Here is a 71,027-nt window from a genome sequence, read left to right as displayed (position 1 = left end):
GCTCCTGGATTCCAGCAGTGTTCAGACAGAAATTCCAAGAGGAGCTGGGGTCAACGTGTGTGCTTGCCTTGTGGTCAGCCTAAAATACCCCTTGGTCTTCCTGGGCCCCTCCCCCAGATGGGACTTTGGGTCATCTGGTCACTCAGGAGCTGGGCTGGGGGCTGCAGAGGTGGGTGTGGAGCATTGCCTTTGGTGTGCCAGGGATTGGCAGACACTGCTGGGCTGGGATAGAGGCTCTGGGGGATTTGGGTTACAGGGTCAAGTCAATGCTTTGAGAAGTGCTGGGGTTCAGGGCAGGGTAAGGCTGCCTCTGCCCCTTCCTCCCCCTCACACGAAATGTTTCCAGCCAACAATCTCCTCCAGTCTCTCACAAGAGGCAATGTTGGAGGTGGAATCCCAATTCTGGCCGTGGGCACCTGGACAAGAAGGACAGTTCTTTTCCGTAGGAAGGAAAGTACAGAGCCCCAGGGTTTGGAAGGCAGGTGAGAGACTCACTAGGCCAAGGTCACCCAGACTTGTCATTAATGGCAGATTTTGTCTGGGAGCAGGCTTTGGATAGAGGGAATTTTTGGAGGTGGAATCCCAATCTCAGCCATGGGCACTTGGAGAAGCAGGACAGGGTTTTTTTTCCCATTGGAAGGAAAGCACAAAGCCTTCCCTAGAGTTTTGGGGACAGATGGGAAGTGACCCTTGTGAAACCACTGCCAGCCAGACTTGTCCTGACAATATTCCCATGGGAACTATCCCTGGATATAAGGAAGTTTAGCAGTGAAATCTGAATTCTGGCCGTGGCTGGTGCATTTGCCAGCATTGCCATGGGTTAGCACAGGAGGGGGAGATTTCCCCTTCGAGAGAAGCTCGTGTTTCAGTTTTTGCATTCAGGCAGCTCCAGATCCCTCAGCTTTGGTTGCACGGCAGCTGGAAATGCAAGCGCAGGAGCTCTCTTTGGGCCCAGCCACAGCAGGTGACAGCAAGGACAGGGCCCTGGCAGTGTGACATGTGCAGAGAGCGCCTTCAGCAAACGCTGGGGGCTGGAACTCTGTGCAGAAAAGGCCCCGGGGGTCTCTGCACCCAGGCTAAAGGAACAAAGTTCCATTTCTGGCCTGGCTGGGGAGCACCACAATGGTGCCTTTTCAGGGCAAGGTTCCATTGCCGGCTGTTCTCTGAGCCCCAGAGGGGATTCCGGGGCGCCAAGGGGCTGAGAGAGGGACTGTGCAGGAGCCGGGAACAGTGAGAGAGCCCAGGCTCTGGATTTGTGTTTATTTTAGAACTTCCTGTGCGTCTAAAACATTCCTTGCATGGTTCTGCCTTGGGAAAGGGGAACTTCCTTGGTGGCACCTTGGGCTTGGCACACACCTGAGGATGTTATAAATGATCAGAGCCAATTTCCAAAATCAAAGATTTATTTAACAAATTTGAAAAGCAATTTCGGGAAACGCCACGATAAATCAGGACAACATCGATCGAATGTTGGGTGGACAACCCGGGAGCAGCAAAGGGTGCTTCTCCGGAGTACTGCCCACAAATTCGGGGTCTCAGGGGAGGTGTTTTATACCATTTTTCTACCCTGAGGCGAAAACAAGACGGTAACAAAGAACCCGAAGAACATGACATCATGTACATAACATAATCATTGAAATGTCTGGTGTCCGCAAGGGATATCTGAAAGAGTTTCCTGAGAAATTGAGAAGACGTCTGAATGAAAAGTCTCCGAATCTTCTGTCAGAAGGTTTCTGCCCAGATTGGTATCGGATCTCCTGATGAGCTGTGAAGATGTGGCCAGCCCATGCTTAATGGGCCGTTTCCCGGTTACCTCTCTGGCAGATGTCGAGGTAACACCTTTGGACTGTGAAAAGACTGTGGTATGCGAAGAGATGCCCTGGAACTCTTTCCAGGAATTCAGGGGTTTTTTACATTCCACTGCAAAGTTTTAATACACACAATTTTAATCCACGAATTTAATACTATGTATCTATTACAAGGAGATTGTCTGTTTTCCATGGGGAAGCTCAGGGGTTTTAGATTGCTAAAATAAAAGAAAGGAAACCCCTCGTTGCCTGAGTGGACCCTGTTCTCCGAGCAAAGCAGGTCCCACGTGAGCGAGGAGAGGCAGGATGGAGTTGGGGAATGTGGAGCAAGGTTGTCCACTGGGTCAGAGCTCAAGGCACAGCTTCTCTGAGCAGGCCAGACCTGCCTGCTTAGGAGAGTCCCTGGGTCAATATGAGTCACTGAATGCTGCAATCACCTCTGCTCTCAAGAGAAAAATACACCCTTGAAAATAGGAATGTGCGTTTATTAGAAGCCCTTTGAAATATTTCTCCGTAACTCTAGGAAAAAAGATCTCCCAGTGAATTGCAACAGACCACGGGGAAATCAAGGGAGAGCTGAGAGATGAATTTCAAAGGAGGTAAGGATTTGAGAAAAGTTAATGTTTTAGCTAAAGATAAGCTTTGCCAGAATTAGTTCAAGTAGGTAGATAGATAAGCGGTACTGGAAAGAATTAGAAGTTAATGGTTAGATGAAAGGATTGCGATCAAGGATAACGATCCTGGATCTAAATAACTAATTGCTTGTCATTTTTGTGTTTGTTTAGCTGTGTTTATAATGAGAAACAGAAGAAACTGATAAATAGATTTAGGAACACAGACAATTGTAAATCCTCGAGCATCCTAAAACCCATTCAACAGTCACGGAGAAAGGAAACAGGAGTTTGACCAGTTATCATTTATCTTGATATCCATTGAAAAGGCTGAAAGTTTCCAATGAGGAAGACTCCACTTACTTCCTTTTTTTACGCCCCCTCCCCATATAAAGGACCACTGACCCAATTCAAAGAACAAACCACACATGCTTAATAGCTTTTTAGCTAATTATAATATGAAGCAGAGAATGGGAGGTTTTAGTGCTATAAATATGTATTAGTATTTTGGATATTCAACACTTTTGAAAAGAAAGAGATTTTGTAACTTGGCAGTGCATTTTAGGGAGTGATCGCACACAACTGCCTGGCGTTGCATTAAACATATACTTTCTAACTCTAAACTGTTAGAGAGTCTTCTGTCTGTCACAGTTGGGTATCGATAGTAGATCAATATCCATATTTTAATAAGTCAGCAGTGGCACAGGAAACTCCCAGCTGATGGGAACAAACTTTCTGGCTGACTTCAGAGGCCTCAACAAAGTTGAGTGGTTTTCTCTCCTGTCCCCCAGCCCTTCCTGGCCCCAGGGGCTGATGGCATTTGTGCTCCCTCAGGTTCATCTCCCCACACCAACACCATGGGGGTGCTCAGGCCTGCTCTGGGCACTGCAAACAGGGGCTCCTGAGCCAGAGCTGCCGTGTCTGTCCCTGCAAGGATGCGGCCCCCGTGTGAGCTGGGAGAGAGGCCAGGGCTGCAGAGGGGGGATGTTGTTGGCAGGTGCATGAGGACGCTCTGGGACGCTGCCCGGGGGTGTCCAGCACAGTGGGGATGGATCAGCCCCTGCTCTGCTGCTCCTTCCCGTCTCCCCCAGGGACCCTGCAGAGCCCCAGCCGGGCTGTTTGCCCCCAGCCTGCCCACGGCCACCCTGGGGCTGCTCACGGGGCTTTTCCGTGCACAGCATTGGGCCTGGGCGTGTTCTGGAGAGAGCCTGGGCAAGGAGCCTGGAGCAGCGAGGCCCTGCCCTGAGGCGTCAGCGCTGCCCCAGCGGAGCCCATGGCCTGTCCCTGCTGCAGCCCCGGCACTGCCAGCCCCAGCCCTGTGCCCGGCGCCGAGAGCACTCCGGCCCTACAGCAACACCAGGGCCAGGAGGGCAGCGGGGCAGGGCCACGGGAGCAGCGCTGCCAACACCAAGGGCTGCTGCTCCTGGGCACAGCTGCTGTGCCAGCACTGATCTGCCCCCAGCTCTCATCCAGAGAAGAGAACCAAAGGGGGATCTCTGCAGAAAACTTGCCTGCCAGATCCTTGGGTTCCTTTAAAGCCACCAGGAGTGCAGCCCCTCATTGACACAGTCTGTGGCCACAGGGAAGGTGGAGACAAACAAAATGAGAAATGGCACAAACAGTGACACTGCTTTGTGGACAATATTACAAAAGTAAAACAAAGGAAAAGAACCTCCAAAGTAAAGCAACAAGAGGTATCAAAAATGACTTTTATGACAAGTGATTTTGAGAAACTGGCCAGCAGTTTAATGTTTGTGAAACCATCCAGCCATCAGTCTTCCACACTGCAGCCTCGAGCTCCTGCTTCCTCAGGCTGCAGATGAGGGGGTTCATGGCTGGAGGCACCAGCGAGAACAGAACTGACAGGGCCAGATCCAGGGATGGGGAGGAGATGGAGGGGGGCTTCAGATAGGCAAACATGACAGTGCTGAGGAACAGGGAGACCACGGCCAGGTGATGGCGGCAGGTGGAGAAGGCTTTGTGCCGTCCCTGCTCAGAGGGGATCCTCAGCACAGCCCTGATGATCTGCACATAGGAGAAAGGACACAAACCTGGTGAGTTGTGGTTCCCACTCCGGTGGCACTTGCACCTTGGCTCTGCACAGGAGAGCTCTTCATCCACTTGTTCTCTTTTCCTTCCTCTAGGCATGGAGGGAGCTCCTGTCTTCAGCGTGTGCAAAAAACAAATCTGGCCAGAATCGGGGCAGGGAGGCTTTGGGGAGACCTTGGGATCTGTGCTGGGCACAGGAGGTCTTTTCCATTGGTCTGAGAGTGTCTGCTGTGGAAAGTGGATGTTAATACCCAGCAGAGAAATGACTTTTGCATTTTACGCAGCTGTGCCTTCCCCTGGGTTTGTGTGCTGACAAGAAATGAACATCCCTCTGTGTCTCAGGCAGCTCCTCCAAGGAAAGCAGGTGGGAATTGGAGCCAAGGAGCTGAAAGCTGCAGGTGCAGCCTGGGGTGGAAGGAGCTCAGATTTGCACAAGGCTGCTCTGAGTCCCAGGGCTTGGATGGGGGAAATGGTGGGGTGGGGGTAGGGACAGAGTCTGATTGATTGTCAGTCAGGAAGGGCCTTGATTTTCATAGCTATTCAAAGTGAATTAGAAGGTACTTGTGATTTATTAAAAAAATATGAATATCGAGCTAATACTGATATCCAACTGAGGGGGACAAAAACTTTCTAACAGTTTAAAGTTAGAAAGTGTATGTCTGTTGCAGCACCGGGCGGCATGCGGGGTGGCTCCCAAATACACACCGCAATTTACAGACAATCACAGAGTCCTTTTATTTACAAAGATGTTGAATACCCAAAACACAAATGCGTATTCAGAGCCCCCCCCCCCCCCATCCCATTCTCCGCTTAGTATGGTAACTAGCCAAAAAACAATTAAGCATGCTAGTTTGGCCTTGGAAATGGGTCGGTGCTCCTTTTCAAGGGGAGGGGGGCTTAAAATAAGAAAGTAAGATGAGTCGTCCTTGCTCTGAACTTTCTACCTTTTCAATGCAAATGTGACAAATGAGCTCTGGTAGGACTCCCATTTCTCCAGGTGCATGACTTTCAATGGGTTTCTGAATAGGGAGTTTCTGTAATCATCTTGTGCTCCTAAATCTAGTTATCAGGTTCTCTGTTCTTCATTACAAACCCAGCTAAGCAAAACATAAAGTTGACAAGCAATCAGTTATTGAGGCCTGGGAAAGTTAATTCAAATCTGGTTTCCCTTAACTAACCACAAACTTTTAATTTTTAGCAAACTTTAATTAATTCCTACAAAGCTTATCTCTAACTAAAATCTTAACCTCTCTAAAATCCTTAATTCTTTAAAGTCTATGTCTCACTGATTCAATGCCAATTGGAGATTGCACATATCAGTGTATTAATAGGGAATAAAACCTCTAAACAGGACCATAAAAATCTTTTCTCAGTGTCCTTTAAAATATTATACATTCACTTGGAGGACAGTTCTAAAATCTGTCCAATTAACCAGAAAAATTTGAAAACTTAAATCAAATTATTCCCAGAGGCTTGGCCTGTTAACGTGTTCTGAATGTTGATGGAGCCCTGGGCCACTGAATTCCTGAACTGAAGAGCTGAAGGCTGAACAAGCCTCTGGAGAAGTCCAATCCAGCAGCAGCCTCCAAGTGTCTGAGGGAGGGTGTCACAGCTCCCACTGAGGCCACTCCTGCCCAGAGACCGTGGGGGAATGGGCAGACAAGGAGAGCGTCCCTGGGGCTGGGCAAGCAGAACTCAGAGGCACCAGCGGGTCCAGGTGGGAAACGGAGTGTGGGATGTGGCTGTGAAAGCCCTGCCTGGGCTGTGCCAAGCAGGACAGAGAAGCCCTGAGCCCCAACCCCCAAACAACTCTCTCCGTGAGACATTGCAAAGGAATTACAATTGTTTGTGTACTCTGAGTTGGAAACAATGGAGAAGTACCGACAAGAGATTCTCAGAAGCTTAAAACAACAAAACAGCCTTTACTGGCAACTTTAGAAAATCAGAGAAACTTGAGCAAAAGCTTTACTATGACATTCAGTCAACAAAAAAACACTGCTCAAAGCGTTAACTTGGCCCATTCAGCTTCACAAACTGGAAGCCTGCTCAATTTTAAGTTAAGCAAAATTTGCAAGAAGAGGGAATTAGAAGAGGAAGACACAGAAAGAGAGAAAGACAAAATATAGAGAGATAGAGAGAGAGATAGAGAGAAGAACACACACTGCTACCAGCTCCTGGATTCCAGCAGTGTTCAGACAGAAATTCCAAGAGGAGCTAGGGTCAACGTGTGTGCTTGCCTTGTGGTCAGCCTAAAATACCCCTTGGTCTTCCTGGGCCCCTCCCCCAGATGGGACTTTGGGTCATCTGGTCACTCAGGAGCTGGGCTGGGGGCTGCAGAGGTGGGTGTGGAGCATTGCCTTTGGTGTGCCAGGGATTGGCAGACACTGCTGGGCTGGGATAGAGGCTCTGGGGGATTTGGGTTACAGGGTCAAGTCAATGCTTTGAGAAGTGCTGGGGTTCAGGGCAGGGTAAGGCTGGCTCTGCCCCTTCCTCCCCCTCACACGAAATGTTTCCAGCCAACAATCTCCTCCAGTCTCTCACAAGAGGCAATGTTGGAGGTGGAATCCCAATTCTGGCCGTGGGCACCTGGACAAGAAGGACAGTTCTTTTCCGTAGGAAGGAAAGTACAGAGCCCCAGGGTTTGGAAGGCAGGTGAGAGACTCACCAGGCCAAGGTCACCCAGACTTGTCATTAATGGCAGATTTTGTCTGGGAGCAGGCTTTGGATAGAGGGAATTTTTGGAGGTGGAATCCCAATCTCAGCCATGGGCACTTGGAGAAGCAGGACAGGGGTTTTTTTTCCCATTGGAAGGAAAGCACAAAGCCTTCCCTAGAGTTTTGGGGACAGATGGGAAGTGACCCTTGTGAAACCACTGCCAGCCAGACTTGTCCTGACAATATTCCCATGGGAACTATCCCTGGATATAAGGAAGTTTAGCAGTGAAATCTGAATTCTGGCCGTGGCTGGTGCATTTGCCAGCATTGCCATGGGTTAGCACAGGAGGAGGAGATTTCCCCTTCGAGAGAAGCTCGTATTTCAGATTTTGCATTCAGGCAGCTCCAGATCCCTCAGCTTTGGTTGCACGGCAGCTGGAAATGCAAGCGCAGGAGCTCTCTTTGGGCCCAGCCACAGCAGGTGACAGCAAGGACAGGGCCCTGGCAGTGTGACATGTGCAGAGAGCACCTTCAGCAAACGCTGGGGGCTGGAACTCTGTGCAGAAAAGGCCCCGGGGGTCTCTGCACCCAGGCTAAAGGAACAAAGTTCCATTTCTGGCCTGGCTGGGGAGCACCACAATGGTGCCTTTTCAGGGCAAGGTTCCATTGCCGGCTGTTCTCTGAGCCCCAGAGGGGATTCCGGGGCGCCAAGGGGCTGAGAGAGGGACTGTGCAGGAGCCGGGAACAGTGAGAGAGCCCAGGCTCTGGATTTGTGTTTATTTTAGAACTTCCCGTGTGTCTAAAACATTCCTTGCATGGTTCTGCCTTGGGAAAGGGGAACTTCCTTGGTGGCACCTTGGGCTTGGCACACACCTGAGGATGTTATAAATGATCAGAGCCAATTTCCAAAATCAAAGATTTATTTAACAAATTTGAAAAGCAATTTCGGGAAACGCCACGATAAATCAGGACAACATCGATCGAATGTTGGGTGGACAACCCGGGAGCAGCAAAGGGTGCTTCTCCGGAGTACTGCCCACAAATTCGGGGTCTCAGGGGAGGTGTTTTAGACCATTTTTCTACCCTGAGGCGAAAACAAGACGGTAACAAAGAACCCGAAGAACATGACATCATGTACATAACATAATCATTGAAATGTCTGGTGTCCGCAAGGGATATCTGAAAGAGTTTCCTGAGAAATTGAGAAGACGTCTGAATGAAAAGTCTCCGAATCTTCTGTCAGAAGGTTTCTGCCCAGATTGGTATCGGATCTCCTGATGAGCTGTGAAGATGTGGTCAGCCCATGCTTAATGGGCCGTTTCCCGGTTACCTCTCTGGCAGATGTCGAGGTAACACCTTTGGACTGTGAAAAGACTGTGGTATGCGAAGAGATGCCCTGGAACTCTTTCCAGGAATTCAGGGGTTTTTTACATTCCACTGCAAAGTTTTAATACACACAATTTTAATCCACGAATTTAATACTATGTATCTATTACAAGGAGATTGTCTGTTTTCCATGGGGAAGCTCAGGGGTTTTAGATTGCTAAAATAAAAGAAAGGAAACCCCTCGTTGCCTGAGTGCACCCAGTTCTCCGAGCAAAGCAGGTCCCAGGTGAGCGAGGAGAGGCAGGATGGAGTTGGGGAATATGGAGCAAGGTTGTCCACTGGGTCAGAGCTCAAGGCACAGCTTCTCTGAGCAGGCCAGACCTGCCTGCTTAGGAGAGTCCCGGGGTCAATATGAGTCACTGAATGCTGCAATCACCTCTGCTCTCAAGAGAAAAATACACCCTTGAAAATAGGAATGTGCGTTTATTAGAAGCCCTTTGAAATATTTCTCCGTAACTCTAGGAAAAAAGATCTCCCAGTGAATTGCAACAGACCACGGGGAAATCAAGGGAGAGCTGAGAGATGAATTTCAAAGGAGGTAAGGATTTGAGAAAAGTTAATGTTTTAGCTAAAGATAAGCTTTGCCAGAATTAGTTAAAGTAGGTAGATAGATAAGCTGTGCTGGAAAGAATTAGAAGTTAATGGTTAGATGAAAGGATTGCGATCAAGGATAACGATCCGGGATCTAAATAACTAATTGCTTGTCATTTTTGTGTTTGTTTAGCTGTGTTTATAATGAGAAACAGAAGAAACTGATAAATAGATTTAGGAACACAGACAATTGTAAATCCTCGAGCATCCTAAAACCCATTCAACAGTCACGGAGAAAGGAAACAGGAGTGTGACCAGTTATCATTTATCTTGATATCCATTGTAAAGGTTGAAAGTTTACAATGAGGAAGACTCCACTTACTTCCTTTTTTACGCCCCCTCCCCATATAAAGGACCACTGACCCAATTCAAAGAACAAACTACACACGCTTAATAGCTTTTTAGCTAATTATAATATGAAGCAGAGAATGGGAGGTTTTAGTGCTATAAATATGTATTAGTATTTTGGATATTCAACACTTTTGAAAAGAAAGAGATTTTGTAACTTGGCAGTGCATTTTAGGGAGTGATCGCACACAACTGCCTGGCGTTGCATTAAACATATACTTTCTAACTCTAAACTGTTAGAGAGTCTTCTGTCTGTCACAGTTGGGTATCGATAGTAGATCAATATCCATATTTTAGTAAGTCAGCAGTGGCACAGGAAACTCCCAGCTGATGGGAACAAACTTTCTGGCTGACTTCAGAGGCCAGGACAGAACTGAGTGGTTTCCCTCCTGTCCCCCAGCCCTTCCTGGCCCCAGGGGCTGATGGCATTTGTGCTCCCTCAGGTTCATCTCCCCACACCAACACCATGGGGGTGCTCAGGCCTGCTCTGGGCACTGCAAACAGGGGCTCCTGAGCCAGAGCTGCCGTGTCTGTGCCTGCAAGGATGCGGCCCCCGTGTGAGCTGGGAGAGAGGCCAGGGCTGCAGAGGGGGGATGCTGTTGGCAGGTGCATGAGGACGCTCTGGGACGCTGCCCGGGGGTGTCCGGCACAGTGGGGATGGATCAGCCCCTGCTCTGCTGCTCCTTCCCGTCTCCCCCAGGGACCCTGCAGAGCCCCAGCCGGGCTGTTTGCCCCCAGCCTGCCCACGGCCACCCTGGGGCTGCTCACGGGGCTTTTCCGTGCACAGCATTGGGCCTGGGCGTGTTCTGGAGAGAGCCTGGGCAAGGAGCCTGGAGCAGCGAGGCCCTGCCCTGAGGCGTCAGCGCTGCCCCAGCGGAGCCCATGGCCTGTCCCTGCTGCAGCCCCGGCACTGCCAGCCCCAGCCCTGTGCCCGGCGCCGAGAGCACTCCGGCCCTACAGCAACACCAGGGCCAGGAGGGCAGCGGGGCAGGGCCACGGGAGCAGCGCTGCCAACACCAAGGGCTGCTGCTCCTGGGCACAGCTGCTGTGCCAGCACTGATCTGCCCCCAGCTCTCATCCAGAGAAGAGAACCAAAGGGGGATCTCTGCAGAAAACTTGCCTGCCAGATCCTTGGGTTCCTTTAAAGCCACCAGGAGTGCAGCCCCTCATTGACACAGTCTGTGGCCACAGGGAAGGTGGAGAGAAACAAGATGAGGAATGGCACAAACAGTGACACTGCTTTGTGGACAATATTACAAAAGTAAAACAAAGGAAAAGAACCTCCAAAGTAAAGCAACAAGAGGTATCAAAAATGACTTTTATGACAAGTGATTTTGAGAAACTGGCCAGCAGTTTAATGTTTGTGAAACCATCCAGCCATCAGTCTTCCACACTGCAGCCTCGAGCTCCTGCTTCCTCAGGCTGCAGATGAGGGGGTTCATGGCTGGAGGCACCAGCGAGAACAGAACTGACAGGGCCAGATCCAGGGATGGGGAGGAGATGGAGGGGGGCTTCAGATAGGCAAACATGACAGTGCTGAGGAACAGGGAGACCACGGCCAGGTGATGGCGGCAGGTGGAGAAGGCTTTGTGCCGTCCCTGCTCAGAGGGGATCCTCAGCACAGCCCTGATGATCTGCACATAGGAGAAAGGACACAAACCTGGTGAGTTGTGGTTCCCACTCCGGTGGCACTTGCACCTTGGCTCTGCACAGGAGAGCTCTTCATCCACTTGTTCTCTTTTCCTTCCTCTAGGCATGGAGGGAGCTCCTGTCTTCAGCGTGTGCAAAAAACAAATCTGGCCAGAATCGGGGCAGGGAGGCTTTGGGGAGACCTTGGGATCTGTGCTGGGCACAGGAGGTCTTTTCCATTGGTCTGAGAGTGTCTGCTGTGGAAAGTGGATGTTAATACCCAGCAGAGAAATGACTTTTGCATTTTACGCAGCTGTGCCTTCCCCTGGGTTTGTGTGCTGACAAGAAATGAACATCCCTCTGTGTCTCAGGCAGCTCCTCCAAGGAAAGCAGGTGGGAATTGGAGCCAAGGAGCTGAAAGCTGCAGGTGCAGCCTGGGGTGGAAGGAGCTCAGATTTGCACAAGGCTGCTCTGAGTCCCAGGGCTTGGATGGGGGAAATGGTGGGGTGGGGGTAGGGACAGAGTCTGATTGATTGTCAGTCAGGAAGGGCCTTGATTTTCATAGCTATTCAAAGTGAATTAGAAGGTACTTGTGATTTATTAAAAAAATATGAATATCGAGCTAATACTGATATCCAACTGAGGGGGACAAAAACTTTCTAACAGTTTAAAGTTAGAAAGTGTATGTCTGTTGCAGCACCGGGCGGCATGCGGGGTGGCTCCCAAATACACACCGCAATTTACAGACAATCGCAGAGTCCTTTTATTTACAAAGATGTTGAATACCCAAAACACAAATGCGTATTCAGAGCCCCCCCCCCCCCATCCCATTCTCTGCTTAGTATGGTAACTAGCCAAAAAACAATTAAGCATGCTAGTTTGGCCTTGGAAATGGGTCGGTGCTCCTTTTCAAGGGGAGGGGGGCTTAAAATAAGAAAGTAAGATGAGTCGTCCTTGCTCTGAACTTTCTACCTTTTCAATGCAAATGTGACAAATGAGCTCTGGTAGGACTCCCATTTCTCCAGGTGCATGACTTTCAATGGGTTTCTGAATAGGGAGTTTCTGTAATCGTCTTGTGCTCCTAAATCTATTTATCAGGTTCTCTGTTCTTCATTACAAACCCAGCTAAGCAAAACATAAAGTTGACAAGCAACCAGTTATTGAGGCCTGGGAAAGTTAATTCAAATCTGGTTTCCCTTAACTAACCACAAACTTTTAATTTTTAGCAAACTTTAATTAATTCCTACAAAGCTTATCTCTAACTAAAATCTTAACCTCTCTAAAATCCTTAATTCTTTAAAGTCTATGTCTCACTTGGATTCAATGCCAATTGGAGATTGCACATATCAGTGTATTAATAGGGAATAAAACCTCTAAACAGGACCATAAAAATCTTTTCTCAGTGTCCTTTAAAATATTATACATTCACTTGGAGGACAGTTCTAAAATCTGTCCAATTAACCAGAAAAATTTGAAAACTTAAATCAAATTATTCCCAGAGGCTTGGCCTGTTAACGTGTTCTGAATGTTGATGGAGCCCTGGGCCACTGAATTCCTGAACTGAAGAGCTGAAGGCTGAACAAGCCTCTGGAGAAGTCCAACCCAGCAGCAGCCTCCAAGTGTCTGAGGGAGGGTGTCACAGCTCCCACTGAGGCCACCCCTGCCCAGAGACCGTGGGGGAATGGGCAGACAAGGAGAGCGTCCCTGGGGCTGGGCAAGCAGAACTCAGAGGCACCAGCGGGTCCAGGTGGGAAACGGAGTGTGGGATGTGGCTGTGAAAGCCCTGCCTGGGCTGTGCCAAGCAGGACAGAGAAGCCCTGAGCCCCAACCCCCAAACAACTCTCTCCGTGAGACATTGCAAAGGAATTACAATTGCTTGTGTACTCTGAGTTGGAAACAATGGAGAAGTACCGACAAGAGATTCTCAGAAGCTTAAAACAACAAAACAGCCTTTACTGGCAACTTTAGAAAATCAGAGAAACTTGAGCAAAAGCTTTACTATGACATTCAGTCAACAAAAAAACACTGCTCAAAGCGTTAACTTGGCCCATTCAACTTCACAAACTGGAAGCCTGCTCAATTTTAAGTTAAGCAAAATTTGCAAGAAGAGGGAATTAGAAGAGGAAGACACAGAAAGAGAGAAAGACAAATAAAATATAGAGAGATAGAGAGAAGAACACACCCTGCTACCAGCTCCTGGATTCCAGCAGTGTTCAGACAGAAATTCCAAGAGGAGCTGGGGTCAACGTGTGTGCTTGCCTTGTGGTCAGCCTAAAATACCCCTTGGTCTTCCTGGGCCCCTCCCCCAGATGGGACTTTGGGTCATCTGGTCACTCAGGAGCTGGGCTGGGGGCTGCAGAGGTGGGTGTGGAGCATTGCCTTTGGTGTGCCAGGGATTGGCAGACACTGCTGGGCTGGGATAGAGGCTCTGGGGGATTTGGGTTACAGGGTCAAGTCAATGCTTTGAGAAGTGCTGGGGTTCAGGGCAGGGTAAGGCTGCCTCTGCCCCTTCCTCCCCCTCACACGAAATGTTTCCAGCCAACAATCTCCTCCAGTCTCTCACAAGAGGCAATGTTGGAGGTGGAATCCCAATTCTGGCCGTGGGCACCTGGACAAGAAGGACAGTTCTTTTCCGTAGGAAGGAAAGTACAGAGCCCCAGGGTTTGGAAGGCAGGTGAGAGACTCACTAGGCCAAGGTCACCCAGACTTGTCATTAATGGCAGATTTTGTCTGGGAGCAGGCTTTGGATAAAGGGAATTTTTGGAGGTGGAATCCCAATCTCAGCCATGGGCACTTGGAGAAGCAGGACAGGGTTTTTTTTCCCATTGGAAGGAAAGCACAAAGCCTTCCCTAGAGTTTTGGGGACAGATGGGAAGTGACCCTTGTGAAACCACTGCCAGCCAGACTTGTCCTGACAATATTCCCATGGGAACTATCCCTGGATATAAGGAAGTTTAGCAGTGAAATCTGAATTCTGGCCGTGGCTGGTGCATTTGCCAGCATTGCCATGGGTTAGCACAGGAGGGGGAGATTTCCCCTTCGAGAGAAGCTCGTGTTTCAGTTTTTGCATTCAGGCAGCTCCAGATCCCTCAGCTTTGGTTGCACGGCAGCTGGAAATGCAAGCGCAGGAGCTCTCTTTGGGCCCAGCCACAGCAGGTGACAGCAAGGACAGGGCCCTGGCAGTGTGACATGTGCAGAGAGCGCCTTCAGCAAACGCTGGGGGCTGGAACTCTGTGCAGAAAAGGCCCCGGGGGTCTCTGCACCCAGGCTAAAGGAACAAAGTTCCATTTCTGGCCTGGCTGGGGAGCACCACAATGGTGCCTTTTCAGGGCAAGGTTCCATTGCCGGCTGTTCTCTGAGCCCCAGAGGGGATTCCGGGGCGCCAAGGGGCTGAGAGAGGGACTGTGCAGGAGCCGGGAACAGTGAGAGAGCCCAGGCTCTGGATTTGTGTTTATTTTAGAACTTCCTGTGCGTCTAAAACATTCCTTACATGGTTCTGCCTTGGGAAAGGGGAACTTCCTTGGTGGCACCTTGGGCTTGGCACACACCTGAGGATGTTATAAATGATCAGAGCCAATTTCCAAAATCAAAGATTTATTTAACAAATTTGAAAAGCAATTTCGGGAAACGCCACGATAAATCAGGACAACATCGATCGAATGTTGGGTGGACAACCCGGGAGCAGCAAAGGGTGCTTCTCCGGAGTACTGCCCACAAATTCGGGGTCTCAGGGGAGGTGTTTTATACCATTTTTCTACCCTGAGGCGAAAACAAGACGGTAACAAAGAACCCGAAGAACATGACATCATGTACATAACATAATCATTGAAATGTCTGGTGTCCGCAAGGGATATCTGAAAGAGTTTCCTGAGAAATTGAGAAGACGTCTGAATGAAAAGTCTCCGAATCTTCTGTCAGAAGGTTTCTGCCCAGATTGGTATCGGATCTCCTGATGAGCTGTGAAGATGTGGTCAGCCCATGCTTAATGGGCCGTTTCCCGGTTACCTCTCTGGCAGATGTCGAGGTAACACCTTTGGACTGTGAAAAGACTGTGGTATGCGAAGAGATGCCCTGGAACTCTTTCCAGGAATTCAGGGGTTTTTTACATTCCACTGCAAAGTTTTAATACACACAGTTTTAATCCACGAATTTAATACTATGTATCTATTACAAGGAGATTGTCTGTTTTCCATGGGGAAGCTCAGGGGTTTTAGATTGCTAAACTAAAAGAAAGGAAACCCCTCGTTGCCTGAGTGCACCCAGTTCTCCGAGCAAAGCAGGTCCCAGGTGAGCGAGGAGAGGCAGGCTGGAGTTGGGGAATGTGGAACAAGGTTGTCCACTGGGTCAGAGCTCAAGGCACAGCTTCTCTGAGCAGGCCAGACCTGCCTGCTTAGGAGAGTCCCTGGGTCAATATGAGTCACTGAATGCTGCAATCACCTCTGCTCTCAAGAGAAAAATACACCCTTGAAAACAGGAATGTGCGTTTATTAGAAGCCCTTTGAAATATTTCTCCGTAACTCTAGGAAAAAAGATCTCCCAATGAATTGCAACAGACCACGGGGAAATCAAGGGAGAGCTGAGAGATGAATTTCAAAGGAGGTAAGGATTTGAGAAAAGTTAGTGTTTTAGCTAAAGATAAGCTTTGCCAGAATTAGTTGAAGTAGGTAGATAGATAAGCTGTGCTGGAAAGAATTAGAAGTTAATGGTTAGATGAAAGGATTGCGATCAAGGATAACGATCCTGGATCTAAATAACTAATTGCTTGTCATTTTTGTGTTTGTTTAGCTGTGTTTATAATGAGAAACAGAAGAAACTGATAAATAGATTTAGGAACACAGACAATTGTAAATCCTCGAGCATCCTAAAACCCATTCAACAGTCACGGAGAAAGGAAACAGGAGTGTGACCAGTTATCATTTATCTTGATATCCATTGTAAAGGTTGAAAGTTTACAATGAGGAAGACTCCACTTACTTCCTTTTTTTACGCCCCCTCCCCATATAAAGGACCACTGACCCAATTCAAAGAACAAACTACACATGCTTAATAGCTTTTTAGCTAATTATAATATGAAGCAGAGAATGGGAGGTTTTAGTGCGATAAATATGTATTAGTATTTTGGATATTCAACACTTTTGAAAAGAAAGAGATTTTGTAACTTGGCAGTGCATTTTAGGGAGTGATCGCACACAACTGCCTGGCGTTGCATTGAGCATACACTTTCTAACTCTAAACTGTTAGAGAGTCTTCTGTCTGTCACAGTTGGGTATCGATAGTAGATCAATATCCATATTTTAATAAGTCAGCAGTGGCACAGGAAACTTCCAGCTGATGGGAACAAACTTTCTGGCTGACTTCAGAGGCCTCAACAAAGTTGAGTGGTTTTCCCTCCTGTCGCCCAGCCCTTCCTGGCCCCAGGGGCTGATGGCATTTGTGCTCCCTCAGGTTCATCTCCCCACACCAACACCATGGGGGTGCTCAGGCCTGCTCTGGGCACTGCAAACAGGGGCTCCTGAGCCAGAGCTGCCGTGTCTGTGCCTGCAAGGATGCGGCCCCCGTGTGAGCTGGGAGAGAGGCCAGGGCTGCAGAGGGGGGATGTTGTTGGCAGGTGCATGAGGACGCTCTGGGACGCTGCCCGGGGGTGTCCAGCACAGTGGGGATGGATCAGCCCCGGCTCTGCTGCTCCTTCCCGTCTCCCCCAGGGACCCTGCAGAGCCCCAGCCGGGCTGTTTGCCCCCAGCCTGCCCACGGCCACCCTGGGGCTGCTCACGGGGCTTTTCCGTGCACAGCATTGGGCCTGGGCGTGTTCTGGAGAGAGCCTGGGCAAGGAGCCTGGAGCAGCGAGGCCCTGCCCTGAGGCGTCAGCGCTGCCCCAGCGGAGCCCATGGCCTGTCCCTGCTGCAGCCCCGGCACTGCCAGCCCCAGCCCTGTGCCCGGCGCCGAGAGCACTCCGGCCCTACAGCAACACCAGGGCCAGGAGGGCAGCGGGGCAGGGCCACGGGAGCAGCGCTGCCAACACCAAGGGCTGCTGCTCCTGGGCACAGCTGCTGTGCCAGCACTGATCTGCCCCCAGCTCTCATCCAGAGAAGAGAACCAAAGGGGGATCTCTGCAGAAAACTTGCCTGCCAGATCCTTGGGTTCCTTTAAAGCCACCAGGAGTGCAGCCCCTCATTGACACAGTCTGTGGCCACAGGGAAGGTGGAGAGAAACAAGATGAGGAATGGCACAAACAGGGACACTGCTTTGTGGACAATATTACAAAAGTAAAACAAAGGAAAAGAACCTCCAAAGTAAAGCAACAAGAGGTATCAAAAATGACTTTTATGACAAGTGAGTTTGAGAAACTGGCCAGCAGTTTAATGTTTGTGAAACCATCCAGCCATCAGTCTTCCACACTGCAGCCTCGAGCTCCTGCTTCCTCGGGCTGTAGATGAGGGGGTTCATGGCTGGAGGCACCAGCGAGAACAGAACTGACAGGGCCAGATCCGGGGATGGGGAGGAGATGGAGGGGGGCTTCAGGTGAGCAAACATGACAGTGCTGAGGAACAGGGAGAGCACGGCCAGGTGATGGCGGCAGGTGGAGAAGGCTTTGTGCCGTCCCTGCTCAGAGGGGATCCTCAGCACAGCCCTGATGATCTGCACATAGGAGAAAGGACACAAACCTGGTGAGTTGTGGTTCCCACTCCGGTGGCACTTGCACCTTGGCTCTGCACAGGAGAGCTCTTCATCCACTTGTTCTCTTTTCCTTCCTCTAGGCATGGAGGGAGCTCCTGTCTTCAGCGTGTGCAAAAAACAAATCTGGCCAGAATCGGGGCAGGGAGGTTTTGGGGAGACCTTGGGATCTGTGCTGGGCACAGGAGGTCTTTTCCATTGGTCTGAGAGTGTCTGCTGTGGAAAGTGGATGTTAATACCCAGCAGAGAAATGACTTTTGCATTTTACGCAGCTGTGCCTTCCCCTGGGTTTGTGTGCTGACAAGAAATGAACATCCCTCTGTGTCTCAGGCAGCTCCTCCAAGGAAAGCAGGTGGGAATTGGAGCCAAGGAGCTGAAAGCTGCAGGTGCAGCCTGGGGTGGAAGGAGCTCAGATTTGCACACGGCTGCTCTGAGTCCCAGGGCTTGGATGGGGGAAATGGTGGGGTGGGGGTAGGGACAGAGTCTGATTGATTGTCAGTCAGGAAGGGCCTTGATTTTCATAGCTATTCAACGTGAATTAGAAGGTACTTGTGATTTATTAAAAAAATATGAATATCGAGCTAATACTGATATCCAACTGAGGGGGACAAAAACTTTCTAACAGTTTAAAGTTAGAAAGTGTATGTCTGTTGCAGCACCGGGCGGCATGCGGGGTGGCTCCCAAATACACACCGCAATTTACAGACAATCACAGAGTCCTTTTATTTACAAAGATGTTGAATACCCAAAACACAAATGCGTATTCAGAGCCCCCCCCCCCCCCCATCCCATTCTCCGCTTAGTATGGTAACTAGCAAAAAAACAATTAAGCATGCTAGTTTGGCCTTGGAAATGGGTCGGTGCTCCTTTTCAAGGGGAGGGGGGCTTAAAATAAGAAAGTAAGATGAGTCGTCCTTGCTCTGAACTTTCTACCTTTTCAATGCAAATGTGACAAATGAGCTCTGGTAGGACTCCCATTTCTCCAGGTGCATGACTTTCAATGAGTTTCTGAATAGGGAGTTTCTGTAATCGTCTTGTGCTCCTAAATCTATTTATCAGGTTCTCTGTTCTTCATTACAAACCCAGCTAAGCAAAACATAAAGTTGACAAGCAACCAGTTATTGAGGCCTGGGAAAGTTAATTCAAATCTGGTTTCCCTTAACTAACCACAAACTTTTAACTTTTAGCAAACTTTAATTAATTCCTACAAAGCTTATCTCTAACTAAAATCTTAACCTCTCTAAAATCCTTAATTCTTTAAAGTCTATGTCTCACTGATTCAATGCCAATTGGAGATTGCACATATCAGTGTATTAATAGGGAATAAAACCTCTAAACAGGACCATAAAAATCTTTTCTCAGTGTCCTTTAAAATATTATACATTCACTTGGAGGACAGTTCTAAAATCTGTCCAATTAACCAGAAAAATTTGAAAACTTAAATCAAATTATTCCCAGAGGCTTGGCCTGTTAACGTGTTCTGAATGTTGATGGAGCCCTGGGCCACTGAATTCCTGAACTGAAGAGCTGAAGGCTGAACAAGCCTCTGGAGAAGTCCAATCCAGCAGCAGCCTCCAAGTGTCTGAGGGAGGGTGTCACAGCTCCCACTGAGGCCACTCCTGCCCAGAGACCGTGGGGGAATGGGCAGACAAGGAGAGCGTCCCTGGGGCTGGGCAAGCAGAACTCAGAGGCACCAGCGGGTCCAGGTGGGAAACGGAGTGTGGGATGTGGCTGTGAAAGCCCTGCCTGGGCTGTGCCAAGCAGGACAGAGAAGCCCTGAGCCCCAACCCCCAAACAACTCTCTCCGTGAGACATTGCAAAGGAATTACAATTGTTTGTGTACTCTGAGTTGGAAACAATGGAGAAGTACCGACAAGAGATTCTCAGAAGCTTAAAACAACAAAACAGCCTTTACTGGCAACTTTAGAAAATCAGAGAAACTTGAGCAAAAGCTTTACTATGACATTCAGTCAACAAAAAAACACTGCTCAAAGCGTTAACTTGGCCCATTCAGCTTCACAAACTGGAAGCCTGCTCAATTTTAAGTTAAGCAAAATTTGCAAGAAGAGGGAATTAGAAGAGGAAGACACAGAAAGAGAGAAAGACAAAATATAGAGAGATAGAGAGAGAGATAGAGAGAAGAACACACACTGCTACCAGCTCCTGGATTCCAGCAGTGTTCAGACAGAAATTCCAAGAGGAGCTAGGGTCAACGTGTGTGCTTGCCTTGTGGTCAGCCTAAAATACCCCTTGGTCTTCCTGGGCCCCTCCCCCAGATGGGACTTTGGGTCATCTGGTCACTCAGGAGCTGGGCTGGGGGCTGCAGAGGTGGGTGTGGAGCATTGCCTTTGGTGTGCCAGGGATTGGCAGACACTGCTGGGCTGGGATAGAGGCTCTGGGGGATTTGGGTTACAGGGTCAAGTCAATGCTTTGAGAAGTGCTGGGGTTCAGGGCAGGGTAAGGCTGGCTCTGCCCCTTCCTCCCCCTCACACGAAATGTTTCCAGCCAACAATCTCCTCCAGTCTCTCACAAGAGGCAATGTTGGAGGTGGAATCCCAATTCTGGCCGTGGGCACCTGGACAAGAAGGACAGTTCTTTTCCGTAGGAAGGAAAGTACAGAGCCCCAGGGTTTGGAAGGCAGGTGAGAGACTCACCAGGCCAAGGTCACCCAGACTTGTCATTAATGGCAGATTTTGTCTGGGAGCAGGCTTTGGATAGAGGGAATTTTTGGAGGTGGAATCCCAATCTCAGCCATGGGCACTTGGAGAAGCAGGACAGGGGTTTTTTTTCCCATTGGAAGGAAAGCACAAAGCCTTCCCTAGAGTTTTGGGGACAGATGGGAAGTGACCCTTGTGAAACCACTGCCAGCCAGACTTGTCCTGACAATATTCCCATGGGAACTATCCCTGGATATAAGGAAGTTTAGCAGTGAAATCTGAATTCTGGCCGTGGCTGGTGCATTTGCCAGCATTGCCATGGGTTAGCACAGGAGGAGGAGATTTCCCCTTCGAGAGAAGCTCGTATTTCAGATTTTGCATTCAGGCAGCTCCAGATCCCTCAGCTTTGGTTGCACGGCAGCTGGAAATGCAAGCGCAGGAGCTCTCTTTGGGCCCAGCCACAGCAGGTGACAGCAAGGACAGGGCCCTGGCAGTGTGACATGTGCAGAGAGCACCTTCAGCAAACGCTGGGGGCTGGAACTCTGTGCAGAAAAGGCCCCGGGGGTCTCTGCACCCAGGCTAAAGGAACAAAGTTCCATTTCTGGCCTGGCTGGGGAGCACCACAATGGTGCCTTTTCAGGGCAAGGTTCCATTGCCGGCTGTTCTCTGAGCCCCAGAGGGGATTCCGGGGCGCCAAGGGGCTGAGAGAGGGACTGTGCAGGAGCCGGGAACAGTGAGAGAGCCCAGGCTCTGGATTTGTGTTTATTTTAGAACTTCCTGTGTGTCTAAAACATTCCTTGCATGGTTCTGCCTTGGGAAAGGGGAACTTCCTTGGTGGCACCTTGGGCTTGGCACACACCTGAGGATGTTATAAATGATCAGAGCCAATTTCCAAAATCAAAGATTTATTTAACAAATTTGAAAAGCAATTTCGGGAAACGCCACGATAAATCAGGACAACATCGATCGAATGTTGGGTGGACAACCCGGGAGCAGCAAAGGGTGCTTCTCCGGAGTACTGCCCACAAATTCGGGGTCTCAGGGGAGGTGTTTTAGACCATTTTTCTACCCTGAGGCGAAAACAAGACGGTAACAAAGAACCCGAAGAACATGACATCATGTACATAACATAATCATTGAAATGTCTGGTGTCCGCAAGGGATATCTGAAAGAGTTTCCTGAGAAATTGAGAAGACGTCTGAATGAAAAGTCTCCGAATCTTCTGTCAGAAGGTTTCTGCCCAGATTGGTATCGGATCTCCTGATGAGCTGTGAAGATGTGGTCAGCCCATGCTTAATGGGCCGTTTCCCGGTTACCTCTCTGGCAGATGTCGAGGTAACACCTTTGGACTGTGAAAAGACTGTGGTATGCGAAGAGATGCCCTGGAACTCTTTCCAGGAATTCAGGGGTTTTTTACATTCCACTGCAAAGTTTTAATACACACAATTTTAATCCACGAATTTAATACTATGTATCTATTACAAGGAGATTGTCTGTTTTCCATGGGGAAGCTCAGGGGTTTTAGATTGCTAAAATAAAAGAAAGGAAACCCCTCGTTGCCTGAGTGCACCCAGTTCTCCGAGCAAAGCAGGTCCCAGGTGAGCGAGGAGAGGCAGGATGGAGTTGGGGAATATGGAGCAAGGTTGTCCACTGGGTCAGAGCTCAAGGCACAGCTTCTCTGAGCAGGCCAGACCTGCCTGCTTAGGAGAGTCCCGGGGTCAATATGAGTCACTGAATGCTGCAATCACCTCTGCTCTCAAGAGAAAAATACACCCTTGAAAATAGGAATGTGCGTTTATTAGAAGCCCTTTGAAATATTTCTCCGTAACTCTAGGAAAAAAGATCTCCCAGTGAATTGCAACAGACCACGGGGAAATCAAGGGAGAGCTGAGAGATGAATTTCAAAGGAGGTAAGGATTTGAGAAAAGTTAATGTTTTAGCTAAAGATAAGCTTTGCCAGAATTAGTTAAAGTAGGTAGATAGATAAGCTGTGCTGGAAAGAATTAGAAGTTAATGGTTAGATGAAAGGATTGCGATCAAGGATAACGATCCGGGATCTAAATAACTAATTGCTTGTCATTTTTGTGTTTGTTTAGCTGTGTTTATAATGAGAAACAGAAGAAACTGATAAATAGATTTAGGAACACAGACAATTGTAAATCCTCGAGCATCCTAAAACCCATTCAACAGTCACGGAGAAAGGAAACAGGAGTGTGACCAGTTATCATTTATCTTGATATCCATTGTAAAGGTTGAAAGTTTACAATGAGGAAGACTCCACTTACTTCCTTTTTTACGCCCCCTCCCCATATAAAGGACCACTGACCCAATTCAAAGAACAAACTACACACGCTTAATAGCTTTTTAGCTAATTATAATATGAAGCAGAGAATGGGAGGTTTTAGTGCTATAAATATGTATTAGTATTTTGGATATTCAACACTTTTGAAAAGAAAGAGATTTTGTAACTTGGCAGTGCATTTTAGGGAGTGATCGCACACAACTGCCTGGCGTTGCATTAAACATATACTTTCTAACTCTAAACTGTTAGAGAGTCTTCTGTCTGTCACAGTTGGGTATCGATAGTAGATCAATATCCATATTTTAGTAAGTCAGCAGTGGCACAGGAAACTCCCAGCTGATGGGAACAAACTTTCTGGCTGACTTCAGAGGCCAGGACAGAACTGAGTGGTTTCCCTCCTGTCCCCCAGCCCTTCCTGGCCCCAGGGGCTGATGGCATTTGTGCTCCCTCAGGTTCATCTCCCCACACCAACACCATGGGGGTGCTCAGGCCTGCTCTGGGCACTGCAAACAGGGGCTCCTGAGCCAGAGCTGCCGTGTCTGTGCCTGCAAGGATGCGGCCCCCGTGTGAGCTGGGAGAGAGGCCAGGGCTGCAGAGGGGGGATGTTGTTGGCAGGTGCATGAGGACGCTCTGGGACGCTGCCCGGGGGTGTCCGGCACAGTGGGGATGGATCAGCCCCTGCTCTGCTGCTCCTTCCCGTCTCCCCCAGGGACCCTGCAGAGCCCCAGCCGGGCTGTTTGCCCCCAGCCTGCCCACGGCCACCCTGGGGCTGCTCACGGGGCTTTTCCGTGCACAGCATTGGGCCTGGGCGTGTTCTGGAGAGAGCCTGGGCAAGGAGCCTGGAGCAGCGAGGCCCTGCCCTGAGGCGTCAGCGCTGCCCCAGCGGAGCCCATGGCCTGTCCCTGCTGCAGCCCCGGCACTGCCAGCCCCAGCCCTGTGCCCGGCGCCGAGAGCACTCCGGCCCTACAGCAACACCAGGGCCAGGAGGGCAGCGGGGCAGGGCCACGGGAGCAGCGCTGCCAACACCAAGGGCTGCTGCTCCTGGGCACAGCTGCTGTGCCAGCACTGATCTGCCCCCAGCTCTCATCCAGAGAAGAGAACCAAAGGGGGATCTCTGCAGAAAACTTGCCTGCCAGATCCTTGGGTTCCTTTAAAGCCACCAGGAGTGCAGCCCCTCATTGACACAGTCTGTGGCCACAGGGAAGGTGGAGAGAAACAAAATGAGAAATGGCACAAACAGTGACACTGCTTTGTGGACAATATTACAAAAGTAAAACAAAGGAAAAGAACCTCCAAAGTAAAGCAACAAGAGGTATCAAAAATGACTTTTATGACAAGTGATTTTGAGAAACTGGCCAGCAGTTTAATGTTTGTGAAACCATCCAGCCATCAGTCTTCCACACTGCAGCCTCGAGCTCCTGCTTCCTCAGGCTGCAGATGAGGGGGTTCATGGCTGGAGGCACCAGCGAGAACAGAACTGACAGGGCCAGATCCAGGGATGGGGAGGAGATGGAGGGGGGCTTCAGATAGGCAAACATGACAGTGCTGAGGAACAGGGAGACCACGGCCAGGTGATGGCGGCAGGTGGAGAAGGCTTTGTGCCGTCCCTGCTCAGAGGGGATCCTCAGCACAGCCCTGATGATCTGCACATAGGAGAAAGGACACAAACCTGGTGAGTTGTGGTTCCCACTCCGGTGGCACTTGCACCTTGGCTCTGCACAGGAGAGCTCTTCATCCACTTGTTCTCTTTTCCTTCCTCTAGGCATGGAGGGAGCTCCTGTCTTCAGCGTGTGCAAAAAACAAATCTGGCCAGAATCGGGGCAGGGAGGCTTTGGGGAGACCTTGGGATCTGTGCTGGGCACAGGAGGTCTTTTCCATTGGTCTGAGAGTGTCTGCTGTGGAAAGTGGATGTTAATACCCAGCAGAGAAATGACTTTTGCATTTTACGCAGCTGTGCCTTCCCCTGGGTTTGTGTGCTGACAAGAAATGAACATCCCTCTGTGTCTCAGGCAGCTCCTCCAAGGAAAGCAGGTGGGAATTGGAGCCAAGGAGCTGAAAGCTGCAGGTGCAGCCTGGGGTGGAAGGAGCTCAGATTTGCACAAGGCTGCTCTGAGTCCCAGGGCTTGGATGGGGGAAATGGTGGGGTGGGGGTAGGGACAGAGTCTGATTGATTGTCAGTCAGGAAGGGCCTTGATTTTCATAGCTATTCAAAGTGAATTAGAAGGTACTTGTGATTTATTAAAAAAATATGAATATCGAGCTAATACTGATATCCAACTGAGGGGGACAAAAACTTTCTAACAGTTTAAAGTTAGAAAGTGTATGTCTGTTGCAGCACCGGGCGGCATGCGGGGTGGCTCCCAAATACACACCGCAATTTACAGACAATCGCAGAGTCCTTTTATTTACAAAGATGTTGAATACCCAAAACACAAATGCGTATTCAGAGCCCCCCCCCCCCCATCCCATTCTCTGCTTAGTATGGTAACTAGCCAAAAAACAATTAAGCATGCTAGTTTGGCCTTGGAAATGGGTCGGTGCTCCTTTTCAAGGGGAGGGGGGCTTAAAATAAGAAAGTAAGATGAGTCGTCCTTGCTCTGAACTTTCTACCTTTTCAATGCAAATGTGACAAATGAGCTCTGGTAGGACTCCCATTTCTCCAGGTGCATGACTTTCAATGAGTTTCTGAATAGGGAGTTTCTGTAATCGTCTTGTGCTCCTAAATCTATTTATCAGGTTCTCTGTTCTTCATTACAAACCCAGCTAAGCAAAACATAAAGTTGACAAGCAACCAGTTATTGAGGCCTGGGAAAGTTAATTCAAATCTGGTTTCCCTTAACTAACCACAAACTTTTAACTTTTAGCAAACTTTAATTAATTCCTACAAAGCTTATCTCTAACTAAAATCTTAACCTCTCTAAAATCCTTAATTCTTTAAAGTCTATGTCTCACTTGGATTCAATGCCAATTGGAGATTGCACATATCAGTGTATTAATAGGGAATAAAACCTCTAAACAGGACCATAAAAATCTTTTCTCAGTGTCCTTTAAAATATTATACATTCACTTGGAGGACAGTTCTAAAATCTGTCCAATTAACCAGAAAAATTTGAAAACTTAAATCAAATTATTCCCCGAGGCTTGGCCTGTTAACGTGTTCTGAATGTTGATGGAGCCCTGGGCCACTGAATTCCTGAACTGAAGAGCTGAAGGCTGAACAAGCCTCTGGAGAAGTCCAACCCAGCAGCAGCCTCCAAGTGTCTGAGGGAGGGTGTCACAGCTCCCACTGAGGCCACCCCTGCCCAGAGACCCTGGGGGAATGGGCAGACAAGGAGAGCGTCCCTGGGGCTGGGCAAGCAGAACTCAGAGGCACCAGCGGGTCCAGGTGGGAAACGGAGTGTGGGATGTGGCTGTGAAAGCCCTGCCTGGGCTGTGCCAAGCAGGACAGAGAAGCCCTGAGCCCCAACCCCCAAACAACTCTCTCCGTGAGACATTGCAAAGGAATTACAATTGCTTGTGTACTCTGAGTTGGAAACAATGGAGAAGTACCGACAAGAGATTCTCAGAAGCTTAAAACAACAAAACAGCCTTTACTGGCAACTTTAGAAAATCAGAGAAACTTGAGCAAAAGCTTTACTATGACATTCAGTCAACAAAAAAACACTGCTCAAAGCGTTAACTTGGCCCATTCAACTTCACAAACTGGAAGCCTGCTCAATTTTAAGTTAAGCAAAATTTGCAAGAAGAGGGAATTAGAAGAGGAAGACACAGAAAGAGAGAAAGACAAATAAAATATAGAGAGATAGAGAGAAGAACACACACTGCTACCAGCTCCTGGATTCCAGCAGTGTTCAGACAGAAATTCCAAGAGGAGCTAGGGTCAACGTGTGTGCTTGCCTTGTGGTCAGCCTAAAATACCCCTTGGTCTTCCTGGGCCCCTCCCCCAGATGGGACTTTGGGTCATCTGGTCACTCAGGAGCTGGGCTGGGGGCTGCAGAGGTGGGTGTGGAGCATTGCCTTTGGTGTGCCAGGGATTGGCAGACACTGCTGGGCTGGGATAGAGGCTCTGGGGGATTTGGGTTACAGGGTCAAGTCAATGCTTTGAGAAGTGCTGGGGTTCAGGGCAGGGTAAGGCTGCCTCTGCCCCTTCCTCCCCCTCGCACGAAATGTTTCCAGCCAACAATCTCCTCCAGTCTCTCACAAGAGGCAATGTTGGAGGTGGAATCCCAGTTCTGGCCATGGGCACCTGGACAAGAAGGACAGTTCTTTTCCGTAGGAAGGAAAACACAGAGCCCCAGGGTTTGGAAGGCAGGTGAGAGACTCACCAGGCCAAGGTCACCCAGACTTGTCATTAATGGCAGATTTTGTCTGGGAGCAGGCTGTGGATCGAGGGAATTTTTGGAGGTGGAATCCCAATCTCAGCCATGGGCACCTGGAGAAGCAGGACAGGGTTTTTTTCCCATTGGAAGGAAAGCACAAAGCCTTCCCTAGAGTTTTGGGGACAGATGGGAAGTGACCCTTGTGAAACCACTGCCAGCCAGACTTGTCCTGACAATATTCCCATGGGAACTATCCCTGGATATAAGGAAGTTTAGCAGTGAAATCTGAATTCTGGCCGTGGCTGGTGCATTTGCCAGCATTGCCATGGGTTAGCACAGGAGGGGGAGATTTCCCCCTCGAGAGAAGCTCGTATTTCAGTTTTTGCATTCAGGCAGCTCCAGATCCCTCAGCTTTGGTTGCACAGCAGCTGGAAATGCAAGCGCAGGAGCTCTCTTTGGGCCCAGCCACAGCAGGTGACAGCAAGGACAGGGCCCTGGCAGTGTGACATGTGCAGAGAGCGCCTTCAGCAAACGCTGGGGGCTGGAACTCTGTGCAGAAAAGGCCCCGGGGGCTCTCTGCACCCAGGCTAAAGGAACAAAGTTCCATTTCTGGCCTGGCTGGGGAGCACCACAATGGTGCCTTTTCAGGGCAAGGTTCCATTGCCGGCTGTTCTCTGAGCCCCAGAGGGGATTCCGGGGGGCCAAGGGACTGAGAGAGGGACTGTGCAGGAGCCGGGAACAGTGAGAGAGCCTAGGGTCTGGATTTGTGTTTATTTTAGAACTTCCTGTGCGTCTAAAACATTCCTTGCATGGTTCTGCCTTGGGAAAGGGGAACTTCCTTGGTGGCACCTTGGGCTTGGCACACACCTGAGGATGTTATAAATGATCAGAGCCAATTTCCAAAATCAAAGATTTATTTAACAAATTTGAAAAGCAATTTCGGGAAACGCCACGATAAATCAGGACAACATCGATCGAATGTTGGGTGGACAACCCGGGAGCAGCAAAGGGTGCTTCTCCGGAGTACTGCCCACAAATTCGGGGTCTCAGGGGAGGTGTTTTAGACCATTTTTCTACCCTGAGGCGAAAACAAGACGGTAACAAAGAACCCGAAGAACATGACATCATGTACATAACATAATCATTGAAATGTCTGGTGTCCGCAAGGGATATCTGAAAGAGTTTCCTGAGAAATTGAGAAGACGTCTGAATGAAAAGTCTCCGAATCTTCTGTCAGAAGGTTTCTGCCCAGATTGGTATCGGATCTCCTGATGAGCTGTGAAGATGTGGCCAGCCCATGCTTAATGGGCCGTTTCCCGGTTACCTCTCTGGCAGATGTCGAGGTAACACCTTTGGACTGTGAAAAGACTGTGGTATGCGAAGAGATGCCCTGGAACTCTTTCCAGGAATTCAGGGGTTTTTTACATTCCACTGCAAAGTTTTAATACACACAATTTTAATCCACGAATTTAATACTATGTATCTATTACAAGGAGATTGTCTGTTTTCCATGGGGAAGCTCAGGGGTTTTAGATTGCTAAAATAAAAGAAAGGAAATCCCTCGTTGCCTGAGTGCACCCAGTTCTCCGAGCAAAGCAGGTCCCAGGTGAGCGAGGAGAGGCAGGATGGAGTTGGGGAATGTGGAGCAAGGTTGTCCACTGGGTCAGAGCTCAAGGCACAGCTTCTCTGAGCAGGCCAGACCTGCCTGCTTAGGAGAGTCCCTGGGTCAATATGAGTCACTGAATGCTGCAATCACCTCTGCTCTCAAGAGAAAAATACACCCTTGAAAACAGGAATGTGCGTTTATTAGAAGCCCTTTGAAATATTTCTCCGTAACTCTAGGAAAAAAGATCTCCCAGTGAATTGCAACAGACCACGGGGAAATCAAGGGAGAGCTGAGAGATGAATTTCAAAGGAGGTAAGGATTTGAGAAAAGTTAGTGTTTTAGCTAAAGATAAGCTTTGCCAGAATTAGTTAAAGTAGGTAGCTAGATAAGCTGTGCTGGAAAGAATTAGAAGTTAATGGTTAGATGAAAGGATTGCGATCAAGGATAACGATCCTGGATCTAAATAACTAATTGCTTGTCATTTTTGTGTTTGTTTAGCTGTGTTTATAATGAGAAACAGAAGAAACTGATAAATAGATTTAGGAACACAGACAATTGTAAATCCTCGAGCATCCTAAAACCCATTCAACAGTCACGGAGAAAGGAAACAGGAGTTTGACCAGTTATCATTTATCTTGATATCCATTGAAAAGGTTGAAAGTTCACAATGAGGAAGACTCCACTTACTTCCTTTTTTTACGCCCCCTCCCCATATAAAGGACCACTGACCCAATTCAAAGAACAAACTACACACGCTTAATAGCTTTTTAGCTAATTATAATATGAAGCAGAGAATGGGAGGTTTTAGTGCTATAAATATGTATTAGTATTTTGGATATTCAACACTTTTGAAAAGAAAGAGATTTTGTAACTTGGCAGTGCATTTTAGGGAGTGATCGCACACAACTGCCTGGCGTTGCATTAAACATATACTTTCTAACTCTAAACTGTTAGAGAGTCTTCTGTCTGTCACAGTTGGGTATCGATAGTAGATCAATATCCATATTTTAATAAGTCAGCAGTGGCACAGGAAACTCCCAGCTGATGGGAACAAACTTTCTGGCTGACTTCAGAGGCCTCAACAAAGTTGAGTGGTTTTCCCTCCTGTCCCCCAGCCCTTCCTGGCCCCAGGGGCTGATGGCATTTGTGCTCCCTCAGGTTCATCTCCCCACACCAACACCATGGGGGTGCTCAGGCCTGCTCTGGGCACTGCAAACAGGGGCTCCTGAGCCAGAGCTGCCGTGTCTGTGCCTGCAAGGATGCGGCCCCCGTGTGAGCTGGGAGAGAGGCCAGGGCTGCAGAGGGGGGATGTTGTTGGCAGGTGCATGAGGACGCTCTGGGACGCTGCCCGGGGGTGTCCAGCACAGTGGGGATGGATCAGCCCCTGCTCTGCTGCTCCTTCCCGTCTCCCCCAGGGACCCTGCAGAGCCCCAGCCGGACTGTTTGCCCCCAGCCTGCCCACGGCCACCCTGGGGCTGCTCACGGGGCTTTTCCGTGCACAGCATTGGGCCTGGGCGTGTTCTGGAGAGAGCCTGGGCAAGGAGCCTGGAGCAGCGAGGCCCTGCCCTGAGGCGTCAGCGCTGCCCCAGCGGAGCCCATGGCCTGTCCCTGCTGCAGCCCCGGCACTGCCAGCCCCAGCCCTGTGCCCGGTGCCGAGAGCACTCCGGCCCTACAGCAACACCAGGGCCAGGAGGGCAGCGGGGCAGGGCCACGGGAGCAGCGCTGCCAACACCAAGGGCTGCTGCTCCTGGGCACAGCTGCTGTGCCAGCACTGATCTGCCCCCAGCTCTCATCCAGAGAAGAGAACCAAAGGGGGATCTCTGCAGAAAACTTGCCTGCCAGATCCTTGGGTTCCTTTAAAGCCACCAGGAGTGCAGCCCCTCATTGACACAGTCTGTGGCCACAGGGAAGGTGGAGACAAACAAAATGAGAAATGGCACAAACAGTGACACTGCTTTGTGGACAATATTACAAAAGTAAAACAAAGGAAAAGAACCTCCAAAGTAAAGCAACAAGAGGTATCAAAAATGACTTTTATGACAAGTGATTTTGAGAAACTGGCCAGCAGTTTAATGTTTGTGAAACCATCCAGCCATCAGTCTTCCACACTGCAGCCTCGAGCTCCTGCTTCCTCAGGCTGTAGATGAGGGGGTTCACGGCTGGAGGCACCAGCGAGAACAGAACTGACAGGGCCAGATCCAGGGATGGGGAGGAGATTGGGGGGGCTTCAGATAGGCAAACATGGCAGTGCTGAGGAACAGGGAGACCACGGCCAGGTGATGGCGGCAGGTGGAAAAGGCTTTGTGCCGTCCCTGCTCAGAGGGGATCCTCAGCACAGCCCTGATGATCTGCACATAGGAGAAAGGACACAAACCTGGTGAGTTGTGGTTCCCACTCCGGTGGCACTTGCACCTTGGCTCTGCACAGGAGAGCTCTTCATCCACTTGTTCTCTTTTCCTTCCTCTAGGCATGGAGGGAGCTCCTGTCTTCAGCATGTGCAAAAAACAAATCTGGCCAGAATCGGGGCAGGGAGGCTTTGGGGAGACCTTGGGATCTGTGCTGGGCACAGGAGGTCTTTTCCATTGGTCTGAGAGTGTCTGCTGTGGAAAGTGGATGTTAATACCCAGCAGAGAAATGACTTTTGCATTTTACGCAGCTGTGCCTTCCCCTGGGTTTGTGTGCTGACAAGAAATGAACATCCCTCTGTGTCTCAGGCAGCTCCTCCAAGGAAAGCAGGTGGGAATTGGAGCCAAGGAGCTGAAAGCTGCAGGTGCAGCCTGGGGTGGAAGGAGCTCAGATTTGCACAAGGCTGCTCTGAGTCCCAGGGCTTGGATGGGGGAAATGGTGGGGTGGGGGTAGGGACAGAGTCTGATTGATTGTCAGTCAGGAAGGGCCTTGATTTTCATAGCTATTCAAAGTGAATTAGAAGGTACTTGTGATTTATTAAAAAAATATGAATATCGAGCTAATACTGATATCCAACTGAGGGGGACAAAAACTTTCTAACAGTTTAAAGTTAGAAAGTGTATGTCTGTTGCAGCACCGGGCGGCATGCGGGGTGGCTCCCAAATACACACCGCAATTTACAGACAATCACAGAGTCCTTTTATTTACAAAGATGTTGAATACCCAAAACACAAATGCGTACTCAGAGCCCCCCCCCCCCCCCCCCATCCCATTCTCCGCTTAGTATGGTAACTAGCCAAAAAACAATTAAGCATGCTAGTTTGGCCTTGGAAATGGGTCGGTGCTCCTTTTCAAGGGGAGGGGGCCTTAAAATAAGAAAGTAAGATGAGTCGTCCTTGCTCTGAACTTTCTACCTTTTCAATGCAAATGTGACAAATGAGCTCTGGTAGGACTCCCATTTCTCCAGGTGCATGACTTTCAATGGGTTTCTGAATAGGGAGTTTCTGTAATCGTCTTGTGCTCCTAAATCTATTTATCAGGTTCTCTGTTCTTCATTACAAACCCAGCTAAGCAAAACATAAAGTTGACAAGCAATCAGTTATTGAGGCCTGGGAAAGTTAATTCAAATCTGGTTTCCCTTAACTAACCACAAACTTTTAATTTTTAGCAAACTTTAATTAATTCCTACAAAGCTTATCTCTAACTAAAATCTTAACCTCTCTAAAATCCTTAATTCTTTAAAGTCTGTGTCTCACTTGGATTCAATGCCAATTGGAGATTGCACATATCAGTGTATTAATAGGGAATAAAACCTCTAAACAGGACCATAAAAATCTTTTCTCAGTGTCCTTTAAAATATTATACATTCACTTGGAGGACAGTTCTAAAATCTGTCCAATTAACCAGAAAAATTTGAAAACTTAAATCAAATTATTCCCCGAGGCTTGGCCTGTTAACGTGTTCTGAATGTTGATGGAGCCCTGGGCCACTGAATTCCTGAACTGAAGAGCTGAAGGCTGAACAAGCCTCTGGAGAAGTCCAACCCAGCAGCAGCCTCCAAGTGTCTGAGGGAGGGTGTCACAGCTCCCACTGAGGCCACCCCTGCCCAGAGACCGTGGGGGAATGGGCAGACAAGGAGAGCGTCCCTGGGGCTGGGCAAGCAGAACTCAGAGGCACCAGCGGGTCCAGGTGGGAAACGGAGTGTGGGATGTGGCTGTGAAAGCCCTGCCTGGGCTGTGCCAAGCAGGACAGAGAAGCCCTGAGCCCCAACCCCCAAACAACTCTCTCCGTGAGACATTGCAAAGGAATTACAATTGTTTGTGTACTCTGAGTTGGAAACAATGGAGAAGTACCGACAAGAGATTCTCAGAAGCTTAAAACAACAAAACAGCCTTTACTGGCAACTTCAGAAAATCAGAGAAACTTGAGCAAAAGCTTTACTATGACATTCAGTCAACAAAAAAACACTGCTCAAAGCGTTAACTTGGCCCATTCAACTTCACAAACTGGAAGCCTGCTCAATTTTAAGTTAAGCAAAACTTGCAAGAAGAGGGAATTAGAAGAGGAAGACACAGAAAGAGAGAAAGACAAATAAAATATAGAGAGATAGAGAGAAAAACACACCCTGCTACCAGCTCCTGGATTCCAGCAGTGTTCAGACAGAAATTCCAAGAGGAGCTAGGGTCAACGTGTGTGCTTGCCTTGTGGTCAGCCTAAAATACCCCTTGGTCTTCCTGGGCCCCTCCCCCAGATGGGACTTTGGGTCATCTGGTCACTCAGGAGCTGGGCTGGGGGCTGCAGAGGTGGGTGTGGAGCATTGCCTTTGGTGTGCCAGGGATTGGCAGACACTGCTGGGCTGGGATAGAGGCTCTGGGGGATTTGGGTTACAGGGTCAAGTCAATGCTTTGAGAAGTGCTGGGGTTCAGGGCAGGGTAAGGCTGCCTCTGCCCCTTCCTCCCCCTCGCACGAAATGTTTCCAGCCAACAATCTCCTCCAGTCTCTCACAAGAGGCAATGTTGGAGGTGGAATCCCAGTTCTGGCCATGGGCACCTGGACAAGAAGGACAGTTCTTTTCCGTAGGAAGGAAAACACAGAGCCCCAGGGTTTGGAAGGCAGGTGAGAGACTCACCAGGCCAAGGTCACCCAGACTTGTCATTAATGGCAGATTTTGTCTGGGAGCAGGCTTTGGATCGAGGGAATTTTTGGAGGTGGAATCCCAATCTCAGCCATGGGCACCTGGAGAAGCAGGACAGGGTTTTTTTCCCATTGGAAGGAAAGCACAAAGCCTTCCCTAGAGTTTTGGGGACAGATGGGAAGTGACCCTTGTGAAACCACTGCCAGCCAGACTTGTCCTGACAATATTCCCATGGGAACTATCCCTGGATATAAGGAAGTTTAGCAGTGAAATCTGAATTCTGGCCGTGGCTGGTGCATTTGCCAGCATTGCCATGGGTTAGCACAGGAGGGGGAGATTTCCCCCTCGAGAGAAGCTCGTATTTCAGTTTTTGCATTCAGGCAGCTCCAGATCCCTCAGCTTTGGTTGCACAGCAGCTGGAAATGCAAGCGCAGGAGCTCTCTTTGGGCCCAGCCACAGCAGGTGACAGCAAGGACAGGGCCCTGGCAGTGTGACATGTGCAGAGAGCGCCTTCAGCAAACGCTGGGGGCTGGAACTCTGTGCAGAAAAGGCCCCGGGGGCTCTCTGCACCCAGGCTAAAGGAACAAAGTTCCATTTCTGGCCTGGCTGGGGAGCACCACAATGGTGCCTTTTCAGGGCAAGGTTCCATTGCCGGCTGTTCTCTGAGCCCCAGAGGGGATTCCGGGGGGCCAAGGGACTGAGAGAGGGACTGTGCAGGAGCCGGGAACAGTGAGAGAGCCTAGGGTCTGGATTTGTGTTTATTTTAGAACTTCCTGTGCGTCTAAAACATTCCTTGCATGGTTCTGCCTTGGGAAAGGGGAACTTCCTTGGTGGCACCTTGGGCTTGGCACACACCTGAGGATGTTATAAATGATCAGAGCCAATTTCCAAAATCAAAGATTTATTTAACAAATTTGAAAAGCAATTTCGGGAAACGCCACGATAAATCAGGACAACATCGATCGAATGTTGGGTGGACAACCCGGGAGCAGCAAAGGGTGCTTCTCCGGAGTACTGCCCACAAATTCGGGGTCTCAGGGGAGGTGTTTTAGACCATTTTTCTACCCTGAGGCGAAAACAAGACGGTAACAAAGAACCCGAAGAACATGACATCATGTACATAACATAATCATTGAAATGTCTGGTGTCCGCAAGGGATATCTGAAAGAGTTTCCTGAGAAATTGAGAAGACGTCTGAATGAAAAGTCTCCGAATCTTCTGTCAGAAGGTTTCTGCCCAGATTGGTATCGGATCTCCTGATGAGCTGTGAAGATGTGGCCAGCCCATGCTTAATGGGCCGTTTCCCGGTTACCTCTCTGGCAGATGTCGAGGTAACACCTTTGGACTGTGAAAAGACTGTGGTATGCGAAGAGATGCCCTGGAACTCTTTCCAGGAATTCAGGGGTTTTTTACATTCCACTGCAAAGTTTTAATACACACAATTTTAATCCACGAATTTAATACTATGTATCTATTACAAGGAGATTGTCTGTTTTCCATGGGGAAGCTCAGGGGTTTTAGATTGCTAAAATAAAAGAAAGGAAATCCCTCGTTGCCTGAGTGCACCCAGTTCTCCGAGCAAAGCAGGTCCCAGGTGAGCGAGGAGAGGCAGGATGGAGTTGGGGAATGTGGAGCAAGGTTGTCCACTGGGTCAGAGCTCAAGGCACAGCTTCTCTGAGCAGGCCAGACCTGCCTGCTTAGGAGAGTCCCTGGGTCAATATGAGTCACTGAATGCTGCAATCACCTCTGCTCTCAAGAGAAAAATACACCCTTGAAAACAGGAATGTGCGTTTATTAGAAGCCCTTTGAAATATTTCTCCGTAACTCTAGGAAAAAAGATCTCCCAGTGAATTGCAACAGACCACGGGGAAATCAAGGGAGAGCTGAGAGATGAATTTCAAAGGAGGTAAGGATTTGAGAAAAGTTAGTGTTTTAGCTAAAGATAAGCTTTGCCAGAATTAGTTAAAGTAGGTAGATAGATAAGCTGTGCTGGAAAGAATTAGAAGTTAATGGTTAGATGAAAGGATTGCGATCAAGGATAACGATCCTGGATCTAAATAACTAATTGCTTGTCATTTTTGTGTTTGTTTAGCTGTGTTTATAATGAGAAACAGAAGAAACTGATAAATAGATTTAGGAACACAGACAATTGTAAATCCTCGAGCATCCTAAAACCCATTCAACAGTCACGGAGAAAGGAAACAGGAGTTTGACCAGTTATCATTTATCTTGATATCCATTGAAAAGGTTGAAAGTTCACAATGAGGAAGACTCCACTTACTTCCTTTTTTTACGCCCCCTCCCCATATAAAGGACCACTGACCCAATTCAAAGAACAAACTACACACGCTTAATAGCTTTTTAGCTAATTATAATATGAAGCAGAGAATGGGAGGTTTTAGTGCTATAAATATGTATTAGTATTTTGGATATTCAACACTTTTGAAAAGAAAGAGATTTTGTAACTTGGCAGTGCATTTTAGGGAGTGATCGCACACAACTGCCTGGCGTTGCATTAAACATATACTTTCTAACTCTAAACTGTTAGAGAGTCTTCTGTCTGTCACAGTTGGGTATCGATAGTAGATCAATATCCATATTTTAATAAGTCAGCAGTGGCACAGGAAACTCCCAGCTGATGGGAACAAACTTTCTGGCTGACTTCAGAGGCCTCAACAAAGTTGAGTGGTTTTCCCTCCTGTCCCCCAGCCCTTCCTGGCCCCAGGGGCTGATGGCATTTGTGCTCCCTCAGGTTCATCTCCCCACACCAACACCATGGGGGTGCTCAGGCCTGCTCTGGGCACTGCAAACAGGGGCTCCTGAGCCAGAGCTGCCGTGTCTGTGCCTGCAAGGATGCGGCCCCCGTGTGAGCTGGGAGAGAGGCCAGGGCTGCAGAGGGGGGATGTTGTTGGCAGGTGCATGAGGACGCTCTGGGACGCTGCCCGGGGGTGTCCAGCACAGTGGGGATGGATCAGCCCCTGCTCTGCTGCTCCTTCCCGTCTCCCCCAGGGACCCTGCAGAGCCCCAGCCGGGCTGTTTGCCCCCAGCCTGCCCACGGCCACCCTGGGGCTGCTCACGGGGCTTTTCCGTGCACAGCATTGGGCCTGGGCGTGTTCTGGAGAGAGCCTGGGCAAGGAGCCTGGAGCAGCGAGGCCCTGCCCTGAGGCGTCAGCGCTGCCCCAGCGGAGCCCATGGCCTGTCCCTGCTGCAGCCCCGGCACTGCCAGCCCCAGCCCTGTGCCCGGTGCCGAGAGCACTCCGGCCCTACAGCAACACCAGGGCCAGGAGGGCAGCGGGGCAGGGCCACGGGAGCAGCGCTGCCAACACCAAGGGCTGCTGCTCCTGGGCACAGCTGCTGTGCCAGCACTGATCTGCCCCCAGCTCTCATCCAGAGAAGAGAACCAAAGGGGGATCTCTGCAGAAAACTTGCCTGCCAGATCCTTGGGTTCCTTTAAAGTCACCAGGAGTGCAGCCCCTCATTGACACAGTCTGTGGCCACAGGGAAGGTGGAGACAAACAAAATGAGAAATGGCACAAACAGTGACACTGCTTTGTGGACAATATTATAAAAGTAAAACAAAGGAAAAGAACCTCCAAAGTAAAGCAACAAGAGGTATCAAAAATGACTTTTATGACAAGTGATTTTGAGAAACTGGCCAGCAGTTTAATGTTTGTGAAACCATCCAGCCATCAGTCTTCCACACTGCAGCCTCGAGCTCCTGCTTCCTCAGGCTGTAGATGAGGGGGTTCACGGCTGGAGGCACCAGCGAGAACAGAACTGACAGGGCCAGATCCAGGGATGGGGAGGAGATGGAGGGGGGCTTCAGATAGGCAAACATGACGGTGCTGAGGAACAGGGAGAGCACGGCCAGGTGATGGAGGCAGGTGGAAAAGGCTTTGTGACGTCATCCCTGTTTAGACGGGATCCTCAGCACGGCCCTGAAGATCTGCACAGAGGAGAAAACAATGAAAACAAAACAACCAAATACCAAAGAGGCACTAACAGCCAAAAGTTCTTTTCTTACCTGGCGGGTTGGAGGCTGGGGGCTGCTGCTCCCTGGGGAGCTGCTGGAAGCTGCAGGGCTGGATCCTGAGCACCTCCCGGTCGATCGGGGGCAGCTGCCCCCCGTAGAGCTCCAGGAAGCAGCTGGGGGCCCCCTCCTGTCCGTGCAGCCACAGCCGCTCCCCGTGGAAGCCGAGGAAGTGGCAGGGCGGGATCCGCAGCACCTCCCACGGGGCGGGCAGTGGCCGCTGCCCATAGAGCTCCTGGAAGCGGCTCGGCCCCTCCCGCCGGGCCGGCCCCGGCCGCTCCCTGTGCAGCAGGTGGAAGCCGCAGGGCGGGCGCCAGGCGAGCGGCGGCCGTTCCCTGGGCGGCTGCTGGAAGCGGCCGGGCCGGGGACAGCGCAGCTCCCGGCCGTCCGGCAGCACCCGCTCCCTGTGCAGCAGAAGGAAGCCGCGGGGCGGGCGCCCGGGCGGCAGCGGCGGCCGCTCCCTGGGCAGCGGCTTGAAGCCGCAGGGCGGGCGCCTGCGCCCCTCCCGCCCCGCCGCCGGCCGCTGCCTGTTGGCCGCGCTCCGGCGCCTGATGCGGAGCAGGAGGTCGGGGCGGTCGCGGCGAAACCAGGGGTTCCTGTAGTGGAGCCAGGCGCCGGCATCGCCCGGCGCGGCTGCGCCAACCCAGCCCGGCCCCTTGCGGAAGCCGTAGCGGTTCAGCTGGCGCAGGAAGCTGCGAAACTGCGTGGCCCGGAAGGTGTGCGGGGCCGGCCCCTGGGAGCCGCCCGGGCCGAGCAGCTCCCGCTCCAAGAGGGAGCGGTCGATGAGCAGCCCCCGCGCCTGGCTGTCCCAGCGCACGGAGCGGACGCGGGGGCTGTTTGCCAGGTGCCACAGCTTGGCGGGGAAGGTGCCGGCGCTGAGCCCGGCGGGCAGCGGCAGCTCCGGCATGGCGTCCATCACCAACTGTGGCCACAACGACCGGAGACCAACGGCCGCGGCTCGGCTCAGCTCGGCTCGGCTCGGCTCGGCTCGGCTCGGCTCGGCTCGGCTCGGCTCAGCTCGGCTCGGCTCGGTTCGGCTCGGCTCGGTTCGGCTCGGCTCGGCTCGGCTCGGCTCGGCTCGGCTCGGCTCGGTTCAGCTCGGCTCGGCTCGGCTCGGCTCGGTTCGGCTCGGCTCGGCTCGGCTCGGCTCGGCTCGGTTCGGCTCGGCACGGGAAGCCCCTGGGCAGGGTGGGCTCTGGGAGCTGTGGTGGACTCTGTCCCCACGCTGCATCCTGTGCCTGGGTCACCGTCGGTGACGGAGGAAAAGGCCATTGCTTTGTCTTGGCTGGGGAAAGGATGAAAAGGGGACATTAGAAAGCATTCTTTTGGCCACCTTTTCAGCAGACTAACTGTTTTTTTCTCACCATCTCTGCCTGTTTTTTGCAGAGTTGGAACATTTCTCATGATTCGCTGTCAGCAACAGCAGCAGGAAGGGGCAGTGATTTTGTCAGCATTGTCATCAAAACGCTAGTGCTGCCCCATGGATGGATGTTGCTTTATGCAAGGGATGAAAGGCCTTCACTTGTAGGGAGCTCACACCGCTGTCTTCCCAAATGACGTTGCCATTTTCTTTCCTCAGGAATCGCTTCTTCTGTTTTTCCCCCCATCTGGGGAGATTTCCAATGCAAATGCCTCCTGCAGCCAGCTCTTGCCAATGCAGACTGACCAAGGAGATCTTGCAGTGGACAGAGACTCCCTAGAGCTGGTGTGGAGAGGTGAAGGGGGAAGGTTTGTCCTTTAGTCTTGAAGTCTTGTTGGGGAGCTGATTGTGCTTGGGGGGACTGACAAAAATGATGTGTCCTGAAAAACCACAGAGACTTTGGGGTTGTCATGTTGGGGCAGAAATTTCTGTCTGAGAACTTTTTGAAAAGTTTCAATTAACCTTTTTTTTTTTTTTTTTTTTTTTCTTTTTCCCTGCAGAGATCCTTTTCCATACCTTTTGGGGAACTTCCCTCTGCTGGTCTCCCAGGTCGGGCCATTTCCCAAGGTTCCTTCCCAAAGTGAGGAGTAGCCCATGGCCTCCACTCTCCACTGGAACCAAAGGAAGCACAGAGCTTGCTGTTGTGGGAGAAGAACTTCTCTTTCCTTTCCCTTTGGGGCAGGTTGGTATGTTCTCATTTGATAAAGGGAGGTTTAAACTCTGGAGGTGTTGCATTTCAAACTGCTCCAGCCTCGAGCTCTGGTGTGGGTATCCTTGGACAAAAGGCCTCCCTGTGTGAGCTCCCAGTGGGCTGGTTCAGTAAGGAAGTTGATATTTCAGGCTTGTGACTGCTGAAAGCAGTTGGTGTCTGGAGGTGTCCGGAGCTGAGAGCGACTACTTTTCTTGCCTGGCTGCAGAAAAGGTAGTTGGAAAGTGGGGATTGCACTTGCAGAGATGGCAATCAGGGGTGTTTTCCAAGAAATGGGCTGGCAGAGAGGCAGGTCTTGTGCTCAACTGGCTGTGTGTTTGTTTTGGTGGTGGGGAGATGTTGTAATGAATCAGCCGAGACTCCATATCCTTCATGCAGATAAAGCCAATTCTTTATTCACATCGCTTCTTTTGTCCAGTTTTCAGGGACCTCATGCACCACACCCGTTGGCGGGTAGTTTCCTTACTGCCTCATTTATTGGTCAGAAGGTCATTTGTGTGTATATGCTAAGTTTCAGGTTGTTTCCATTTTTCCTTGGTGGGTTCTGATGGAACAGAGCTAATATTTATGCAGATGCACTTGTTTTTCTCCCTAAGAATAGGCTGTTGTGTGAACAAACTTCTCTTTCTCTAAACAGTTTTCAACTGGGAGCTTGCAGGCTATTGCTAGCTGCTTAGCTAAAGTAGCATGGCCTCATCCGTATTCCATAAGACCTTTCTTTAATAACATTTTTTACCTGTCTGCAACAGGGAGAGTCACAGACACAGACACAGACACCAGCTGAAGCAACAGTGTCATTTACTATCATGCAGGAGTGCAAAGACAAATCAGAAAAGAAGAAGGTAAGCAATGCACCTTATCACTGGTACAAAAGGTTGCGTCTAGTGGTTAAGAATGATACATCAGCAGACACCCTTTTTACTTTATCCTTCATCCAGATCCACTCATCAGGTGGGGAAAGCTGTCCCAGCAAAGCTCTGGAAAGTCCCTGCGAGGAACTAGGAAATCCTACACTGCCTCCCCCTTTCTTGGCCACCAGGCTTCTGACTGCACTGTGAGAGTAGCCCAGCTTTGACAGTGGTGAACGAGCAATCTGACAGACCTTCTGGGGCAGGAGATCTGATTTCCTTCTCCTCTTGGTTTTCTCCCTGAGCCTGTCCAGGGCTCAAGGAGGAAGCAAGGCCAGATGTGGCCTTGTCTGGTTTCTTCATGCTGAAAGGTAAAGACGTGTTTCACCAATGAATGAATGCATAGATCCTAATGATAGTAACACTTGGTTAAGGAGCAGATCCATTGAAAGTTTGGTTGGAAGGGTCATCCAGAGGGCAGATTTAGCTCAGGGCCTGTTGTTCAGGACTTAGTCCCTCAGTATTTTGTGGTGCAAATCAATGCCCTGGAAAGCTGGAAACAAATGAGTCCCTCTTGAGCACGTTTCAGAGCGGGAGCAGGATTAGCCCTGCAAGGCCGGGCTAGGGCCGAGAGCAGAGGGCCAGCCGGCTGCATTTGCCCAGAGGCAGCCGTCCAGACCAAGAAGGCCACTGGTGCCCAGGGCCTGAGGTGCCCGAGGCTGCCTCCCCGCTGTGCAGCTCTGCAGAGCCCGTGGAGCGCAGGGTCCCGGGCAGCCAGGGCGGCCTGGCTGCCTTGGAGCACGAGGGGTGTCCCAGAATGCTGCGGCCCTTTGCTTTTTAACTGTTGCTCAGAGTCTTGTCATTAGTCCACACTGTCTGACATGTTCTCCTTTCCTCTGGCATATTGAAGAGAGCTTTTTGAGAAAAGTGGCTGATGTAGCTTCTGCTGGTGCTGGTGCTTTTGTCTGCAGGTCAGGGCAGGTGGTTTGAACCAAGGACGGAGTCCGCAGTTAACACTGCAGTTTTGCCAAGCCAAGAAAACCATTCACAACTGGGTGACCGATGCTGAGCAGCTTTGCTAGGTTTTGGAAAGTTATCACCTTAAAAAAGCCAACAAATATTCCTCCATGAGGATACCAGCAGTGTACCAATGATCCCAACTTTTTCCACCTCTTTTCTGTGTCTTTGATGTTTCTAAGTTCCCCATTCCCCAGCAGGAATGAAAGCATGTATGATAATGTGAGTGATTTGAGAGCTCTGTGTTGTGCCCTGCCACATCAGCGTTGATGACAGGCTGGACATGGACAGGTGTGTCGAGTTCAGTTCATGCCAGTTCTGTGCCAACAGCAGCCCCAAGATGCCGAGAAGAACAAGGACGGTGGGTGGGTGTGCACGCACAGCCCTGTGGGCTGGCTGCTGTGTGGGCAGAAGGTTCTCAACAGCAGTACATCTTCACTCCCCCAAGTGGGAAGAATATATCAAATCTATATGAAATGAAAATATTTATGAAATTGCACTCAACGGTACGTATTTATATGTATCATACATGTAATTTATAACATATAATGCTGCATATTATATATTTTTGTATGCTATAATCAACAGAATATATCAAATATAGAGTTGATCTTTTCCTAAGCTATTGCCTGGGGGTCCTAGAGGCCATCTCCTAGTGTTCCTACATTTGTGCCTTCTGGTACTAGTTCTTATAGCAGCAACTCCCCTGGGAGTTCCTCCAGGGAACTTCACAGCAAGGGCTTCCATCACTGTCGTGGCTGTGGGAACTTGTTGCTTGCCAGTTCTCCCCCAGAATCCTTGTGGATTCTGGGTCATGTCAGCACAGGTGTCCATGGCCCTTCCTTCATCCCCAGCCTGCAGCACTCACAGCCCTGCGGCCTCCCCCTTGCTGCAGCTCGTTTGCAAAGTGCTGCCAAAGGCAGCGGAGCTGGCTCAGGATCCCTGTTGGCTCCTGGGCTCCAGGATGACCTTCAGAGGGACACTTGGAGCGCTTCCTGAAGAGCTGCCCGTGGCATGGCGGGTGGATTTGTCCTCCCTGGGTTCCTCTGGTTGGAGCTGGATGCTCCATGGAATCCCGGAGTTTTCTCAGCAGCCTTTGTAGCGAGTTCTCAGCCAAGGTGTGGCTCTGCTGCCATCCCAAATCTGCACCTGCCCTGCCCAGCCTGAGTGCAAGTGGGGCATGTGCTGGGCATGGATGGAGATTTCCATGGCCAAAATCCTCCAGTATATAAAACTGCTCATTGCTCTGGACAGCACAAATCACAAAACACCCATCGCAGTTGACAAATTTAATTTCTTGCAGATTCCTACAGCTGCGCTGCTGATCAAGAAATACACTAGAACTGATTTCACATGGAAAATGTCATTTATTACAAATTGCTACACCTGCGCTGACAATACAGAACTATGTTGATGTCAATTTGAGTCTTAAAAAAGGAATTAATAAGATTTTTACAACAATGCTATGTAAAAATATACAAATATCCACTTCAGTTAAGAAAACTTAATTTATTGCCAACATCTACAACCACTCACTAGACATAAAGATCAATTAGGTGTTTAGCAACTTAATTTATTAGATATTACTGCAAGCCTAAAGCCCATCTAGGAATACAAAAATATCAGTATTTCTATCTAAACAGTCGTCTACAAAGATCTCAATCGATACAATGACACAACTATACATCTCCATACATGTTTAAATAGAAAGATACACCCAGATACAGCCACCTCAAAAAACAGAAATCAATACACAGATGTAAATAGAAAACTAGATATATTTACATCTAGGAATACCAATATACCTATTTAAAGAGCCATATAACTCCAACTGCATAAACAGAAATACCTACACAACTGTATTCATAGGAAATAGAATTAAAACACACATAGAACAGCATACTTACATATACATATACTTACATCCATATATACATATGTTATTACAAAGATGTATGCATATATACAGACACATATATAGGGAGAATACATTTATAAATATACCAAGATATATACAGATATATTCCTATACAATAAGCAACCCGCATATCTAAATATCCATGTAATTATTCCTCTCTATGCTACAGTCCATATATCTTTAAACAAAAATCTAAGCAGAGGGATTCCCACCGCCCCATCTTCAAAGCCTTTCACTCTGTTCTTGCTTCCTCCCCTGCAGAGCAGCACCCCTGGACAAGGACAGCAGATGTCACTGGCTCAGGGGACAGTGCCTGGGGCCACCGGCAGCTCCCAGCGCTCCAGGGACAGCCGGGGCTGGAACTGCTGCTCCGCCCGGCCCGGCCGCCAGCTGGGACCCAGCACAGCAACAGGGGACACAGGGGGCACAGGGGGAGAAACAAGAGCTGAAACAGGCAGCTGAGGGGGGGAAAAGGTAAAAATGCAGCCTAGGCCTACACAAACATCAGTCTCTCCATCTGTATCAACTCACAGATCAAGGCAGAGCGTTTGCTTTGTGATGTCAGGGCACGGTTGTCACGTGGTCATGGTGACATCGCAAGGTTGCCTTGGTGCACGGAAGGCCTCAGGGGTGTCAGAGCAGCTCTTGAGCTTGCTCAGTGCAGGAGCGTCCTGCACCTTGAGGCGTCTGTCAGTGGGCACGTGCACACTGACAGGAGACTTGCTTTTTGATAGTGTTGGAGAACAGTTGGCAAACTTGCACAGCAGTTGCCACAATGATTGGGCAACTGGCTGCTGTAGTTTGCTCCGTTTATGGAGTTGGATATTCCACCTATTTCCTGACTCACCTGGCACGTAAGTAGAGGTTTTCCCTGGGTGTCACCTAACCTGCCTTTTGTATGTCTTCCTGCTCTTTCTTGGGGACTGAGTTAATTTGGAAACAGAAAGACCTTTTGGATGCCACTTGGGTAAAGGTGCTGTCAACACGTTCAGCTCAAAAGGGGCTGTGTGTAGCCAGGGCTGTGCGGGCAGCATTTGCAAGGGAACCTGCAGGGGTTGCGTTCCCTCCGTGGGAGAGTCTGTGTCAGCAGAGTCTGTCATTTCCTCTATTTGCTGGGTCAAGCAGGACAACTTTGAAAATGTAGACTGGGAGGCCTTCTTGGAAAATCTTCTAAAAATGCTGTGGTTGTCTCCAGTTTTCTCAAAGCATCTGCTTCATTTTCCCTTGCCCACTGCAGGTCACTTGAGCCGGGTATTCAGAGGTGCTGATCCTGAGGTGAGTAAGAAAGGCACATTTGATGTTCCTGGCGTTTAAGAATTGTGCAGCAAGCTGTGAGCTTGGCCTGTGGCAGTAGAGTGTAGAGGGCCAGCTGAGTAGGCTGCAAGAAAATCCATTTCCATGTCTACAGCAGCAAGAGCAAAGGCATCACTGCCTATTTCCTAATTTTCCATTCCAGAGCTTTAAAAGAACTAAAAGCCCAGTTTTGCTGAGAGAACGTTGCTTCCTGATAGTAGCCAGGGGGGATTGTCTAATTCAGAGCAATTTGCAGTGCCCAGTTGAATCAGCCCATTAGAATTTAGTCTGAGGGACTTAGAATCCCCTTGCTCTCCAAGTTGATGATTTGTGCTTAGTAGAGCTGGTTCTAGAGCTGAAGAGAAAGAAGGTTCTAAATGAGCCTGTGTCTCACGCTCCTGTCTGTCCACAGATCACTGAAGGAAGAACAGACTCCCCTCCGGTTTCCTCTGCTCCTGGACAAGAAGCCGAAGAGGAGCCAAATGACCACAAGGCTCCAGCTGTGGTCACACCACAGCCGGAACTTTCCCAGCCAGTAAGTGCCACTTCTGGAGGGTGCTGTCTTTAGTGCGAGGCAGAGCTGCAAGTTTCTGAGCAGCCAGCTCTTGCTGTTGGTGGCTGAGGATGCTGAGTGCTGCAGTCCTGCCAGACCTAGCCATTCCCCTCAGCCAGTGACAGCTGGAAAATGGGCTTTGAGCTGCCGTGTTTAGGCCCCAGCTTGCTGGGATTCTGATAGGGGCCAGCCTGGAGCAGGAAGGTTCCCTGTCTGCAGAGGAGGGAGCATGTCAAAGGCACTGTGCTCAGCCTTGGTGGATACGTAGGGGACGCTGTGGTCTGGGGACACCTGTCCCTCTCCACAGACGTGCCAAGTACCCACAGGCACCAAAAGTCTTGATGTGACAACACAAGCTCTTTGGGGCAGTTTGTCCCCGGGAGCTTCTTGGCTGTGCTTACCCGGGAGCATTTCAGAGACACACTGGGGACGTGGAGTTGCTGTTTGAAGACAGGGATTTTGGTGCCTTGGTTGCCAGGTTGTTCTTTTGGTAAAATGGAAGCAGAGGTGGGCAGGGAAGCAGAAAGAAGTGGCTGAATTAATGTGAATTGTGGGCAGAAAGGTGAAAAAGCTGAGCCTGACAGCAGCTCCCAGACACTGGCTGACAGCACCGTCCTAAGGGCTTGCATTTAAAATGGGATCTGGGGCTAATCTCTGCCAGCCACTTTTCTGACACAAACTCTTTTGTTGTCTCAGATCTCCACAGGCTCTTCTATTGAAGCTGCTGCAGCAGCAGTGTCACCTGAAGGGGCCTGGCCTGGCCCAGCTGAGCACTGGAGCCTGGGCAGTTCCTTCATCTCCAGCACTGACAAAGCTGCTGCTCAGCAACAGGAGATGGAGTATGATGAGGATGACTTCCTGGGGTTCATGAGTACGTCTTGTGTCTTTCTTCTCTGAGGGACAGTGTATTGTGAGCACGCGTCAGCATAGCTGGACCCAATGATCCTCCACACTTGGGTGCCCTTTGTGATTCTACAGCACAAGTCATTGAAGCTGCTTCTTGCCCAGAGCAGCTGCCGGTCCTGTGCCCTCAGATGAGACCTGGTGGGGCTGAGAAGAGAGCCCAGCTGACTCTCTGTCTCCCGTCACCTGTTGGCACAAAAGGGCACTGACGTGCACCTGGGTGTGTCTGCTCTCCAAGCCAATCCTGCCGTGTCCTCAGTGGGGGCACCAGCTTGGAAGGGGCTGGGTGTGGCCGTGCCTTCTTGCCATTGCTTGTCAGTGCTGGTGCCTGGGCTTTGGCAGCTTTGTGGCGGTGGCTGCCCTGGCCCTGAGGGCTGGTGTGAGCGCCGAGGCTGGAGCCTTCCTTAGCTGGGAGAGTGCCGCTGCCGGCCGGCCGCTGCAGCGCGGAGCTGCCCCGAGGCAGCAGCCCCTGCTCTGGGCCGGCTCCTGCACGGCCTGGCCTGGGCTCACAGAGGGTCAGCATCTCCTCTGGGCAGCTGTCCGTGTCCCGCCGGCACCTGAGGAGCACTGCTGTCCCTGCTGCCCTTGCCCGCTGCGGGAAGCTGGGCACGTGTGCGGGGCTGAGAGGGCGAGTGCAATGGCAGGGACTGATCCCTGCTGTCAGGGGGAGGAGAAGCAGTGTGGTTCTTCACGTGGGCCACGGGCAAGGGCGTCTTCCAGCTCAGCCTGCTCATCAAGGGTGAGGGTCCTGCTGCTGAAGGCCCCTTGGGATTGGTTAGAGCATGAGCTGCTTGGGTTTACAAAGGGAAAGGCATTCCTTTGGGAAACTGCTGCAAGGTGGGGAAGATGCCCTCCTCTCCTGGGAATGCATCTCCCTGTGCTTTGTTTCCTTTCAAGAGATCTCTTCAAAGGACTGTAGAAAATCATTCTCTGTGCTGGCCTGCTTGTACTGCAGAGCTGCCTGTCTTGTTGCAATTGTTGTTGTTGTTGTTGTTACCCAGCTGGCCACAAAGGACTCAGAAGCCCAGACTCTAGAGCCCCAGTGGGGCTGCCTTTTGTATCTCTTGGATGGTGGGATGTCGGCTTTCAAGTGAGCATCTTGCATTTTGTTTCCCTCAGGGCAAATGGTGAGCACAGAAAATCCCCGGAGGAAATACACCGAAAAGGAAATTGTTGGCAGAGGGTGAGTCCAACCACAGTTGCTTCTACACAATCATGGGGCAGGCGATTTGCTGCTGGAATATCTATCAAGTGTGAAGTCAGGCAAACTGCAAACATATTCAGACACTGGGGTTAGTCTGCCCCATCTCTCAGTACCAGCCAGAATTTGTGTGGTAAGAAGGCATTATCAAAGGCACTTGGATTTCATTACCAGAAACAGCAACCTACCCCCTATCATAGCAGTCAGATAACACTTCTCAGGAGCATTTCTTCCCAAGAGTTTGCTGAAGGAAATAGTCTGTGCTGAGGACAAAAACCGCCCAGTTTAGAAACTGAAATCCAAGATGAAAGAATCACCTGGCCTTTTGAGCTGAGGCACTAAAGCCCAATGCTTCAGAAACAGGCTCAGTGCCCATGCACCGGAGAGGAAAATGCATCATCTGCCTTCTGGCAGAGCCCTCCTGCATGCTGCAGGTTGGAGGCATTTCCAGCAGACATCTCCTGTCTGGACTGCCTTTCACTCCAACGTCTAAATGGCTTCTCCTTTCTTTGCTGCTGTTTTGTTTCTAGGGCTTTTGGAGAGGTTTGCAGAGCCATCGACACTGCCACAGGACGACAGGTAAATGTCAAGAGCCCCTGCAGATTCTGCTGCTCTCCAGGGCTTTCCTCTCTCGTGTCAGCTGTGGCTGCAGCTGTGGCTAGAGCTGTGCTGCAAAGGCATAAGAAGCACAGACGGGTGCCAGCCAGCCAGCTGCATTTGGGACAGTCTTTGTCCTGCTCAGCTGCCAGAAGGAAGGCAAGGAGGGCAGCGGTTCCTTTCAGAGAAGGACGCTCTCCCTGGCTCTCAATTGCTCCAACAAAGGTGGTGCCTTGGAGCATCTCACTGCTCTCTGGGGCTACGGCTTCAGAGCCCTGAATTCCCATTTCTGGCTGCCAACAAATACATCTGAATGTTCCTGGCAGTTCCTTAGCCACCTGCAGTGCTGCACTTGGGAACTGCACGTAGGGAGAGATCTGCAAGGCGTCCCTAAAAGCCCCAAGCTCTGCCTATAGCCCGAGATGTATCCACAGAGTACCAAGGCATGCATTTCTTCCTCTGAAGTACAGACAGACAGAGAGTGTGCTCAGAGCTTTGGGGATTATAATTGACACACCATTGCTAACAAGTGGACAAGGCAAAATGTGGTCAGTGGCCACGTGTCCTGGAACTGGCCCCCAAAGGAGCAGAGAAATGAGCTGTAGGAATGTCAGTTCCTAATTACTCCTTTGTCTAATTACAAGGCACTTTGGCACGGCTTGGTGGTGTCATTGCAAAATCTCTCTCCCCATGTGTGTTTTGGTCTCATTCCACCAGCTTCTAAAGTTACTGATTTTCAATGTCATTCTAGGTGGCTATCAAGAAAATCTATCTTCGGGGACCGAGCGAGATGGAGGATATTGTTACTGAAATCACGGTCATGAAGAGGAATATGAGTCCCCATCTTGTCCATTATTTAGACGGGTGAGTGGTCGTGGTCTCATCCCATGAAGGTTTGTTTACATAGTAAAAGCATGCAAGGTTAAAACCCCACTTTGGACACTGGCAGAAAAGAAAGCTGGTAATTATTGCTTCATTATTATTTCTCTACTCATCTCCAATGGATGGGAAGAGAGTGCAGTTTGTCTCCATGAGTCATCCCTGCCTTTCCAACACATAGTTGAAAAATTGTTCAAAAACCTGCATCAACTCTACCACAAGAAGTCAGTACCCTGTAAGCTCACTGCCTCCATGTTGTCTCAGGATGGATTTTTTAAGGTTTCTTCAATGCTGATGAAGCATGCTAGAGAGGATTTCCCTTGGATTGTTGCCCCTCTTTTCCATGGCTGTCCATACCAGGAACACTAGGTGCTTATTTCCAGAAATATCACGGTGACAGGTTTTTCATCTTGGTTGTTACTAAACTGCACTTTTTGTTTGCTGGCCATCAGAGACATCTCCTTTTTCACAGATGTGCTGTTCTCCTTGAGACTGCACAGACTGAAAACAACCCACAGCCTGGAGGGAATGTCTTTAATTCTTTTAATTCTGTCCTTGTCACAAAGGGACCCAAAAACAAGAATCAAGCAAAGGAACCAACGAATGCATGTTCATCTGCATGGCCTTGTTTCCTTCTTTCAGCTACCTTGTGCATGAAGAACTGTGGCTGGTGATGGAGTACATGGATGGAGGCAGTCTTTATGACACAATCCAAAAGACTCGCCTGAGAGAAGATGAGATTGCCATCATCAGTCGGGAGGTCAGTCGGGGATCCCAGCTGTGCTTCCCAGAGCTTGGGCAGGATTGTCTGGGAAAGGGGCTCAGAACAGGAGTGATTCCGTGAGCCAGGCTTTGTTTCTGTGTGGCTGATATGCTCTGGGCAAGCAAGAGCCTCTCAAGTGAACTGCCTGCCAGTGCCCCTGCACTCACTGGACTCTGTTCCTGTCCTCTTCTCTCCTGCTGTTGCATTCTCACTCTGGCTCTTGTATTTGCTCTTCCCCATCTTGCCTCTCTAAACTTTGGCCTGTTGGCACTGCATTCCTTGCCTGTAAAAGCAAAGTTGGTGGTGGTGGTAGCATTTGAAAGGAACAGCAAAGAAGAAAGAGAGACTCATTTCTCTGAGTCCTCATCTGGAAAGGTTAGCAGTGCAGCCAGAATGCTCTGTACTTCTGAGCACATGCACTGCAGCAGCAGTCATCCTGGCTGGTTTGCAGGGCAGAGTCTACACCAGCAGTTGCTGTTGCTCTTTGACAAGCTGACATGCCTTTCTTTAGAAAGGTGCTGCTCTGCCTGTGTTGGAGCAGCGAGCTCTTGCCCTCAATGGCACTGTCTTCTGCCATTACTCCTCATTCCCCTGGAGAGGGAATCTTGGAGAGCTGTTTCCTTTCTTGTGTGATGAAATCACATCACTGATTTTTGCCCTCCCGTTTCTGGTTTCTCTCTCAGTGCCTGCAAGGACTGCATTTTCTCCATTCCAACCACGTGATGCACAGAGATTTGAAGAGCCTCAACATTCTCCTCAAAACGGATGGCTCTGTCAAGCTGGGTCAGTATATTCTTGGGCAGGTGCAGCATTCCAGGGATATGTGGGCTGTGGGGCTGCTTTTGAGTGAGTGCCAGCCCCCCCAAAACGGTGCTGGTGGCAGTGCAGGGAGCCTGTTGTGAGCTGACCACGCGGTGGCAACGTGCACAGACCTATGGCAAGGATCGAGCAGTGCACAGTGGCATTGCTCTGTGCGTGTCCCTTCCAGAGGGAGGGAGCTACATGTCTAAAGTTTGAAAAGCCCCTTCTGGAGGCTGTGTAAAAAATGTGGGGATTTTTGAAGCAGCCAGCACCATATTTCCTTGGCTAAAGTCCTGAGGAAACAGAGCAGGGACAGTTGTCCAGGAGATTCAAGAGCACATTCTCAAACTTCTACCGGGAAATTCTTTTGCGTGCTTTCCTAATTGCACAGGATTCAAATAAAAACGGTCTTTTGCTTTCTCCCCAGCTGATTTTGGCCTCTCTGCTCAACTCACCCCTGAGCAGAGTAGACGGAGATCGGTGGTCGGGACTCTTCAGTGGATGGCACCTGAAGTGAACGGTGAACCCTATGGCCCCAAAGTGGACATATGGTCTTTGGGAATCGTGGTCATTGAAATGGTGGAAGGAGAAGCTCCTGACTGGGAGGAAAATTCTGCCATGGTAAGGTGTAAATACTCTCTGATCCCGCTGTCTTTCTCCCCCATCCCACGTTCTGTGTGCCATTGGACAAAATGCCATTGCCATCCGCTGGAACTGCTTCCACCAAAGTCCCTTTCTGAAAATGTCCCGGCAGCACATCAGCATCTGCTGGGGTTTTGGTTGCATCCGTGGGGGAACTCAAGCCTTAGCCCAGGCAAACAATCTCCCTTCTCAGGCAACATTTGGCTTTGGCTTAGAAGTCGTTCCAGCTCTTTTGGCTTTGTAGACGTCCCTAATAGCAGCCAACAAGCATCTTAGAAGTGGTGTTATCTTTCCTGAAATGAAGGAAAGTAACCCAAACCCAAGAAAGTTTAGAAAACAGTGGTTTGGAGAGAAGAAGTGCACCCCCGTTCTTCTCACAAGGAAATTTGCCTGAAACCTTGACAAGAGGCTGTGAAGGCCACAGAGTCTGTTGTGCTTCTTGTGCGGTGCTGCTGAAACACTTAGTGACCGTCTTTCTTTCCTAACCCAAGCCGCCACCTCCATGTCACCAAGATGAAGCCTGGCCATGTGGAGAGCCTGCCAAACCCACCCCTTTGTTTCCTGGCACTTTCTAGGATGGCCATACCATTAATGCATTGACTTGAGGATCCAAATGAGCAGAGGGCTACCACATGGATGGTGTTTCTCCCTCTTCTGCTTTGACCACCAAAATTTTCCTTTTGCTGCCTAAGGGAAGCTGAAATTTGCAGTCTGATGAGAGACGGAGGTGCAGGTGTTTCCTGTGTGCCCAAAGAGGCATTTTCGTCCCAAGACATTTGTGCATGCATCTTCATGTGTCTGTGTGGAAGATGGGATTCCAAATGCTTGTTTCCTTACCTGAGGAATAACTGAGGGATTTCCTTTCTTTGCTTGCAATTCCCATTGTTTTCAAGAACCAAGGAAAAAGCTTGATGACTTTGGTTTGATGGCAGCTGTGCTTAAGGGACCAACAAGTGCTGCAGAGATGCTTTTCATGTAATTATCTTTGGAAATAGTAGAGTGAGTTAGTAGAGCAAAGTCCCTCTTCCAAATAGCCTGTCAAGCTGCTCAGGTGAATCCTCAGAGAAGGAAACCTGCTTTTGCTGCTATTGTTTTCACTAACAAGGTCAGTCAATGAAATCAGCTGCCAAGGCAAGATCTGCTGGATGCTGGAAAAGCTGTGACTGCATTGGGCTATAGGTGTTTTGTTGGTCCAGGAAAGTCATCTCTGCCTCTGTGCCACGGCAGAAAGTGCCACTGCAGAGTGCAGCTTCAACCGTGGCATCTGGGAGAGCAGTTCCAGACGTGAAAGAAGCAGGTGAGAAACTCGTCTTTCCTTTTTCTCCAGGCTCGACTCCTGAAAGCCACCAAAGGGATCCCAAAGCTGCAGCAGCCCAAGCTCTGCTCACCTTTTCTGCGTGACTTCCTGAGCTGCTGCCTGCAGAGAGACGAGGAGCGGCGCTGGTCTGCCAAGGAGCTGCTGCAGGTAAAATGCCAAGGGGCTACAGGGGAAACAGTGTCCCAGGGACGGGCTCCTCCTGCACTGAACTGCCAGGCATCAGATGAGCCTCGTCCTCCTCACCTCCACTCTTGGTGCTGTTCAAATGAGAACAGTCAAGAATCCTAAACTGGGCTGGGCTGGCAGGGGCCTGTAAGGGTCATCTGCTCCAAGTGCCCTGCAATATGACCAGGGACCTCTTTCAAGAGATCAGGATGCTCAGACCTGAGATATTTCCAGGCCTGGGGCACTTAGCAGCTCTTGCAGCAAGCTGTGCCAATGTGGCCCCACTGTTGCTCCTTAGACCTACTCTGATTCAATCTCCTTTTCCTTTGAAAAATATTGCCCTGCCTTTGAGGCTCTTAGCTTGCAAAGTAATGGTTCATTCTTGGTTTCTTTTTTTCTTTTTGCAGCATCCATTTATAACATCAGCCAAGCCTGTGTCCAGCCTGGTGCCACTGATCACTTCAGTGAAAGAGTGGAAGGAGGAGACAGGAATCAGACAACTGTTTTCTCCAACACCACTATAGAGAAGGATTGTAGAATAGGACTGCAGAGTAGGATTGCAGCTAGGACAGTGGAGTAGGATTGTAGCATAGGATTGGAAATAAAGTTTGTGAAACCTCAACTCGTTTCAAAGATTGTCCTCCTTCTGAGCCTCTGAGAAAGCTCAACATTTTCTTCTGAAGTGTCAGTTTTTTCTTAGAGGTGGAGAGTGACATTGATGGCTTCTTTGGTACAGTTGGAAAGTGGGGAAGGCTCTCCCGAGGGGAAGCGTGGCCGTGCTGGGCACAGCACAGACCGGTGGCATCGGCCGTCCGGAGCGTGCACAGGAGCAGAGAAAGGCAAACCACAGCCGAGGGCTGCAGGCCTGGCTGAGGATTGCCACCCTTGTGCCGGCTGCCCTCTAACTCCTGGCCAAGGTGAGCAGTGTGTGCAGCGCTCTGGGCACAGGGGAGGGAGCCGGGCTGCTCCGCAGGCTCCGGCACAGGGCAGCCTCCTTCAGGCACGGCGCTTCTGCCGGGGGAAGCGAGGCCAGCGGCAGGCAGGGACAGCTTGTCAGCTCACATCTGCAGGAGCCGGGGCCTCACACGGCTCTGGGAGGAAGCGCCTGCAGTGCTGGAGTTGTGCACTGAGCCAGAGCAAAGGGGTGAAATGCAGAGTGTTCTGCAGAAATATTCCGGGGCGCCAGGCCAGCCTGCTTTGTGCTCTCTGGCACACAGCAAGCACTGTGCAATGCAGCCCTGAGCTGCTGGGAGAGGGGTGTTAGAAAGGAGCCAACTCTTAGATGAAATTAAATGGGGAGACAAAGTCATCAAAGCCAAAGAGAACTGTTTCTTAGGAAGGATTCACCTGAGCTGGGTGTCTATCTCCCTCTCCCAAGAGCCAAACACACACACAACACACACACAGAAAATGCTGCTTTTTATTGCCTTTCCCAGCCCAGGGCGAACCGTGTCCCCTTTCCCTTTGGCCGGGAAATAGGAAACTTGTATTCTGTCCCCACCGCCTCCTTTTCTGTCCCCTCCCCTCTTCTCCTACTTCCCTTTTGGTTTGGTCTTCACGCTGGCCCCTCTCCCAGCTCACAGCAACACCCAACAAATCAACTGGAACCAATCCAAACCCTAAATAACAACCCCAAGAACCAACAGCTTTCGTTCTTTCTTCTAATAACTCTGCAGCTGCAGCAAAATATTACCTCCTATCTCACTGAGGGAATCGGGCATGAGCCTGTGGCTCGTGCTTGAGCAGTGAACTGATTTGGAAGGGAGCAGAAGGGTTTCAGTAGGCAGTTTGTGTTTTTCTTCTGAATTGCTGAAGGAAAGACACACTCTGGCTTCAGTCAGCAAAAACATTTTCAAGGTGCATTGAGGACATGCTTGTGAGCAATTCCCAGAGAAGGCAGGTTTTGAGAAAATGTTGAACTGTAACAAATTGTGAATTCCCTTTGCATTAACAGAGTGTTGAGCCCTCTATTCCCCCAGTGCAGTGATTGATGTGTGCAAGTGGCTACCTTAGCCTTGAGAATAGAGTAGTCTTCCTAAGAATGTAGCTGGAATGAATTCAAGTGGAAAAGAGTGGTTGTAGGAGGCTCTTGGGCATCAGAGGAGAATTGCAGGAATGGGATGTTCCCCAAATGACCACCAGAGACTCTCAAGAGAGCCCTACTCTCCTGTCAGTAACTTCTGAGAAGCGATTTAAATATGTCAACTAATTTGAGGGAATGTTTAGCCTGTGAGTTTCAGCAAAGTAATGAGTAGGTCTTATTTCCATGGTTACAAATGAGTAGGTGGGATTTCTGGCTGAGCACGTGTTAGGAAAGTGATTCCCCACGCACCCAGCACTGAAATAAAGTCATGCCTCCTTTCTCACACCGAGCTGGCGCCAGGGATCGGAGCCCTTCTTGGTAACTTTGATTTTAGTCGCTTCTATTGAAAGGTGAAAATGAAACCTTTTCCAGCTGTTCCCCTCGGGTTTACATTTCTGGGGGCCAAAGCTCTGTGCTGCAGGTGGCCCGGGTGTGTGCAGAGCAATGCAGCCTCCACAAAGCCCTTGGTTTCCCCACAAGTCGTCATGATTTGTTGCCAGGTGTGCCCAGCTGTGGCAGGAGAAAGAGCCCGCAGTGCAGTGGGCGCCGTGCCCTGCCCAGCCAGGGCTCTCTGGCACAGAGGAGCAGCAGCAGCACCTTTCAACCCACTCCTGCCCTGGCCTCACCTGGGACACAGAAGCCTCTGGAAATCAGCACCACCTGGCCCCTTCCCAGCCTGGAGCAGCTCCTGCTGGTGGGCACATCCTGCACTTCTGCTGCTTCCGAACAGGAATCAAGGCACAGGGGGAGACGGACATACAGAGAAGCCCTGGGCTAGTGCAATAAATGGGCAAATGCATGGGGGAATGTGTTAGGAATCATTTCAGCTGTCATGCCAATACTGCCTTCTCTCCTCTTCTCCCTTCACGTTTCCTGTTCTTTTCCCTCTCACATTTCCACTCCTTCCCCCTCTCGAGTCTCACAGTTTTCCTGTCATGTTTGCCTCCCAAGTTTTACTTCTTTTCCCCACCCTTTTCAGCTCCCTTTCCTCACACTTTGCCTCTCACACTTCCCCAACTTCCCGCTTTTTCCTGCTTTTTTGTTCTCTCACGATTCTCACAATTTTCCCCTCACTTACCCTGCCCTTTTCTCCCCTCATACTTTTCTCCTTTCCTCAGTCATTTTTCTCCAAGTTGTCTCCTCATGTTTCTCACTTTTGCCCTCGTGTTTCCCAGGCTTTCCCTCTCCCATTTCTCCCACTTTTCCCCTCATGTTTATCATTTATTCCCCCTCATGTTCCTAATACTTTTCCTCTAGCATTTTGTGCCCTTTTTTCACTCCTGTTTTCTGTCACTTTTCCCATCCAACTTCCCACGCTTTTTTTCCCCCTAATGTTTTCTGCCTTTTTCTGCCCTCTGGTTTCTCCCTCTTTTCCCCTCAGGATTCTCACAATGTTCCCCTCACATTTGCTGCCTGTTTCTCTTTCTCTGCCAGTAATTTTCTCACTCTCTTCCCCTCACATTTCCCTCCATTTTTTCCTCTATGTTTTTCAGCCTTCCTTGATCATGTTTCTTAGAATTTTCCCGTCATATGTCCTGTCTTTTCCTCCTCTCACCTTCCTCTCCTATTTTCACTCACGTCTTCACCATTTTCCCCTCAGTTTTCTCAGCCTTTCCCACTCAGGTTTCCTTCCCTTTTCCTCCCTCACACTTCCCTCCTTTTTCCACTCCCATTTCTCACACTTGTCACCTCATGTTTTCTGCCTTTTTTCCCCTCACATTTCTTAACCCACTGAGTCCTGTCAGTGACTCTTCCTCTTCAGTAGTTGATGAGCTTCTTTTCTTCTTTCCTGCAATCCCCTCCTCCAAAGAATGGGTGCCAGAGCAGCGCTCCAAGAAGCCCCTGCCCGTGTGTCTGCTGAACAGAATGGCTGTGCTCAACTTGAACAATCTCGTGAAGAACAACCTAAACTGCAGTGGACTTTCAATTCCCTCTAGTCTTCATAGTGTTCTAAAGAAATGGGTACCCTGAGGGATACACGTCGCAGGTGAGCAGCCGCTGCACCATCCGCCTCAAGCAGATCCCATCTCCGTTTTCATCCCCTCACACTCACTGTGACTCCTGCCTGGACGAAACCACTTGTGATGCTGCTTGATGCTAATTGGAGTCCATGTGCACAAGAAGTGCTTTTAGCCCTCTTTCAAAAAAAAAAAAAAAAAAAAAAAAAAAAGGAGAAGAAGTTTTTATTTTAAAACATTCAATGCCTGGAGTTTCGTTCTATTTTCCCCTATTTGAATTGCCTTGACATCAAAGTACTGCCAGTTGGCGTTCCAAACTGGCTGGTCTGTGTTTGTGTGCACAGAGCAAAGGTGCCAGACCGTGTCCTTTTCCCGGGTGTCCGTTAATGTCCATTCCAACAGACACTGCAGGGGGGCTCAGCCTGCCCCACGCAGGATGGCAGCCAGAGGGCTGAGGCTGCGCCTCCTAGTGAGATCAGCCGCCCTGGCAGCCCGGCCCCAGCCGCCATCTTGTGTGTGGTTCTCCAGCCCTGGCCGCCATCTTGTGTGTGGCCCCCTCAGCCCTGGCCGCCATCTTTTGCACTGACCTAGTCCAGCTCTTAAGCGAATGTGTTGCTGTTGTGTCGGCAGTCAGGGTCCGCCCCAAAGACACCAACACCAGCAGGACAGGCTACAGGGAATGGCACGGGTTTGGCTCAAAGCAGCCAGTCCTGACTTGTCACTGTCCTTTATCCATGAACACGTCCCCATATGCAGCCACAGCAAATGTCCAACAGCAGCTCCATCAGCCACTTCCTCCCGCTGGCGCTGGCAGACACGCGGCAGCTGCAGCTCCTGCACTTCTGCCTCTTCCTGGGCATCTCCCTGGCTGCCCTCCTGGGCCACGGCCTGGTCACCAGCGCCGTAGCCTGCGGCCACCACCTGCACAGCCCCATGTTCTTCCTCCTGCTCAACCTGGCCCTCAGCGACCTGGGCTCCATCTGCACCACTGTCCGCAAAGCCATGCACAATTCCCTCTGGGACACCAGGACCGTCTCCTACGCAGGATGTGCTGCACTGCGGAGGATTTCGGCGAGGGAAGAATGCAATCAATCAATATGATTGGTAAAGCATTGTTCAACTTTATTGCTCATAACATCCGTTCTTATACTTTTGCCCGAAGCGTTCAGCATACTTGTCAAATTATAGTTGGTTAGCATACACTACTCATCTATACTTGATTGGCTATATCAAGCGTGAGAATGTTCCTCCTCTTGGCATGCTGAAAACTTTGTATACGTGCTTACTGCTATGCTCTATTAACCACAAGTTCTTTTATCTTTGGCCTGTGTCCGTGCTTACTGCTGTCCCAAGGACAGCTTGTCTCAGCAGTGCGTAGGCTGCTAGCACTTGGTATCGGGCCATAAGGCCTCTAATGATCCGTGGCCTTGCTCTGCTAACCGTTCTTCAACAATTCCCCCTTTTTTATTTTCTGCAACAAACGCAGCGTGTTGAGTAGTTACTGTTTCTGCTACGCGATACATCATCTGTTGCAAGCAGCAAAAAAAGCAAGGTACAAAAAGGACAAGCAGTAAAATAACAATCACAATATTGATTACATGTTGCAGTAGGGAGGTTATCCAAGGCCCTCGCCCGAAAGATCTTAGCCAATCTGTTAAAGCCAAGCCTGTGTCTTGCTGCAAATGACTAGTGAGTTCTTGCAACTTAGCTATTTGGGTATGAATTGACATGGAGTGATATCTCTGTACTGCCTTGTCAAACTGCCAGAGCAGTTGTAGGTTTTCTCTTGCCCTTAAGTCTTCAATTAAGTGTACCGCCTCTAACCCTGGCTGTCCAGTATCGATGTGACTCTTGCAGGGTCATTAGCAGGACTGATCCATTTACTAGGTATCCATTGGGGCCCTGTGGGGGTAAGAACACAAACATAACCTCTACCCATGTACTGAACCTCTGCGGGACCTTCCCATACTCCAGTTTTGGGATCTCGGTACATGACTTTAAACAATGGCTTAGTTGCTTCCTCCTTTACTCCCCCTGAGTGGATGACCGCAGGGGGCTCCGAGTGGTCCCCCATTACACACAGATAGTTTAATACAAATAGTGTTTTTGATAGCATGGTCTGCACATCCACCTCCTCCTTCTATTTTAACAGATAATCCTTGAGTGTTTGGTGGGCTCGCTCCACAATCGCCTGACCTGTTGGTGAATGTGGGATACCTGTGATGTGTGTCACACCCCACTTCTGTAAGAACCTTTGGATCCTGCTGCTCACATATGCAGGGCCATTGTCTGTCTTAATCTGTTCTGGCACCCCCATCACCGCAAAGCAAGTAGTTAGGTGTCGTACCACGTGGAGAGCTTTCTCTCCCGGCTGCGCTGAAGCCCAAATAAATTTACTGAAAGGATCAATTGTAACATGCACATATTTCAATCTACCAAAGGAGGATACGTGAGTTACATCCATTTGCCAGATCTGATTGGCTCCAAGGCCCTGTGGGTTTACTCCCATCCCTAGTCCAGGCCCATGCTGACTACAGAGAGGACAGGATCTGACAGTACCACGGGCATCATTCAGAGATATGCGAAACTGTTTCTTTAGGCCACGCGCATTCTGGTGAAAAGTCTCATGAGCAATACGTGCCTGCTGAAATCTGTCTTGGGGTACTGCAACAGAAATCAACTGATCAGTTATGGCATTACCCTGACCCAAACCTTCTGACCATTTGTGGCTTCGAATATGCAAAATTGCAAAAGGAGCTGAGCGCAGCCAAAAAGCTTGCCTCAGCTGTCTCAAAAGTTCCCATAACCTGTCATTCTTTATATCCTTTATCAATGCATCCTCAATCCGCAGCACCACCCCTACTACGCAACATGAGTCTGTGACAATATTTACACCCTGACCAGGCCAATTCATAATGATCCAAAGGACAGCCCTTAATTCTAGCGTCTGCAATGTGTCCTCAGTAGTCGCGTCCACGTGCCCTCCTCCATCCATCCAGATCAAGGCAGAGCGTTTGCTTTGTGATGTCAGGGCACGGTTGCCACGTGGTCATGGTGACATCGCAAGGTTGCCTTGGTGCCCGGAAGGCCTCAGGGGTGTCAGAGCAGCTCTTGGGCTTGCTCGGTGCAGGAACTTGGTCCTGTGCTTGAGGCTTTTGTCAGTGGGCAGCTGCTGACTGACAGGAGACTCCTTTTAGCTAGCGTTAGAGCGCACTCTGCAAACTTGCACAGCAGTTGCCACAATGATTGGGCAACTCGCCGCTGCAGTTTTCACTGTTTACGGAGTTACTTATTCCTGCTATTTCCTGACTCACCTGGCAGGTAAGTAGAGGTTTTCCCTGAGTGTCACCTAACCTGGTTTTTGTGTCTTCCTGCTCTTTCTTAGTGACTGGGTTGATTTGGAAACAGAAAGGCCATTGGGATGCCGCTTGGGTAAAGCTCCTGTCAACATGTTCAGCTCAAAAGGGGGCGTGTGTAGCCACGGTCGTGTGGGCAGCATTTGCAAGGGAACCTGCAGGGGTTGCGTTCCCTCCGTGGGAGAGTCTGTGGCAGCAGAGTTTGCCAATTCCTCCATTGCTGGGTCAAGCAGGACAACTTTGAAAATGTAGACTGGGAGGCCTCCTTGGAAGGTCTTCTGAAAATGCTGTGGTTGTCTCCAGTTTTCTCAAAGCATCTGCTTCATTTTCCCTTGCCTACTGCAGGTCACCTGAGCCGGGTATTCAGAGGTGCTGATCCCAAGGTGAGTAAGGAAAGAACATTTGATGTTCCTGGTGTTTAAGAATCGTGCAGCAAGCTGTGAGCTTGGCCTGTGGCAGTAGAGTGTAGAGGGTCAGCTGAGTAGGCTGCAAGAAAATCCATTTCCATGTCTACAGCAGCAAGAGCAGAGGCATCACTGCCTATTTCCTAATTTTCCATTCCAGAGCTTTAAAAGAACTAAAAGAGAAGTTTTGCAGAGAGAATGGTGCTTCCTGATAGTAGTCAGGGGGAATATGTAATTTGGAGCAATTTGCAGTGTCCAGTTGAATCAGCCCATTAGAATTTCGTCAGAGTGACTTAGAATCCCCTTGCTCTCCAAGTTGATGATTTGTGCTTAGTAGAGCTGGTTCTAGAGCTGAAGAGAAAGAAGGTTCTAAATGAGCCTGTGTCTCACGCTCCTGTCTGTCCACAGATCACTGAAGGAAGAACAGACTCCCCTCCGGCTTCCTCTGCTCCTGGACAAGAAGCCGAAGAGGAGCCAAATGACCACAAGGCTCCAGCTGTTGTCACCCCACAGCCGGAACTTTCCCAGCCAGTAAGTGCCACTTCTGGAGGGTGCTGTCTTTAGTGCGAGGCAGAGCTGCAAGTTTCTGAGCAGCCAGCTCTTGCTGTTGGTGGCTGAGAATGCTGAGTGCTGCAGTCCTGCCAGACCTAGCCATTCCCCTCAGCCAGTGACAGCTGGAAAATGGGCTTTGAGCTGCTGTGTTTAGGCCCCAGCTTGCTGGGATTCTGATAGGGGCCAGCCTGGAGCAGGAAGGTTCCCTGTCTGCAGAGGAGGGAGCATGTCAAAGGCACTGTGCTCAGCCTTGGTGGATACGTAGGGGACGCTGTGGCCTGGGGACACCTGTCCCCCTCTACAGACGTGCCAAGTACCCACAGGCACCAAAAGTCTTGATCTGAGAACACAAGCTCTTTGGGGTGGTTTGTCCCCGGGAGCTTCTTGGCTGTGCTTACCCGGGAGCATTTCAGAGACACACTGGGGATGTGGAGTTGCTGTTTGAAGACAGGGATTTTGGTGCCTTTGTTGCCAGGTTGTTCTTTTGCCTCTTCAGGCAGAGCAGGCAGTAGCAGAGCTGACAGGCACTCGGAGTCCACCTGTCTTTTGGCTTTTAAAGAGCTGCTAAGAGATGATGTGTTGTCCATGAATCTTTGGGGGGTCACTCTTCTCTTGTGTGGCAAAAGACACGTTCCCTGTCAGCTTCCGAAGAGGCTGTTGGAGCTTCAGACCCAGATGGAGGCTGATTGTACTGCTAGTGTCACAGTGGGACAGAGTGAAGGGCAGGGAGAGGGGAATTCAATGGAGCTCTTGGGACTGAGGAGGCCAGGAGTCCCCCAGGCACTGAAAGCACAGAGCCTTGTCATCTGCAGAGATCAGCACTGGGACAGGAGGGTTACAATGGAAGCAGAGGTGGGCAGGGAAGCAGAAAGAAGTGGCTGAATGAATATGATTTGTACGCTGAAAAAGGAAAAAGCTGAGCCTGATGGCATCTCCCAGTCACTTGCTCTGCATTTGTGTGTACAGAACGTGGAGGCAGAGGCACAAGCAGAGCCGCCCAAACCTCCGAGTGACACCATGGCAGCAAGGAGGAAGAGCAGGGAAGACATCAGAAGAACTGAGGATCAATGGAAACTCCATCAGGAGAGGGGCAATCAACAAAACCATGTAAGCGGAGGAGTAGTAGCCACTCCCCTGATGGAAGGTTCTGTCTCCTGTTCTTTACGGAACTTTGGAGACAAGCTGCAGGCAGAGCTGCAGAAAACTCGGGCTAGGATCAAGGCATGGGAGAAGAGGCTGGAGGAAGAAATGGAGATTCTAGCAGAAGACCGAGCGAAAATTTGTCTCCTCCTTGAGAAGCGAGAGGCTCTACAGAAACAAGTGAGTGAATGAGCAATAGCCACTGCAGTCACCAACCTGGTGCTTTCTGCCCTTTGTGCCTTTCCCCTGCAGAGCAGCAGGGGGGTGGGGTGATGCCTCTGAGTGCCGTCCTGCTCCAGTGTGTGCCACAGGCACTCTGAAGGACACGCCCTGCTCTGCTGAATCTCCGCTGCTGCCCTGCACAGTGGCACTAGTGCTTTGGCCTTTTGGCCAGCAGTCATCTGAATGCATTCCTGCTGGCCTCTTCCTGCTCTCCTTGTTTCTTGAGGTGTTCTTGCAGGGGAACACGGTGACCCAGATGGATCTGGAAAGAAGCTGTCTGTATCCCTTGTGAATCTGGTCCTCTCCCTTTCCTCACAGTCGATGACTCTTGGCTGACAGGGACAAGCTGGACTCTCTGACTGCTTTGTTCTCTTTGACTTAAGGTGGAAGTGTTGACATCTCGCCTGGCAGCCTGCAAAGATTTCCATCAAGTGACTGGCAGCAAGGAGCCCCAAGATTCCTGTGAGGCACAGAAACTGTCCCAAGCAGCAGCGCTGCCGGTTGGACACGTTCAGAAGATGCCGGAGGAAAAGAGGACTCCATGGGAGAAGGTAGAACATTTGAACAAAGAGCTGCAAGTGTGTCTGCAGCCCTTGGAAGGGGAAAAGCGTCCTTGGGAGAAAGCGGAATGGTCATTTTGGCAGTCACCCTTCAGAAAACCCATGCAAATGCATTTTGGAGAAAATGGACAATGAATCTGGCCTTGCACTCCAGTCAAACCAGCCTTTGGCTTTGAGCCATCCAGTTTGAGGAGTGGACATCAGAACAAACCCATGGCAGAGCCCTGCATGTGGCTGACAGCATCTTGCTAAGGGCTTGCACTTGAAATGGGATCTGGGGCTAATCTCTGCCAGCCACTTTTCTTTCTGACACAAACTCCTTTGTTGTCTCAGATCTCCACAGGCTCTTCTGTTGAACCTGCAGCAGCAGCAGTGTTACCTGAAGGCACCTGTGCTGGCCAAGCTGTGCAGTGGAAGCCGGGCAGTTCGTTCATCTCCAGCACTGACAGGGCTTCTGCTCAGCAACAGGAGATGGAGGATGATGAGGATGAGTCCCTGGAGCTCCTGAGTATGTCTTGTGTCTTTCTTCTCTGAGGGACAGTGTATGGTGTGCACGTGTCAGCACAGCTGGACCCAATGATTCTCCTCCCTTTGGTGTCCCAGGAGCATTTAGGGCTCCCCACAGGAGAGGCTGTGCTCCAAGGCAGCAAGAGAGTGCTCTGGGTGTTCCCGCTGCCTCTGAGGGCAGCTTGGACGTGCCTGGGGTTTGCCTGAGCTTCCCCAGCTGCTAAAGGCAGAAGCAGGGGTTGTCCTTGCATCAGCAGAAGGCTGTGAGCTAGCAAATGATCTGGGCAAGTCCTGTGTGCTAGTGGCCAAACTGGATAGAATAGTCAGCTTCCTAAATTCTCCTTAGACTCCTGACTTCTCATCCGCCATCCGAGCAAAAAAAACCTTCACGGAAATTGATTGGTTTTGGCATTTTGTCTTTTGGTTGTGGTTTTAGTTTGGGTTTTTTCCCAGATTTTTTTGGGTAGAGGTTTTTTCTCCATCTTGAAGGAGCTCTTCTGCCCCATGAGTCTCAGTGGCGTAATTTTGATGACTGTTCCTATTTACCACTACTACATCTGCAGGTTTTTTAATGAGAAGATTATATATTTGTCAGTGAGGACTCTTTGGAAAGAACATCAGGTGACAGCAGAAACAGACAGCAAGAGCTGGTTTTTTTGTGCCCCCAATGAAAAAAAACAGATCCTTTTATTACAATCTGTATTTAATATCCTAGTTTTGTTCCTAGAAAGATAAGTCCAAGAGACACAGGCCTGGGGCATGATCAGATAAAAGTGCACTGTAGGCATTTCTCAGGAGTGAGCCTCCAGCCCCTCTGCTGTATATTCCTCAGATCCATGGCACTTTTTCCTACCTGATTCCCAGTCATTCCCATGACTGTTAGAATGCTACCCACTGGCCCAAGCCCTGCTCAGATCAGTCTCTAGGAAAACACATCAAGCCCTTTGTGATTCTACAGCACAAGTCATTGAAGCTGCTTCTTGCCCAGAGCAGCTGCCGGTCCTGTGCCCTCAGATGAGACCTGGTGGGGCTGAGAAGAGAGCCCAGCTGACTCTCTGTCTCCCGTCACCTGTTGGCACAAAAGGGCACTGACGTGCACCTGGGTGTGTCTGCTCTCCAAGCCAATCCTGCCGTGTCCTCAGTGGAGGCACCAGCTTGGAAGGGGCTGGGTGTGGCCGTGCCTTCTTGCCATTGCTTGTCAGTGCTGGTGCCTGGGCTTTGGCAGCTTTGTGGCGGTGGCTGCCCTGGCCCTGAGGGCTGGTGTGAGCGCCGAGGCTGGAGCCTTCCTTAGCTGGGAGAGTCCCGCTGCCGGCCGGCCGCTGCAGCGCGGAGCTGCCCCGAGGCAGCAGCCCCTGCTCTGGGCCGGCTCCTGCACGGCCTGGGCTGGGCTCACAGAGGGTCAGCATCTCCTCTGGGCAGCTGTCCGTGTCCCGCCGGCACCTGAGGAGCACTGCTGTCCCTGCTGCCCTTGCCCGCTGCGGGAAGGTGGGCACGTGTGCGGGGCTGAGAGGGCGAGTGCAATGGCAGGGACTGATCCCTGCTGTCAGGGGGAGGAGAAGCAGTGTGGTTCTTCACGTGGGCCACGGGCAAGGGCGTCTTCCAGCTCAGCCTGCTCCTCAAGGGTGAGGGTCCTGCTGCTGAAGGCCCCTTGGGATTGGTTAGAGCATGAGCTGCTTGGGTTTACAAAGGGAAAGGCATTCCTTTGGGAAACTGCTGCAAGGTGGGGAAGATGCCCTCCTCTCCTGGGAATGCATCTCCCTGTGCTTTGTTTGCTGTCAAGAGATCTCTTCAAAGGACTGTAGAAATCAGTGCTGGCCTGCTTGTACTGCAGAGCTGCCTGTCTTGTTGCAATTCTTGCAGTTTTTGTTGTTACGCAGCTGGCCACAAAGGACTCAGAAGGCCAGACTGTACAGCCCCAGCAGGGCTGCCTTTTGGATCTCCTGGATAGTGGGATCTCTGCTTTCAAGTGAACATCTTGCATTTTGTTTCCCTCAGGGCAAATGGCGAGCATGGAAAATCCCCGAAGGAAATACATTGAAGAGGAAATTGTTGGCAGAGGGTGAGTCCAACCACAGTTACTTGTACACAATCATGGGGCAACGATCTGCTGCTGGAATATCTGTCAAGGGTGAAGTCAGGCAAGCTGCAAACATATTCAGACACTGGGGTTAGTCTGCCCCATCTCTCAGTACCGGCCAGAATTTGGAAGTGTGGTCAGAAGGAATTGTCAGACACTTGGATTTCATTGCCAGAAACAGCAACCACCCCTTTTCGTAGCAGGCAGATAACTGTTTGAAGGAACATTTCTTCCCAAGAGTTTGCTGAAGGAAATAGTGTGATCAGGATAAAAACTGCCCAGTTTAGAAACTGAAATCCAAGACGAAAGAATCACCTGGCCTTTTGAGCTGAGGCACTAAAGCCCAGTGCTTCAGAAACAGGCCCAGTGCCCATGCACTGGAGAGGAAAATGCATCATCTGCCTTCTGGCAGAGCCCTCCTGCATGCTGCAGGTTGGAGGCATTTCCAGCAGACATCTCCTGTCTGGGCTGGCTTTCACTCCAAGGTCTAAATGGCTTCTCCTTTCTTTGCTGCTGTTTTGTTTCTAGGGCTTTTGGAGAGGTTTGCAGAGCCATCGACACTGCCACAGGAGGACAGGTAAATGTCAAGAGCCCCTGCAGATTCTGCTGCTCTCCAGGGCTTTCCTCTCTCGTGTCAGCTGTGGCTGCAGCTGTGGCTAGAGCTGTGCTGCAAAGGCACAAGAAGCACAGACTGGTGCCAGCCTGCCAGCTGCATTTGGGACAGTCTTTGTCCTGCTCAGCTGCCAGAAGGAAGGCAAGGGGGGCAGCGGTTCCTTTCAGAGAAGGACGCTCTCCCTGGCTCTCAATTGCTCCAACAAAGGGGCATCTCACTGCTCTCTGGGGCTACGGCTTCAGAGTCCTGAATTCTCATTTCTGGCTGCCAGCAAATTCATCGGAATGTTCCTGGCAGTTCCTTAGCCACCTGCAGTGCTGCACTTGGGAACTGCATGTAGGGGAGAGATCTGCAAGGCATCCCTAAAAGCCCCAAGCCCTGCCTAGGTCCCGAGATGTATCCACAGAGTACCAAGGCATGCATTTCTTCCTCTGAAGTACGGACAGAGAAACAGAGAGTGTGCTCAGAGCTTTGGGGGGTGAGAGTTGACACACCATTTTTAACAAGTGGACAAGGCAAAATGTGGTCAGTGGCCACGTGTCCTGGAACTGGCCCCCAAAGGAGCAGAGAAATGAGCTGTAGGAATGTCAGTTCCTAATTACTCCTTTGTCTAATCACAAGGCACTTTGGCAGAGCTCACCTGTGTCATTGCAAAATCACTCGCTCCATGTGTGTTGTGGTCTCATTCCACCAGCTTCTAAAGTTACTGATTTTCTGTGTCATTCTAGGTGGCCATCAAGAAAATCAATCTTCAAGGACCGAATAGGAATCAACAAGCTCTTAATGAAATCATGGTCATGAAGAAGAATAAGAGTCCCCACGTTGTGGATTATTTAGACAGGTGAGTGGTCATGGTCTCTTCCCATGAAGGTTTGTTTCCATAGTAAAAGCATGCGAGGTTAAAACCCCACTTTGGACACTGGCAGAAAATAGAGCTGTTAATAATCAGTTAATTATTATTTCTCTACTCATCTCCAATGGATGGGAAGAGAGTGTATTTTGCCTGCATGTGTCTTCCCTGGCTTTCAAACACTGAGTTGGAACACTGGCCAAAAACCTGAATCAACCCTCCCATACTAAGTCAATACCTTGTAAGCTCACTGCCTCCATGTTGTCTCAGGATTGATTTTTTCAAGTTTCTTCAATGCTGATGAAGCATGCTAGAGAGGATTTCCCTTGGATTGTTGCCCCTCTTTTCCAGGGCTGGCCATGCCAGGAACACTAGGTGCTCCTTTCCAGAAATACCATGCGGGACAGGTTTTTCATCTTGGCTGATACTAAACTGTACTTTTGGCTTGCTGGCCATCTAAAATATCTCCTTTCTCACAGATGTGCTGTTCTCCTTGAGACTGCACAGACTGCAAACAATGCACAGCCTGGAGGGCATGTCTATTCCTTGAATTCTGTCCTTGTCACAAAGGGACCCGGAAACAAGAATCAAGCAAAGAAACCAATGTATGCATGTTCATCTGCATGGCCTTGTTCCCTTCTTTCAGCTACCTTGTGCTCGACGAACTCTGGCTGGTGATGGAGTACATGGATGGAGGCTCTCTGGATGATGTCATCGCTGAGGTTCGCATATGTGAACACCACGTTGCAACCATCAGTCAAGAGGTGAGGGATCCCATCTGTGCGTCCCAGGGCTTGGGCAGGATTGTCTGGGAAAGGGGCTCAGGACAGGAGCGATTCCGTGAGCCAGGCTTTGTTTCTGTGTGGCTGATATGCTCTGGGCAAGCAAGAGCATCTCAAGTGAACTGCCTGCCAGTGCCCCTGCACTCACTGGACTCTGTTCTTGTCCTCTTCTCTCCTGCTGTTGCACTTTCACTCTGGCTCTTGTATTTGCTCTTCTCCATCTTGCCTCTCTAAACTTTGGCCTGTCTGCGCTGCATTCCTTGCCTGTAAAAGCAAAGGTGGGGGTGGCACTGTTTGAAAGGAGCAGCAAAGAAGAGAGACTCATTTCTCTGAGTCCTCAGCTGGAAAGGTTAGCAGTGCAGCCAGAGTGCTCTGTACTTCTGAGCACATCCAGTGCAGCAGCAGTCATCCTGGCTGGTTTGCAGGGCAGAGTCTACACCAGCAGTTGCTGTTGCTCTTTGGCAAGCTGACATGCCTTTCTTTAGAAAGGTGCTGCCCTGCCTGTGTTGTAGCAGCGTGCTCTTGCCCTCAATGGCACTGTCTTCTGCCATTACTCCCCATTCCCCTGCAGAGGGAATCTTGGAGAGCTGTTTCCTTTCTTGTGTGATGAAATCACATCACTGATTTTTGCCCTCCCGTTTCTGGTTTCTCTCTCAGTGCCTGCAAGGACTGCATTTTCTCCATTCCAACAACGTGATACACCGAGATGTGAAGAGCCTCAACATCCTCCTCAAAACGGATGGCTCTGTCAAGCTGGGTCAGTATTTTCTTGGTCAGGTGCAGCATTCCAGGGATATGTGGGCTGTGGGGCTGCTTTTGAGTGAGAGCCAGCCCCCCCAAAACGGTGCTGGTGGCAGTGCAGGGAGCCTGTTGTGAGCTGACCACGCGGTGGCAACGTGCACAGACCTATGGCAAGGATCGAGCCGTCCACAGTGGCATTGCTCTGTGTGTGTCCCTTCCAGAGGGAGGGGGCTACAAGTCTAAAGCTTCAGGGGAACAAAAGACACTGCTGGAGGCCGTGTAAAAAATGTGGGGATTTTTGAAGCAGCCAATGCCATATTTCCTTGGCTAAAGTCCTGAGGAAACAGAGCAGGGAGAGTTGTCCAGGAGATTCAGCAGCACATTCTCCAACTTCAACTGGGCAATTCTTTTCCTTGCTTCCCTAATTGCACAGGATTCAAATAAAAACGGTCTTTTGCTTTCTCCCCAGCTGATTTTGGCCTCTCTGCTCAACTCACCCCTGAGCAGAGTAGACGGAGCTCGGTGACCGGGACTGCTTGGTGGATGGCGCCTGAAATTGCAAAAGCTGAGTCCTATGGCCCCAAAGCAGACATCTGGTCTTTTGGAATTGTGGGCATTGAAATGGTGGAAGGAGAACCTCCTTACGGGAATAAAGGTCCTCTCTCGGTAAGGTGTAAATACTCTCTGATCCCGCTGTCTTTCTCCCCCATCCCACGTTCTGTGTGCCATTGGACAAAATGCCATTGCCATCTGCTGGAACTACTTCCACCACGGTCCCTTTCTGAAAATGTCCCTGCAGCACATCAGCATCTGCTGGGGTTTTGGTTGCATCCATGGGGGAACTCAAGCCTTAGCCCAGGCAGACAATCTCCCTTCTCAGGCAACACTGGGCTTTGGCTTAGAAGTCGTTCCAGCTCTTTTGGCCGTGTAGATGGCCCTACTAACAGGAAACAAGCATCTTAGAGCTGCTGTTATCTTTCCTGAAATGAAGGAAAGTAACCCAAACCCAACAAAGTTTCTAAAGCAGTGGTTTGGAGAGAAGTGTACCCCCATTCTTCTCACAGGGAAACTTGCCTTAACTGAGGGATTTCCTTTCTTTACTTTTAATTACCATTGTTTTCAAGAACCAAGGAAAAAGCTTGATGACTTTTATAGCAGCTGTGCTTAAGGGACCAACAAGTGCTGCAGAGATGCTTTTCATGTCATACTCCTTGGAAATACTAGAGTGAGTTAGTAGAGCAAAGTCCCTCTTCCAACTAGCCTGTCAAGCTGGTCAGGTGAATCCTCAGAGAAGCAAAGGTGCTTTTGCTGATGTAGTTTCCACTAAGGAGGTCAGTCAATGAAATCAGCTGCCAGGGCAAGATCTGCTGGATGCTGGAAAAGCTGTGACTGCATCAGGCTTTGGGTTTTTTGTTGGTCCAGGAAAGTCATCTCTTCCTCTGTGCCACGGCAGAAACTGCCACTGCAGAGTGCAGCTGAAACAATGGGATCTGGGAGAGCAGTTCCAGATGTGAAAGAAGCAGCTGAGAGACTCGTCTTTCCTTTTTCTCCAGGCTCGATTCCTGATAGCCACCAAAGGGATCCCAAAGCTGCAGCAGCCCAAGCTTCTCTCCCCTTTGCTGCGTGACTTCCTGAGCTGCTGCCTGCAGAGAGACGAGGAGCGGCGCTGGTCTGCCAAGGAGCTGCTGCAGGTAAAATGCCAAGGGGCTGCAGGGGAAACAGTGTCCCAGGGACGGGCTCCTCCTGCACTGAACTGCCAGGCATCAGATGAGCCTCGTCCTCCTCGCCTCCACTCTTGGTGCTGTTCAAATGAGAACAGCCAGGAATCCTAGACTGGGCTGGGCTGGCAGGGACCTGTAAGGGTCATCTGGTCCAAGTGCCCTGCAATGAGCAGGGGCGTCTTTCAAGAGATCAGGATGCTCAGACCTGAAATATTTCCAGGCCTGGGACATTTAGCAGCTCTTGCAGTAAGCTGTGCCACTGTTGTCCCACTGTTGCTCCTTAGACCTACTCTGACTCAATCCCCTTTTCATTGAAAAAAAGATTACCCTGCCTTTGGGGCTCTTAGCTTGGAAAGTAATGGTTCATTCTTGGCTTTTTTGTTTTCCTTTGTGCAGCATCCATTTGTAACATCGGCCAAGCCTACATCCAGCCTGGTGCCACTCATCCTTACCTTTAAGAGGTGGAAGGAGTTGACAGGAATGGACCAGTCACTTAAAAACTTTTTCTTCCATCACCAGCATTGTAGTAGATTGTAGAGTAGGATTTTAGCCTAGGATTGTAGGGTAGTATTTTGGCCTAGGATTGTAAATAAAGTTTCTGAAACCTCAAGTCATTTTGAAGATTGTCCTCCTTCTGAGCCTGTGAGAATGCTCAACATTTCCTTCTGAACTGTCCATTTTTGCTTAGAGGTGGAAAGTGACATTGATGCCTTCTTTGGTACGGTTTGAAG

This window comes from Chamaea fasciata, unplaced genomic scaffold (genome assembly GCF_029207755.1).
Source record: "Chamaea fasciata isolate MVZ Bird 193981 ecotype frontalis unplaced genomic scaffold, bChaFas1.0.hap1 SCAF_61, whole genome shotgun sequence".
In the NCBI taxonomy this organism is placed as follows: Eukaryota; Metazoa; Chordata; class Aves; order Passeriformes; family Sylviidae; genus Chamaea; species Chamaea fasciata.
Note: the sequence above shows the minus strand (reverse complement) of the source record.